Raw genomic sequence first — 68,936 nt, forward strand, 5'->3', positions numbered from 1 at the left:
TTCATCGATCGACAATCTACTCACTGATGATGATAATGATGATGAGAATGCTTCCCTCGAAACCTTCGAAACCCCTGATAAACCGGTAGTGACATCCGTTAGACGTCAGTTGCGAACGTACAAAGGACAACAAACTTTACGTGATCATTTTGGTCCGTTGGGTCAAAAATATATGGGAGCTGTGTTAAGCAGTCGAAAAGATAACACTATAAATTATGTTTACGGCATACATCTTAATAACGATGGAGCGATGCTCGGTGATAAACGTATCGATGTGGACAAAGACGATAATATAATCATAGACGAAACAGGATACATTGGAACACCCGGTCTTTACGAGCTAATATTCAAAAGAATCCCCGACGATTCTGTGTACACCGAAGCTGATATGCAAAAATACAAAAATATATTATTGGCGACAAATACTCACAGACGCGGGTACCTCCCGCAAAATCCTATACTCGGTAACAAGGGACACAAATATAAACATATAATCGCGCCCCTAGTATTAGATGCGTCGAGCAATAAAGTGGGAGGAAAAGGTTTATACGCATCGCAAGCTATGATGACCTTAAATGACAACAATATCGATTACGTGCATTGGGATGATCCCAACGAGCTGGTGGATCGTCTGCGATTGCTTGACGCTTCGCGCCAAGCTGGCAACAACTCACACGAGCACGAAATTTTATCGATTATCGAAGAACTCCGTGAAGTTGGTCTCATTATAAATTAAGCAGCGTGGCATTGACACAAGTCAGTCAGTCGGTACAACTTGTTCCGAAATGTCGATGAATAAGTTTGGAGTGTCGCGAGAAAACAATGGTGCGAAAACTGATCGAGCGCATCAATGGAATGAACATGTTGAAAATTACATACATGAAAATGCCCTTTGTTTAAACGCGGCCAAAGTTTTTGATGCAAAATCGCGCAAGATAAAACATGTAGCGCAGCCTGAAGTCGACAGTGACGTTGCAACCAAACAATATGTGGAAGAATGTGTTGCAGGTGTGAGAAATCATTTGAATGATGTTGCAACCAAACGATACGTACATGAAAATGCCCTTTGTCTAACCGCCGATGGCAAAGGTTTTGACGCAACAGGGCACGCGATACATCATGTAACGCGGCCGAGAGCCTTCAATGATGTTGCGCACAAAAATTATGTGGATGAGAGTATAAAGTCTGTAAAACTTCTGCTGCATGAGAGTAACGTTGAGAAGAAGCAGTATATAGATGAGAATATAAATTCTGTAAAGCTTCTACTGCATGAGAGTAACGTTGAGACGAAGCAGTATGTAGATGAAAATGTTAAAAAATTGAAGGATTGGCTGGAAGACTACTAGAAGAAAAACATACTGAGCATAAATAGCATTCATGAGAACACAGAACGAATTTTAGACTGGACAGATTCAGAGATAAAGAAATCGTCGAAAATATAAAAGTAGAATATTGCAGTTGAATCGACATATAGTATCGACATAAGCAAGAGACGGATCATCACGAGCTGCAATGGTGAAGCAATCGTCAAAATTTAACAAAAAGAAGAAAAGTTCAGAGAAGCAACTCATCGGTACTATTTCAGCTGTTTCTGCCGGTGTAAAGTGACAAAGCTTCACGCATGATGGGAAAACGACTCGGTGAGTAACGGGGAAAAATAATGAGAAGAAACATTCCGAAAAAGAACAACTAGTGAAAGAATTACACGCTCCAGCGAGACGAAATTTTCCTCGCAGACGCGTCATAGTGCGTGGATACGATGATCTTTGGCAGGCCGATGTGGTGGAAATGCGTCCTTACTCGCGATTCAATGGAGGCCACCACTACATACTCACCATTATCGATGTACTGAGCAAGCACGCATGGGCCGTGCCGTTAAAGAGCAAAAGCGAAAAGGAGATAGCCGAGGCATTCGCAAAGATAATTCGAACGGATGGAAGATGTCCGAAGAACTTGCAAACTGATCAGGGAAAGGAGTTTTACAATACAGAGTTGCAGACACTTGTGAAGAAACACGGTGTCAATCATTATTCGACTTATTCAGTAATGAAGGCATCTGTTGTGGAGCGATTCAACCGCACGTTAAAGAACAACATGCGGAAAATGTTTACGTTCAACGGAACTTACAAATGGATCGACTCGTTACCGCGCCTCGTCGCTGAATACAACACGCGAAAACATCGAACTATCAGCATGCGTCCTATCGATGTGACTCCTACGATTGCTAATAAGCTCTTAAACACAGTCTATAGTAACATAAAGATTGCAGCGCCTGCGAAATTCAAAGTGGGTGATCTGGTACGCGTCAGCAAATTCAAAACTATCTTTGAAAAAGGCTATACACCGAATTGGACAACCGAAGTGTTTAAAATCGTCAAAGTGCAGACAACTAATCCTGCAACTTATCTAATCGCAGACTCGCGCGGGAAACCTATCGCCGGGGGTTTCTACGAACACGAACTACATAGTGTCACCAATCTAGATGTATACTTAGTAGAAAAGGTATTGCGCAGGCAAGGCGACAAAGTACGAGGGTGGTCCGATAAGTACTTAGCCTACAAAAGAAAATCGAAAATTTTGGAAAAGTGGCGATTTATTTCTCAACATAGTCTCCTTTTAGCTCGATACACTTGACCTAGCGATGCTCCAACCTCTTTAACCCGTCTGAAAAATACGTTTTCTCGAGGTCTGCAAAGTAGGCCTCCGTGGCGGCGATGACCTCCTCATTCGACTCAAATTTCTGCCCAGCGAATGACTTTTTCAAGTTTGGAAACAAAAAGAAGTCGCACGGGGCCAAATCTGGAGAATACGGTGGATGGGGCAGCAGTTCGTAGCCCAATTCGACCAATTTGACCGTGGCGAGGGCGGAGGTGTGAGCCGGTGCGTTGTCATGGTGGAAGAGCACTTTTTTCTTCGTCAAATGGGGCCGTTTTTTCTGCAATTCGGCGTCGAATCGGCCCAATAATTCGGCATAGTACAGCCCTGTGACCGTTTTGCCCTTCTCCAGGTAGTCGATGTAGATCACACCTTGTGAATCCCAGAAAACGGTGGCCATCACCTTTCCGGCCGATAGGACAGTCTTCGTCTTCTTCGGAGCACGTTCGCCGGGTGAAGTCCACTGTTTCGATTGTTCCTTGGTCTCTGGTGTATACCAGTGGATCCATGTTTCGTCGACGGTCACGAAACGACGCAGAAACTCCTTCGGATTGCGCTTAAACAGCGTCAAACACTGCTCTGAAGTGGTCTCACGGTTGCGCTTGTTGTCCGGAGTGAGCAAACGCGGCACCCATCGCGCCGACAGCTTTCTCATGCCCAAAATTTCATGCAGGATATGACCCACGCGGTCTTTTGAGATGCCTACTGTCTCAGCTATCTCGCGCACCTTCAATCGGCGGTCTGCCAATACGAGATCGTGGATTTTTGTCATGTTATCCTCCGTGGTAGCCGTTTTCGGGGCACCTGGACGTGGCTCATCAAAAACCGACGTGCGACCACGTTGAAACTCGTTAAACCAATTTTTGACGGTCGCCATCGAAGGAGAAGAGTCACCGTACACAGCATCCAAGCGCTCTTTGATTTCGCTGTTCGATTTCCCTTCCAAAAACAAGAATCGAATCACTGACCGATATTGCTCTTTTTCCATTTTTCTAAAATCCGCGGACACGCCCGCTTCCACACGCGGTCAAAACAAAACTACGAGTCCGATTCAGCTGAAATTTCGACAGTAGCCGTCTACGAGAATGTACTACACGATAGTAAATTTCTCTTGCGATAGTGGCGCCATCAGGCGGTGAGGCTAAGTACTTATCGGACCGCCCTCGTATATGTAAAATGGTTGGGATTCGACAATTCGCATAATTCATGGATACAAAAGGATAATGTATTGTAAAAAATGAATACAATTTTGTTAGAACATTTGATGACATATTTGATTGTAAAATAGCTAATAAAACAAATAAACGTTATAATAGTATACTATAATGTCCCCATGGTAATGTATTTATCGAATCAGACATAATATATCGTTTATCATCGTATGGACTGAGAGCAGTTTTCGTTTCGAATACCGTGTATACCTCATGCAACTTGGATCTTATGTACGATTGACGCCGACTCGTTTCAATTTCCTCTCTCAAACAATGCGTGTAATCGTCAAAATTGATCATTCGTGCTATAATATTCCTCTTAACACCCTTCGCCCTTTTAGTATCCTTTTTACCTTCTACTTTCAGCGCATACATTTTTGCTCTAAGCCCGACGAATTCTGTCATTATAGCTCCGTTATTTTCGTCTTTCATAAGCCCTAGAACTTTTTTGTTCTTAAGCGGTATACCGTATATATTATTTTGAGAATAATCGCTCGTATCAAACCTAGCAATGTCACGTTTCATTAGCTCATATACATCGTCGGACATTACATGGTAAATTAAGCTATCTGTGTCCGTATACAGTACTTTATATTTCTCACGATATAGAGGTGACATGTACTCATGGTGAAATTCATACAAGCAGGTCTTAGATATGTCGAGAATACACATACCCACATAGATCGGCTTATTGAACTTCACTTCGAGTTTTCGCAATTCAACTGCAACCAAATTTTCTGAAAAGATGCTCCTGCTATGAACATTGCGACCATTGCCTCTGCACCGTATCGTCCATCCCATTTTGTCAAAAGTTTTACATCGACATGATTGCGAACATTTTCCATTGTTTTGCCGAATACCGCGTTGTTCATCAATTTGTATAAATTTTTCTCAAAATCGTTTGTTGCATGCGTTCAAAACTGCGTATTTAATTCTATATAGTTGCGTAGCCATGAAGTTTGTGCGAATTGGAGTATGTGATGAATCTTTTCGATACGAAGACCATGGCGTATGCACTGCTGCAGATTACGATAATGAATAACATAACACTGCTTATTATATAAAGTCGCAAGGAGTTTTTCTTGCCGTTTGTTCGGGGGCTTCGTTCGCGTCGGACAGAACGGTAGATCTGCATGTGCATCATGCAAGTGTTGAGGATACTCCAAATCAACCTCGAGAATATAACCTGTGAGCGAATTTAGCGGGATTGATGATACATCAAAATTCGACGTATCATCAACCCACTTAAATTCAGCGTATGGTAACGGTTGACACATTGCCCAGCCATACAAATTATTTATATCAAAGTACCTGAGGCATGAGGATGGCTTCGATGGATCGTAAGATTGCATGTATTGGTTATTGGCTTTTGCGTATCTACCGGAACACTAACTCAGACTGCCACGTATACCGCGTTCGATAAACATTACCATATCAATATCTGTGAGTAATTCAAAATTAATTTTTGTATGTTTTAACATCGTGTCCCACGTGAAACCTGGCAATGTGTAATAATGCGCGGGATCTAGACCGTAACTTTGGATACAACTATCGCAGAAATTTTCGAAAATATCAGCCAATAACAAAACATCAGTCTTCAGGTACAAATCGCTATATTCGCCTAAGGTTTGAATAGAAAATTGTTCCCATACGTTCACGGCGTGCGTGTAATCGCTCTCAGATACTGTATCACCTATCAGCGAACTGTAGAATGACTCGCGCGGTGGTAAACATTGGTCCTGCAGCTTGTCATTGCAATCCACATATTCGTACGGAAAGACACCTTTTCGCGTTAATAAATCAAAATCTTTGTTGGATAAGTTTTTAAATTCGGATTGAAGAATTTTTAATTTGTCTCCAGTGAGAAACGATGCTAATTTATCGAGACTGGTACTGAGAAATTTGTACGAATCGATGAACCGCAATTTAATATGATTTGTCCAGTCTGATGTTTTACTTGTTGTATCATTAATATGTTTGGTAAATGAAATATATCTTTCTTTCTTATTGGTAGTACATCGACGTGACCTTCGAACGCGGTGGCTACTTCCTTGATAATAAAATGAGCGTCATAACCTGATAAGTTATGAAAAACTATCGGAATATAATAGGAATCTGTATAATTTAAATTACAATTGGAATGTGCCGGACCCTTGTATTGTCCGGTTAAATGACAGTGATCGCGTACGCGTATATCCCCCATTGCGAATAATTTTTCGCATATATGACAACGCGTTGCACTATAAAATGCTGCGCACTGTTCTTGTGATAATATTTCCATAGGGACATTATTACGCAGAATAATTTTTATACGATGCGCCAATTGTTTAAGTTCCTCGACGAACCACGAAATGCAATTCGGATCGCGACGACACTGATATGAGGATAATGATTCATCGTAGGAACATCATACATAATAAGCTATACTATGTACTTTATGATGTTGATACACATACGATTTTTTTTCTTCATTTGGCGTTTTCTCTAGAATGCATTCCAGGTCAGCGTACACCACGAATGGAATCCGTTCCCTTCTGCTGTAATTAGTAAAACTGAGGCCACTTGTTGGCCTCTGTTGGTAGGATGACTGCACAGTCATTCAACTTGTTGCAATCTATGATATGATTCTCCAGTTTTTCGTTGGAATAAAAATAATGCAAGCAACTGAAAAGAAATGGATTTTACGAGTTATTCTTTTATTTCATATTTGTTATATTGTATTTATGGTGAATATCTCCTTACCGATCGCATATATACTTCTTGCATTTTTTCTTACTTAGTTGCATGTCCACAAGACGTGACAAATTCTTGATCCACACGAAATGTCCCATGTTGCACTCTTGTGGATCTTGCACATATAACAAATTTACATGCTTTTCTTTCTTACTGGCGAGACGTATCGGAACGATCGTACATGCTTCTTCTTGCTTCTTTTTATCTTGAATGGTGTATACGTTGATGGATATGTTGTTTAGCTGTTCAAACTTGGTAATTTGTTTAATCGTCATTGGAAATTCAATATCCTGAAGATTGAATATTTTGGTGTAATGTGGGTACGAAGATTCCCGATCTCCATGTCTTGCAACTGGATATAATGCCGCGACCACGGACCATGCAAAACATGCGTTGTCTTTAGTTCGTACGTTTATCACGGCTTTCTTTAATTTTATTTCGCGAGGCAGCTCAATATTGCACCCTGCATGCAGTGGGTTGTATTTGTTCACATTGACTATGAGATCAAGTATGCGTAGCAATGCCCACCCACTATCACGTTCTTGAAATTCCTCCAAAGATGCCAAAGTAGGCTCGATGACGCGTTGCTCGTACTATTTTTCCAAATCCAAAGCAGAAAAGAGTTCACTGTTTTTCGTGTTAATGCTTTTGAACGCGTGATTGTCACCCGCGATAAACTCGCCATTGAACACAGTGTTCACCTTAAGATTGTTGTGTCTTTCCATAGCACTTCGCACGTGCTCGAGCACCGTACTCTTCGCATCTTGAGAAATCGAAGTGGTTCGATACGGTTCACGTTAATAATTGCGTCGGTTGATATGCGGCTTTCGAACGCTGTATCAATTTCTCTCCATACCAATTCTGCCTCTCTTGATGCGTGTCCAGCACCCACGTGTATGAAGCGTTCTTGCACAGAAATTTTCAGTCCCTCGAGTCGTGCAATACGAGCCACCACTGATTGCGCGGCGCCAATCGACAATCGCGGTCGTTTTGCTCGACTTTGTTCTTCCAAACATCTGATACACTTGTCAAACTTTTGCACCCACGCGTCGTAAGCCTCTCGTGAATTCAGACGAGTGGATTGCTCCAATTCTCGTTCGGTTTGAGTGAAGTCTTCCATTTCTTTATTAACTACAGAGAATACTCGGCTCTTTGGAATCCTTTACTTTATATTCTCTCCGTTAGAAAACACGATATGCGCGAGTCAAATGACGACCGTGAAAGAAGGAGGGCGTACTAGGCGATGGGACCTGATTCTTATTTCATCCCGAAGAGAGAAAAAATATCGCGTAAGTGCGGTAGTCGCTAGACCGGGAATTGAACTCGGGTCTCTCGCTTGCAGGGGGACTGCACTAAACCTACTGAGCTACCTGACGCTCCATGGTCAAGACACTCTCCTCTCCCCTGATATCGTTAAAAGATGTCGTTCGGAAGCGACATCTCTAATGCCATCCCGAGTCTAAACCAAAGATATCCACATCTCATTTACTTTCCTGTTTTGAGGAATATATCTGCGCATGCGCTACAACTCTGAAGAGTAAGAGGAGGGGATGCCCTATAGTAACTTTAATATTAGGCTTCAGAAAAAAACCTCTGTCTCTCAGTCGCTCTGTGAACACGAGATTCATCGATTGTGTGTCTACATAGTAAAGTTTGGGTGTGTCTACATAATAAAAATGTATGCTGCCGGTGCTGAAGTGAACGCTAAACACGCAAATTATTACATGCCTGCTCAACATGAGGACGAGGCTCCACCGAGCAAGAAAATGTGCGGAAGGTGAGTGTTATAATGCTATTTCTTTTAGTTTATCCGTAGTCATTTTTCCAAGATTCAGACATGTAAATTTTCTATGTCTTTTCAGCGTTCCACGACCTCCTGCTATGCATATCTTAGGACGCCAATACGCTTTGACTGCAACTGTTTATAAATATTTGAATATCGGAATCAGCGTAGGAGCTGAACCCGTCATAGACATAGTCATTGATGATAATCGTGGCAAACAACTGCTATTGCCGATCAAAACTTGGAGTGCGCTAATGGGGCAACGTGCTGACATCCAAAGATTTCTGCAGGCCAATTTTTATAAGTCATCGTCTCCCCCGATGCATATAGAAGAATTAACAATAACGTCATGTAACATGTACAACTCACAAATTGTTAAACTCACAATTTTTAATAATTACTTATATGTAACACCAGATACGTTAAATGTATTATTTACATTTGAAAATTGCATCAATTACATGTATGGATGGTTATCAGAAAATATCTGTATAGTTAGTGTAAAATTCAAAAGTTTTGTAAATATTCTTCGTGAAAAGAAGAATTATATTACTAATATACATACTGCAACAAAAACAATACAAGAAAGCAGCGACTTTGACCGCGAGTCGCTCATTGATTGTGAATTGTTAGCATGCGCTGTAAAAAATATAATGTATGAAGCCGTGAACAAATAAATGATATTCTAAAACATAAAATTATGTATAAATTAATTCTATTAATTCTATATTAAATTAATTCTATATGTCTCCCATTTTATTTCCCTTCCCCCTCTTCAGAACGATGAGGATAGTGCCCAGCGCAAGTCGGTATGGTAAAATACTCTTTCGACGAACGTTTTGTATTCCCTGCCAACCTACCCTATGATGGTCTAAGTGGTAGGACCATCGCACAGTAAACGAAGGATTCGGGGTCCGAGTCTGGCCTAGTTTCGACTTTGTTTTTCTTTTGACGCATGCGTGACGCCATCATACACACTGTAAGAACCTTCACTATGCGCCTACTAACAATAGGTAACAATGGTCTAGGAGGTTCGAGAGACATCCGATAGACGTTCCAGAGAGACGTCCGAGAGACGTCCGAGAGACGTCCGATAGACGTTCGAGAGACGTCCGATAGACGTTCGAGAGACGTTCGAGAGACGTCCGATAGACGTTCGAGAGACGTCCGATAGACGTTCGAGAGACGTTCGAGAGACGTCCGATAGACGTTCGAGAGACGTCCGATAGACGTTCGATAGTAATCGCGGGACCCAGGTTCGATAGTAATCGCGGGGCCCAAGTTCGACCCTACCTACACCGCCGCCATGTTTGTTCTTTTGATATATGCGTGACGTCACGGTCGCCATCTTACCCGTAACGTGACGTCTACTAGCAATAGGCGACGGTGGTCTAGAAGGTTCGAGCGCTCGATAGCAACCGCGGGACCCAGGTTCGAGTCTGGCCTACACCGCCGCCATGTTTTTTCTTTTGACGTATGCGTGACGTCATCACACACATACTGTAAGAACCTTTACTAGACGTCTAGTAACAGCTACTAGCAACAGGCAGCAATGGTCTAGGAGGTTCGAACGTCCGATAGCAACCCGCGGGGCGCAGGTTCGAGTCTACCTACAGCCCGACACGTTTTTCTCTCGTAACGTCACGGCCGCCATCTTGCTCATAGAATCAAAGATTCTGGGGTGGAAGAGGAGGGTACCAATAAAGAGGGGGGTGTCAATTAAGATGGGGGATCAATAAAGAGGGGGATCAATAAAGAGGGGGGATCAATAAAGAGGGAGGATCAATTAAGAGGGGGAATCAATTAAGAGGGGGTATCAATTAGGGGGGATATTAGTTAAAAAATATTAATTAATAAATAATGTCTTTTGCATAATTAATTAGCAATTTGGGTTAGAATCTCCCTAGTTTACCTACTGATCCTGAACCAGGTCATTTATATAGCACTGATGTATTGAGGAAAGCGCGTCAAGAAGGAAAGGATAAAGAACTAGGTGTGTACAAAATACAAGATCCTATTGAGTCGATAAATAATTTGAAATACAATGCCGAATATGCCGGTACAATACAAGAAATTGCATTAAATAAGCTCCCTTCCGGGAGCCCCTCGCCACCTGTGTACCGCGCCCTGCTAGTCAGGGAGGGGAGGATTTGTAGGGGAACGGGCCCGGCCCCAACCGGGGCACCACTCCCCCCTGTCCCTACTTATCCGGTCGCTCGGGGGGAAGGTAGGGGAGGCGTCTCGCCGCTCCCCTACTTCCCCCCTTGCGACCGATGGCGGGCTCGGGGCGGCCGAGGGGACTCTCGACCCTCGCGGGTCTGTGAGCCCCCCTCGGCCGGCGCTGCCCCGGGCCTGCTGTCGCGTCCCTCGTCCCCCTGGGGGCGTTGTCCGCCCGGGAGCTGCTCCCCGCAGCCCCGGTACTGTCTTCGCCCCCACTCGGCGGTCTCCTTCTGGGACATTACTGTCTCACAGAAGGAGACCGCCGCTGTCCACGCCTCCTCGCTCCCGCACATGGCTTTGACCATGCGCGGGAGCGAGAGCTCCCCCTCTCGGCATCCCACCGCCCCGCAGAGGACACGGCGCTCCCCGGCCCATGCTGGGCACGCAACCAGGGTGTGGTGCGCCGTGTCCTCCGCCGCGGCGCAGTGGTGACATCGAGTGGTGGGCTCCTTCCTTATCCGGCGCAGGTATCGACCGAAGTACCCGTGCCCGGTCAGCACCTGCGTCAGACGGAAGGATAGTCCACGTCCCCTCCTGCCTGTCAACTCGGACAGGCAGGGGCGGACAGCCGCGGCCGTCGCTGACCCGGGACTCCGGGAGTCGGACAATAGATCCGCCCATCTCTCCCGGGTCCGGGCCTCGGCCTGGAGCCTCAGACCTCTCAGGGCCCTGACCGACACTGTTCCCTCTCTGCGGAGCTCCTTCACTCTCCAATATGGGAAGTGACGCTCCTCTGCGAGGAGCTCCACAGGGGGGACGCCGCCATGTACGACACGGTCCGGTACCCCCGAATCGCCCTGATTAGCACGGGCCGCAGGGCTTGCAGCAGTGCACGCTTGCCGCTGCGGCAGGCCTAGCTGTGGCGCCCATTTGGGCGCCCCGTATGACAAAGTATCTACTGAGTAATCACTTAAGTCGACTCAACCTGATTTGGATGCCGAAGAAAATTGGCATGGTTTGAATCCTCCGAAAGAAACACAAGAAGATATTGTAATAAAATCTGTTAATAAAAAATATAGAGGAAAGTACTTAACAGCCTGTGCTGATATAACTTTCATTCACAATCGTCCTCTACGTAAAAAAAAAAGAATTTGTCTTCAAAATGGTTCTTTGCTCAGACCGAAGAAGATCGGCACAAGAAAGATTCAAATGACTTCAACTTATGCTTTTGACGCAATAACAGAATTATTAATAACAGCATACGTAGATTCTGTTAACTATAAGTAGACAGTGGATAAAGAATACAAAAAATTAATATTCTTTCAAATTGTAGTAAATTATGCTATCAATGGTATTAACAACGCAATTTACTTTGACAGAATTTCTTACTTATTAACGCTATTCGATAGCGAAGATAATGTTATTAATTGCACTTGCAATATCTCCACATTAATTGCGAAGTTATTAGTCGAAGCACCGAGTGCTAAACAGAAAAGCACATGTCTCGAATGTCACCACGAGGAAACTAATAACATTCTGATAGTAGAAATCAACTCAAAGCCAATTCTTCAATATGGTTTGCAAAGTGGATTACAAAGATCTATAGATACTTTCTTCTCAAATAAAGAAATCCCGTGCAAACGTTGCGGAACTAAAGTATCCCGTGAAATCATTCCCAATGCACATTTATTAATTGACGTTGAACATGCATATCACAGCACACTGTTGTCAGTGATGGGATTTTCAGATGAACCGAGAAACATTCAGCTATCTGAAATACCAAAAATGTACAAATAAAAAATGACAGATACAAATTATTAGGAGTAGTTTCTTATAATGGTGACGATGAACAGAAAACAAGTCATTATATTGCTTATTGCCACAGAATAACAGAAGCCTGGGAAGAATATGACGATCTTAAATCAAGAGGCACGCCGTGCCTATTATACGCGAAACTGCGAGTTGAAACGAGGTGAGATATTCATATCTCAGCAATGACTGAACCGATCGACGTTTTTTTAGTCCCAATCGATTCAGCCTTGAAAAATAGAAAGAAAAGTGTCCTAGTGTTTTTTTGTATATGTTGTCTCCAAGCATTTATATTTTAAGACAAAGTCCAAATTACGGAAAATTTTCAGTAAGAAAGTAAGAAAAAAACGCTAGACTGCCGAGGAGAGGGGATTTGTGCATCTCGTTTTTCCCACACCAGAGGCGTTACGAGCGCGCTGAAGAAGCAAAGAGCAGCGAGTGCGAGTGAGCAAGCGATAGAGAGTAAGAGAGAGAAGAATATTTTTTGCTAGAATACAGGAGGTGAAAATGTGTGACAGAGAGAAAGAGAGCGAGAGAGAGAGAGAGAAAGAAAGAGAGAGAGAGAGAGAGAGAGAGAGAGAGAGAGAGAGAGAGAAAGAGAGAGAGAGAACGGGAGAGAGAGCGGGAGAGAGAACGGGAGAGAGAACGCGAGAGAGAACGGGAGAAAGGACGGGAGAGAGAACGGGAGAGAGAATGCGAGAGAGAACGGGAGAGAAGACGGGAGAGAGAACGGGAGAGAGAACGGGAGAGAGAACGGGAGAGAGAACGGGAGAAAGAACGGGAGAGAGAACGGGAGAGAGAGCGAGAGAGAGAAAGAGGGAGAGAGAGAGGGAGAGAGAGAGGGAGGGAGGGAACAGGCTAGAAAAAGAACGAGCGAGAGGGGTGAAAGAGAAAGGCATAAAAAGGTGAGAATGTTGGTATGCGTTGGTATGTTATGACGCACGTCATTTGATTGCCGATCAGCTGATGCTGAGCAGACGATGTGATGAGCTATGCCATCGAAAAATCAATATCGGTGTTTATTGACTCGTCGTCCAGGGTGACCGCCCTTCAATTATAAGGACCGCTTCATACAATTTATAAGTGCAGGTTTACGCGCTTTAGCTGATTGATTAACAAGTATAAATTAATAACATTTATATATTAATGATATATGTACGTGACGCATATATAAAATATTCAAAAATATATATATGTTCAAAGGTTATTATTATACATAACATAAGTTTTTATAAGTAAAACTTATCAAATTATTTATTTTGTAAGATATAAATTTACAAGTAAAACTTATATAAAACTTACCTTTTTAAACAAAAAGGTAAAAAAGGCGCCAAGTATAAGCGCAACACGTATTGTGTTATTTTTAGAAGTATCAAACTCAAATTATTTTTTTTAATGTATATATATGTGTACATAAATTTTTACAAGTAAAACTTATAACTATAATAAAACTGCAATACTATTCTACTGTACAAAAGAAGTGATATATTAGAACAGTAGCGCCAACTGAGAAACTTAACATATATATACCAGGTATGTCGGTAACTACTTTCCGATTTTTGTAACAGATGTCACTAGCCATAAGTATGCAATGTTATGATTTGATACATATGTCATTTTATTCTACTGACATTAACCTCAAAACTACACAAGTTACGTTCCGCCAAAATAATAGCGTTATAGATTAATAACTTTTTGAAAATGTCGAGTTTTGTGCCTGAAAACGTGCATTTGCGGCACGCATTACTTTTCTTGTTTAATCAAAGGAAAAAAGCCGCTGAAAGTCATCGTTTGCTGGTTAGAGCCTTACGGTGAGCATGCTCCAACCATAAGAACATGTGAAACGTGGTTTCGACAATTCAAATGTGGTGATTTCAACGTTCAACACAAAAAATGTCCTGGTAGGCCGAAAACGTTTGAAGATGCGGAATTGCAGGAGTTATTGGATGAAGACCCAACACAAACTCAAAAACAATTGGCAGAAAAGTTGAATGTGAGCCGAGTAGCAATTTGTGAACGATTACAAGCGATGGGAAAGATCCAAAAGATGGAAGATGGGTGCCACATGAATTGAATGACAGGCAATTGGAAAATCGAAAAATCGTCAGTGAAATGTTGCTTCAAAGGTATGAAAGGAAGTCATTTCTGCATCGAATAGTAACGGGTGATGAAAAATGGATTTATTTCGAAAATCCCAAGCGAAAAAAATCATGGTTATCACCTGGCGAAGGTGGTCCATCGATTGCAAGGCCAAATCGCTTTGGTCGCAAGACCATGCTCTGTGTCTGGTGGGACCAGGTTGGTGTCGTATATTATGAACTGTTGAAACCTGGAGAAACAGTTAATACTGATCGCTACCAATAACAAATGATGAATTTGAACTGTGCATTGATCGAAAAACGTCCACAATACGCTCAAAGACATGATAAGGTGATTTTGCAGCATGACAACGCGCCGTCTCATACAGCAAAACCAGTCAAAGAAGTGTTGAAATCACTTGGATGGGAAGTTTTATCGCACCCGCCGTACTCTCCAGACCTGGCTCCATCCGACTACCACCTTTTCGCATCGATGGGGCACGCGCTTGCAGAGCAGTATTTCGCCGATTTCGAAGAAGTTAAAAAATGGCTCGATGAATGTTTAGCTCAAAAGAGAAACAGTTCTTTTAGAATGGCATTCATAAATTGCCTGAGAGATGGGCAAAATGTATAGAATCAAATGGCCAATACTTTGAATAAATATATTTTAACTATCCATTGTAAATAACGTGTTTTCTTTAGCGAAAAAACCGGAAAGGAATTACCGACACACCTGGTATATATATATGATTATTGTATACTTAACTTAATATTTTTAGGAATCTCAAATTCAAATTATTTTCTTTTTTAAGATATATATTATAATATATGTACATAAACTTTTTAAAAGTAAAAATTATATCGTGTTATAAAATTTTAACACGTTTGTTAATAGTGTCCAATATTTAAAAAAAAATATCTTTTCAAAGGTTATGTTATTCAAAATATTCAAGAAAACCTAGCTTACAAGTAAAATTTATCATTCTTTATTAGGACACTGAGTTATACTCGTATGGTTATTTTACTTATTATCGTAACAAATTAATTATTATAACAATGCAATAAAAAAAATATTTAATACAAAAAATCTTGGCGCGGCTGCACCAAAAACTATATCTTGAACTAAAACTTGTTTAATACATATATGACAGCATTTTTATTATAATAAAATGTACTTGTAAATTCTCTCTGTACATGTACGGTGTAATGTTTTATTTAAGTTTATATAGAATTATAATAAATTATAAACCTTCACTATAGAATATACATAGCGAATGTGTATATATTCTACATATTTTGATATTTTTTTATTCAAAGATGTTATTCTTATTATTGTTACGTCCTAGAGGAGGAACGCAACCTTTTCGTTCGCGAGTAAGGCGAACCTCGTTCGTACACCATTTCCGGGGAGAGCGAAAGTGTTCCGGGACGATATTGCTGTTAAACTAATTTTTTTCTATTTCCCACATGCCAGAGAGTGAAGATGAATTTCCAGTTTTTGGCATAGAGCGCTGTGACTGCCGGAAATAATTACAATCTGTCTGAATGTGGTGGTATGCTCACCATTTTCGGGGAGAACGAAAGTGTTCCGGGACGATATTGCTATTAAACTAACTTTTTTCTTTTTTCCCACATGCCAGAGAGTGAGAAAGCATTGTCAGTTTTTGGCACAGAACGCTGTGAGTGCCGGAAATAATTATAATCTGTCTGAGTGTGGTGGTATGCACACAATTCTCGGGGAGAACGAAAGTGTTCCGGGACGATATTGCTGTTAAACTAATTTTTTTCTGTTTTCCCACATGCCAGAGAGTGAAAATGCGTTGTCAGTTTTTGGCACAGAGCGTTGTGACTACCGGAAATAATTACAATCTGCCTGAGTGTGGTGGTATGCATATCATTTTTGTGGAGAACGAAAGTGTTCCGGGACAATATTGCTATTAAACTAACTTTTTTCTTTTTTCCCACATGCCAGAGAGTGAGAAAGAATTGTCAGTTTTTGGCACAGAGCGCTGTGAGTGCCGGAAATAATTATAATCTGTATGAATGATTATATGTGCGTAATTTTCGGGAATTACCACTTTCTTATAATGTCATGTCATATTTAACACAAATTTATATTTTATATGTATTTACATTTATATTAAGTGGTTTTTTGTTAAATAAAAGCTATTTTCAATTTTCGCTCCAAGAACGCTCCAAACTTCAACGACGTATTATAATATATATCTTAAAAAAGAAAATAATTTGAATTTGAGATTTCTAAAAATATTAAGTTAAATATACAATAATCATATATATATATATATATATATATATATATGTTAAGTTTCTCAGTTGGCGCTACTGTTCTAATATATCACTTCTTTTGTATAGTAGAATAGTGTTGCAGAGTTTTATTATAGTTATAAGTTTTACTTGTAAAAATTTATGTACACATATATATACATTAAAAAAATAATTTGAGTTTGATACTTCTAAAAATAACACAATACGTGTTGTGCTTGTACTTGGCGCCTTTTTTTACCTTTTTGTTTAAAAAGGTAAGTTTTATATAAGTTTTACTTGTAAATTTATATCTTACAAAAAATAAATTTCACTTGTAAAAATTTATATACACATATATATACATTAAAAAAAATAATTTGAGTTTGATACTTCTAAAAATAACACAATACGTGTTGCGCTTGTACTTGGCGCCTTTTTTTACCTTTTTGTTTAAAAAGGTAAGTTTTATATAAATTTTACTTGTAAATTTATATCTTACAAAAAAAATAATTTGATAAGTTTTACTTATAAAAACTTATGTTATGTATAATAATAACCTTTGAAAATATATATTTTTTTTAATATTTTATATATGCGTCACGTACATACATCATTAATATATAAATGTTATTAATTTATACTTACTTGTTAATTAATCAGCTAAAGCGCGTAATACCTGCACTTATAAATTGTATGAAGCGGTCCTTATAATTGAAGGGCGATCACCCTGGACAACGAGTCAATAAATATAAATATACACCGCTACAAACAACAACAGCATCACGCATATTAGTTAAACCAAGTGTCATAGCTTACATAAAATTAACAGAGTGTCCATAAAAACATTTTTTATAAAATTGATATATACGTTTATAATATATATGTTTCATATATTTTATATATTATTAAAGGAAAATGTTTTTATTTTTCATTAAATATGCTTTTATTTTGTAATGTCAAGCAATGTTTCTTTTTTTGATTAAGCAATATCCTTCCATTTTAATGTTCGTACGACGTTGTATATTTTATTATTTTATTAAAGTTTTTTACATACATATTCACAAGTGAGAGGCAAGGGGACTCATTATAATTAAGCATCCCGATGGAATCAAACACCAGCCACGTCCCTGTCGTTGATTCCGGCTAATACTAAGAGCTCGTAATGCACAAAAAGGATCTATTTTCACAATTAGATCAATTTTTATGATTAGATCTCTTATTACAATCCATTTTGCAATGGTAGTCACCGTATAGGAAATATCTCAAAAATTAATGTTAAATAACTTTTGAACTAGAGGTGTGCAAACGAAAAGCCGACTTGTTTCGCAATGTGCAAACGAAGATCTTTTGATTGCCATCATCACATGTCAGAATTTTGCAAAAATGCGAAAATTGCCATGTGTGAAGTTAGCCCCCCTGACTAAATTTAAAAAAATATTTGACCTACAGATGTGCAAACGAAAAATCGACCTGTTTCGTAATGTGCAAACGAAAATCTATCGATTGGGCTCATTATAATCCATTTTTGCACATTTTCAGTAGTGGCTATCATATAACGGATATGCCAAAAGTTAATGTTAAATAACTTTTGAACTAGAAGTGTGCAAACAGAAAGTCAATTTAATTCGTAATGTGCAAATAAAGATCTATCGATTTCGTTGGTTTAAGATTAATTTGCTGGAAGTTGGGGGGCCAGTGTGAAGTTGGTCCCCCCCACTCCCCCGTGGACGCCACCTTGCCGTGGTGGGGGAGCTTGCGTGCCCTGATGATGTACAGAGCTGTGCCGGCGGGGGCTTCGGTCCCTGGCAGGTTCTACCATGCCGGAGAGGTCTGTACAGAGGGGCCAGACTAAGAGCGTCCTTATTCACTCTCGGAGGGGCAGCTGCCTCCGAGTTTCATACAGGGACCGGAGGGCCGCACTGGTACTTGTACTAGTGTGACCCAAAGGACCCTACAGCGCGGGTAGAACGGGCTTGTGAGCCGGATGAAGGCAACCGTTCTAGGGGAAAGAAAACCCTAACTGGAAACCCGTACTTGTCAGGACGTACAACCTGACACAATTGTGAGGGGCCAGGGTGCTTCGGCATCCTGGTACAGGGGGCTCAGGCATCCCCGACAGACCCTAGCCTACTACACCGTAACCCTAGGTCATATCTCTGGGGCCGAGGGTCTTGCCTTAATTGGCCGGACCGCGAGGCGGGTCCTCTATAAAACACCACGTAATCCTACGGTTGAGGCATGCCACGCTTATGGGATGAATGGCAGGTGCGTGACCTGTCGCTAGTAGTTCCTCACCCTGGGCACTTGGCGAACCCAGGGGACACGCTAGTCTTACCCCGGGAAATGCGGGGGCTCTGCCCGGGGTCGACGCCCACTTCCTGCCGCACTCGTGGGAACAAAAATGATTTCCAAATTTACAAAAAACAAAAACTCCGAGCCTTCGGGCTCAAAGTCCCGCAGAGATGGGTGTAGCAACCCGTCCGAGGACTCACCACCCTCGTCAGAGGGTGATTTTTACAAAGTAGGTAAGGGGGGTTTAGAGGTGGTAGGAGATCGACATTGCGGTGCCACCTCCCCGCCCCCTGGGGAGGAAGAGCTAGCTGGCCCCAGTGGATTAGCCACTAGGGTGCGGCCAACAAATGAGGGTCGACCGCCCTCGGGGAGACACTCCTCCGACCGCGGAGGTGGCGAGGTGAGCTCGCCGGGCAGGCCAAAGCGAGCAGCCACCCAACGTGGGACCATTGGAGCAAAGGGGACCGGGGGTCTTAACACCATACTGACTGATAAACCCGGCCCCCGCTGTTCCAAAAATAGGAGCAACGAACCCCTCCTTGAGGGGAGTCGGGATGCGGGAGCTTCGGGACCTGCGGGGGCTAAGGGGGCGTCGAAGGGGGCTACCGGTGGACTGGTGGTCTTCTCCGATGTCCTGCTCTTGCAGGGGTCGAGGATCCCCGTATCTCGATTGAGAGACGGCCCGAAGAAGAGGACGAGAGAGCAAGCGAGCACAAGCAGCAGCAACAGCAGTGCCTCCTGCGTTATCACGACAGGGCCGCCACTCGAGCCGGTGAAGAGGGGTCGCGGCAGACCCGTGGTCACCGGTGCGGGCGTCGGCATAAGGGAGAAGAAGGCGGCAGCAGAGGAGAAGAGGAAAGAAGCGGAGCAGGCCAGGCTGGAACAGGAGGTACAAGCCATCCTGGACGCAGGCATATTCCGATCCCTGAGGGACAAGCGCCCAATGGAGGAGATTTTTAAGGACAGCGCCGCGAAAGGATTGCTGAAGGAGGCCAAGGTGAGCGAGCTGGCCTCGGAGGTCGGTCGAGCCCTCGGCACGATTCGACTAGTCTCACGAAGGTCCAATACCTTAAAGGGGACCTTCGTGGGGGCGTTGAATCGTGCCGTAGAGATCTCCGAGGCCGTGCTCGCCACCTTGATGGCCAGGGTGGCAAGCAGAGAGGGTGAGGGAGATATCACCCTGGCCGAGAAGGAGGCGGCGGATCTTCGCGAAGAACTTAGAAAGACGAAGGTGGAGAATAGGCGGCTGGCGGAGGAGCTGGAATCGGCGAAGCGACAAGTCGTTTCGTCGATTCCGAAGACTCCTCCGGCGGCTGCCTCTTCTCCATCACACCGGTCAACAGGCAGCAGGAGGCTCTCCTACGCGGAGGCGGCGGGGGGCTCGTCGTCCTCGGTTGCCTCAAGCGAGGAATTGGAAAGGGGCAGGAAGGAGCGGGAGAAGAGAAGAAACGAGGAGGAGGAAAAAGAAGAGGAGGATAGACTCTTCTTCCGCTTCCGCATCCATTAGGACGGCGGGAAAGGAAAGGGTGTCTTTAGATGCCCCGCCGATACTCGACGACGTCATGCAGATGACCAATGAGGCTTCACCCCCTCTGGAAAAGGTCAAAGGGGCGGTTAAGGAACTGGACGCAGATATGCTGGCCCGGTTCCCGGACTGCGGCTGCGGAGCGGGGGTTAATAGGCTTTTAGCCGTTATCAACCGCCTCGCGGCTGCTAGTCCGGGAGGCGAGACAGCTGCGGCGGTGGGGATCTCACCTATCCGTCCCATGGGAACAGGGAAGGAGGAGAAAGGAAAGGCCCCTGCTAGGAAAGAGAGGACAGTCCTGGAGGCATCTAAGGGGCAGGGCAAGAAAGAAAGGAAGAAAAGGAACAAAGAAAGGAGGAAAGCCAGGGCCAGGCTTCAAAAGGAGGAAGAGGAGAAGAGGGTCCGAGAGGGAGGAAGAGGAGTCGCGGCCAAGGACCTGCTGAAAGCAGGTTTGGACACATCCCAGAAGGCGTTAGGGTGGGCGCTCCACCTCGGCCAGGAGCCGACGGAAACCTGGTCCCAGGTGGTAGGCAGGAAGGAGCAGAAGAAGAAGAATAAGGAGGAGAAGAGGATGAACGGCCCGGTTGGCCGAGTAACCCCTCCTCCAAAGGCCGGATCCGGGGGAAGGGGGGCCGCAGTGGCCGGACGAGGCAGACCTAAGCCGCCGCGCTCGGCGGCCGTCACGATTACATGCCCCGAAGGGAAATACGTCGATTTTATGGCGGAGGCCAGGCGCCGCATTATTCCTGAGGATCGGTACGTCCCTAAAGGACCCGCCGGGCCCTGAGCGGGGCGATGTTAGTTGAGGTGCCTGGCCTCGACGTCGGGGCTTCCGCCGACCGGCTTGCGGACGAGCTCCGTAAGCTGGCGGCGGAGGCGGGCCCCGGTTTTCGCGTCCAGAGGCCGGTAAAGGTTGCGGCATTGCGACTGGCTGGCCTGGACGCGACAACCGGGGCCGACGAAGTGACGGCCGCCGTTGTCCGCGCTGGGAGATGCTCACCCGAGGAAATATCCCCGGGTGAGATGAGCGTCACCCAACGCGGGACGGACGCATTAGTGGTGCGGTGTCCGCTGGCGGTGGCCGCAAAGGTCGCCGCCGCGGAACGGGTCCACGTTGGGTGGACCCGTGCCGGGGTGACGGCGCTGCCCGCTCGCGCGGTTTTGTACTTCCGATGCTTACTACCGGGGCACGTGCGCGAGCGGTGCACCAGCGCCGTCGACTGCAGCGACCTCTGCTATCGCTGCGGTAACCCCGGCCACCGCGCCAAGGAGTGCGAGCGGGCGGCAAAATGCCCCGTCTGCGCCGAGGCGGGCAGGCCCTCCGGTCATAAGATCGGAGGGCCTGCCTGCGGCCCCCCCCCGGGGGAAGAAAAATAAGAAGAAGAAGAAAGGAGGACCGGGAGGGGAGGGGGGCGAGATGGTGACGGGAACTCGGGAGGTCGTCGCCGACACGCCTGCCCATCCGATACCGGAACAACCAAAGGAAGGAGAAGAGACCTCTTCCCCAAGGATGGACCAGGGTGTGGGGGCAGCGGAAGCGCCGTTACTCACTCTGGAGGAAAACCTGGAGGACCAACAGTCCAGCCAGCTTGACTGGGAACCAGAAGCTGTGGAAGGATGGAAGGAGGTACCACCAACAGTAGCCGGAAGGAAGAGGAAGGAAAGAGAGAATCTGGACCCTCGGACGGAGAACACTGAGAAGGAGGACTCCAAGGTGAGGAGGGTGGAGCCCATGAGCCCACCCCCAACGACCCTAGAAGAAGGGGAGATGGAGGGAACGCCACCCCCATCTTCCCAGGTTGCCGATTCCTCCTCGTACTCCCGAGACGAGGAACCCGCACAGGCAGGGACCCCCGACACTCCACGGAGGTATCCGTTAAAGAGGCCACCACGGCCGAAGTCTCCCCCGGGAAATCCGAGACGGTCCAACCGTCGGAGGAGGATCTGGGGGGGACTGAAGTAGGCAGCCCGGAGGAGGCGTGAACGGCTTAGCCTTCACGCCACTCCGGGTCCTACAGGCCAACGTCGGCCACGGCACTCGAGCTCAGGACCTCTGCATGCAGAGGACGACTGAGCTGGGTGCCGGGCTGGCGGTGGTCACCGAGCCGCTCTGGATCCCGGTTTGTAGTCCGAACTGGTTCGGTGGTCCGGATGGCTCGGTGGCCCTGGTGGCAAACCCTGTAACGGGGGCCCCACCCTGTACATTCAGGGAATCGGGGCCCTCGTACGTGGCAGTTGACTGGGGGCCCATCACGGTGGTGGGGATATATCTTCCCCACCGCAGAAACAGAGCCGGTCTCGGTCGTTCCGCCCCGATTAAGGCGGTCCTGGACAGGGTCAGGGAATTGGTGCGAAAGTGCCATCCCCGACCAGTCATAATTGCCGGGGACTTCAATGCCCACTCGGATGGGTGGGGTTGCAGTCCCCGGCAACAGGACCGCCGGGGGGACACTGTGATCGGCTGGGCGGCGGGACTGGGCCTCATCCTGATGAATGAGGGCTCAGAGAGCACCTGCGTGCGGCCGAGGGGGGCGGTGCCTCGGTCATTGATTTGACCTGGGCGATCCCCTCGGCCGCGGGGTTTTCCAGGAATGGAAGGTGGAGGCGGAGGGGGAGACACTGTCTGATCACAGATACATAGTGTGGACCCTCCGCCTCTCCAGACCCCAGCAGGTGCTCATCCGCCGTCCTGGGGAGAGGGAACCCCCTCTCCCCAAAAGATGGGCCCTTAATCAACTGGACGCGGATAGGTTTCAGGCGGCAGCCCTTGCGGCATCCTGGCACCTCGGGGAGGTGCCAGGGGGGTGGGAAAACCCCGACCCCTGCAAAGGGGCCGAGGAAATAGTGGGCATCGTGACGTCGTGTTGCGACGTCGCGATGCCCCGATCTCGCCGCCCCCGCTCTCGCCGGGCCACGTATTGGTAGAGCCAGGAGCTGGAACGGCTACGGAGCTCCGCCACGGCGGCCAGGAGGCTGCTGATGCGGGCCCGGCGGGATGGTGGGGATGTCGCAGGGACAAGAGGGGACTATTTCCGAGCGAGGAAGGCCCTGAAAGCCGCCATCGCCGAGGCGAAACGAGCGACCTGGGAGCAATTGGTGAGCTCCCTGGACGACGATCCGTGGGGGCGCCCTTACAAAAGGGTGACCGGGAAGGTCCGCCCTTGGGCGCCCCCACCGACCGAACAAATGGACCGCCGGACCCTCAGCGGGCTCCTGGATGCCCTCTTCCCGAGGGCAGAAGGGGGCCCACCCGTGATGCCTCCTTCGGAAATGGGGGAGGGAGATTGGGATGAGGGTCTGAAGGTCAGTCCAGAGGAGCTCGCCAGGGCCAGGAAGAGGCTCGGGGTCAAGGGTAAAGCCCCTGGCTCCGACGGGATTCCTGGCCGCGCCTGGGCCCTCGCACTCGACGAGGGAAACCTATTCGCGGCCACGCGCAGGGTTTTAAGCGGATGCCTCAGGGAGGGGTATTCCCCCCCAGAGTGGAGGAGGGCTAAATTGGTCCTCCTTCCCAAGGAGAGCAAAGCACCCGGCAGTGCGTCGGCCTATAGGCCGATATGCCTGCTGGACGAGGCGGGCAAGTTGCTCGAGCGCATCATTGCCGACCGCCTCGTCCAGCATCTGTCCTCGGAGGGGCCGGACCTCCACGATCGCCAATTCGGGTTCAGGCCCGGGAGATCGACGCTGGACGCGATCCAGTGTCTCCGGGGCCTGACCCGGGTGGTCGTGGAGGGGGACGGCGGGGTGTTGTTGGCGGTGTCCTTGGACATTAAGAACGCCTTCAACACCCTACCGTGGCCGGAGATAGGACGGGCGCTCGTGTATCACGGCGTGCCCGCCTATCCTCGCATCCTCGCGGCCTACTTCGGGGACAGGGACCTCGCCTTCCCGGTGGAGGGCGGGGTCCAAGGCCGGAGCACGATGGAGCGCGGTGTTCCGCAGGAGTCTGTTCTGGGCCCCCTGCTTTGGAACATCGTGTTCGACCGGGTGCTAAGAACTCCGCTCTCCCCGGGCTGCCACGTCATCTGCTACGCAGATGACACTTTAGTGGAGGCCGGGGGGGAGAACTGGGGGGAAGCCCGCATCCGCGCGGAGGCGGCACTGGCATCGGTGGTGGGCACCATAAAGGACCTGGGCCTTTCGGTGGCGCCCCAGAAGATCGAGGCCGTATACTTTTACGGCCGAGGTCAAGGGGCGCCCCCGGAGACCCAGGTCCTTGTGGATGGCGTCCACGTCCACGTCGGGCCGACGATTAAATATCTCGGCCTGACGTTGGACAGCCGTTGGAGTTTCGGGCCCCATTTCGGGAACCTGGCCCCCCGGGTGCGCAAAGCAGGCTTAGCGGTGGCCAGCCTTATGCGCGTCCAGGGGGCCCAGGATGGATGGCACGCCGCCTGTATGTCACGGCCGTACTCTCGATCGCTCTTTACGGGGCGCCCAGCCTCTTGGTCTGCCGAAGGGGAAAGCGCTCCCTCCGGCAGGCCTTGAGGCCAGTGTTAATAAGGGCGATCCGGGGGTATAGGACCGTGGCATACATGGCGGCGACCACCCTGGCCGGCGTCCCTCCCGTGGAGCTCCTCGCTGAAGAGAGATCACTCCTTTATTGGCGGGTGAAGGAGCTCCGCGCGGAGGGGACGCTCAGGGCCAGGGATCTCAGGGGCCTGAAACTCCAGGCCAGGGACCGGACCCTTCGGAAATGGAAGGACGAGTTGTCCGATCCGAGGGGGTCCGGTCTCAAGACGGCCGCGGCTGTCCGCCCCTGCCTGTCTGAGGTGACGGGCAGGAGGGGACGTGGAATGACCTTCCACCTGGTGCAGATGCTGACCGGGCATGGTTGCTTCGGTCGGTATCTGCACCAGATAAGAAAGGAGCCCACCACTCGGTGCCACCACTGCCCCATACTCGAGGACACGGCGCACCATACCCTGTCCGCATGCTCCGCATGGGACGGGGAGCGCCGTGCCCTCGAGGGGGCGGTGGGGTGCCGAAGGGGGAAGCTCTCGCTCCCGCGCATGGTCAAGGCCATGTGCGGGAGCGAGGCAGTGTGGGACGCAGCGGCCTCCGTCTGCAGAGAGGTCATCTCGCAGAAGGAGGCCGCGGAGTGGGGTCGTCGACCGGGAGTGCGTCGCAGGGGGCGACGCACCGGTCGACGATGCCCAAGAGGAGGAATCGGCAGCGGGCCCGAGGTGGCGTCGGCCGAGGAGGACTCACCTGTCCAAAGGGACGGGACGGGGACTCCTCGGCCGCCTCGGGCTCGCCACCGACCGGGCGGGGGGGACTAGGTTTCCCTAGATCCCCCCCGCGAGGTCGGATAGGTAGGGAAAGGGGGAGTGGTGTCCCGGTTGGGGCCGGGCCCACTCCCCCAAACCCTCCCCCCCTAACAAAAGGGGGGGAAGGGTAAAGGAGGAGGGGTGGATGTCCCCTTCCTCCTAATAGGCGTGACCAGAAGGCCAACCGGTAGGGCAACCCACCGGGGACCGCGCCCTGGACTCCCTCAGTGGGACAGGGCGCGGTGCATTGATGGCGTGGGGCTCCCGGAGAGCCCTGGGGGCTGGGGGGCTGGAGAGGGAATGCGGGAGCAGTTCCCCCAACTTCCCACCCAACGGCCCGACAGGTAGACATCCCGCAGAGGTTTTAGTCGGTAAGAGTCCGACATAACCCCCTCCCCCCCAAGGGGAGGGGGTATCCATGATGGATTTCCCCTGCGTCACCAAAAAAAAAAAAAAAAGTTGATCCCCCCCAAAATTGCTTTACTTTTGTTACATAACGTAAGCAAACATATGTAAACAAACTGACTTGCTAATTAATATCGCAGTGTAACAGTACGAGCCTTTAGATATAGGCGATGACTTGTTTACTTAAGTTTGCTTACGTTATGTAACAAAAGTATCAAAAAGTAGCAAAAACTTTTTCTTAAAATATATATCATAAGCAGCATATATAACTTAGAATGCTCCTTCTTGAAAGTGAAATTACGGGGAATGGTAAATCGGAAATGAGTAGTTATGATTAATATACTTGTAATAATGTAATAAAAGAGAATGTAATATATTATAATTTATTTTTATTTCCTCCAATTTTATATATTTTTCATTCTTAATCTTTGTTCATCATATTCGTTAACTAAAGGTCCAAAAAATAATATATATTTGTTTAATATATGAACGATAAAGTAAAGAAAATGAAAAAAAGTGTTAATGTATTTTATAATTTCATCGTATTAAGACTGATAAAAAAACAATCCAATCAACGTAACATTTCTCTTATAACTATTTTCAAACATTCTAATACAATAATAAATTTATTTTAGATCAATGCGGATATTGACTTTTGGCCACATTTAGAAATATTCTAGCCCACTGCGTGTGGCCGCGGAGCCGCTAGGCTGAAATTTGCTATCACTGATTATGATCGCCTTGTTGCGCGTTGACAAGGAAAGAGTCGGGGCCGTCCTTCATTGATTTTGATGAGCATTGGATATTTTATAGAGCATCAAAAAGCATTAGATACGTATTCTTTTATGTGCTTATCTCGATGTTTAGAGGTCGAAATTGTTTGAAAAAAACGGACTTTTTCGTTTTTATTTAATATTTCTTAAAATATGAAGTATATGAAAAAGTCTTTCAGACAAAAGTTTTATAGTATTTTATACTCTTTCCACCGGTCTATTCAAATGTTTCAAAATGCAATATTTTACCCCCTCCTCCTCCCTCCTCTCCATTACCTTTGCAAATTTTTGAGTTTTTATAAGGACAAAAATTTAAGAGCGTTTAATATCAAATCCATCGATATACAGACTGTCTTAAAAATACCGGACCTCCCGAATAATTTTGCAGGATTAAGTTTTCATGAAAAACTTTAAATACAAAAGTTGTAGAAAATTGAGCAACGGACTCGATGGTGACCTTGAATTTGATCTTGGCCATGACCTTCAAGGTCATTTGGAAGTCAACTTGAAAAATTTAAATAGGAACCCCTATTTTTTATTACACTATTTTTCTCTACCAATTAATTTGAACAACTGTTGTCTAAGACATTTTTTTATTTGCCTAATATTTGTTGAGATATTTGAGGAAAAACTAGATAACTTTTTCAATATTTAACTTACGATATCTTGCTATTTGTCGAAAGAAAAAGTGGTACTAGACTTTCTTGCTTTATTTAGTCTCAAGAATATATTATTATAATATGCTCTAACTTTTGTTAATTTAATAATTTTGAAATTTCCAAAGGTCGATAAGTTAGGGCACTATTATAATAATATATTCTTGATAATAAATAAAATATAAAAGTCTAATACTATTTTTTCTTTCGTCGAATTGTTACCGAGATATCGTAAATTAAATGTTGAAAGTTATCAAGTTTTCCTTAAATATTTCAAGAAATATTAAGGAAATAAAAAATAATTCAGACAAAAGTTGTTAAAATTTATTGGTAGAAAAAGAAGATATAATGAAAAATTGAGCTTTCTATTAAAAAAAATTAAATTGACCTTCAACTGACCTTGAAAATACCCTCCAAATAAAAAACTGATAATGCCAGTCTCTTTCCCCTTCGAAATCATGGAACACATGTTTTAGCTTATTTTCATCTTTCATAGTTTTCGAGATTTTTTACCTGTTACGTTTGAAATTTAACATATATATATAGTGCTAACAACGTGCCTACAACCCTGTACAAAATGCTTCAGTATGCTTACAAATATACAAGATCTATTTTGACATGCCTACAACTTCGATATTTCGGCCAGCGCCTCAATTCGTATACTCATTTAGTCATTGCCCTTTTGTTGTGTCATTCAGTTTTTGTGCTTTTATACAAGAAGACTCTTCCGAACTTTTGCAGGACTGTAAATCTTGTATATAGCATTATACGGCTGCGGAACTAATTATAAAAAACTTATATTCAACTTGAACGTAGCATCTTACAAGAGAAAGGTCTGACGTGTAAATATAATTTTTAACTGCATCTCGTAGCGATAAATATTCATGCACATTAGTATTAAGTAAAAGTATAATGAGCAAGAAAATTTTGTTCGCGAGAAAATGAAAAATAAAAATTCAGAAGGCCTTATAACCAATTTAAATAAAGCGTTCAAGGAGCGTGTGGAGGAGCGGGAAGGCATGTCTGTGAAGTTAACACGTCAAACTATCAATATGAAAAAAACAAGTAGAGTTCTAATAGCGCTTCTGATAGTTCTACAGTTTCTCTATAACGAAAAAAAAAAATAGTTCTGCAACAATACACCCAAAAAATAAAAAATAAGAGTACAACGTGCTAGGTTCGCACAGTTACCACGTCGCTTCTTTCTCTAACGTACAAGAAGCAATCAAAATTGCACTATCCGTAGATTTTTATCCAAAAAATGAGTTTTTTCCCACTGTGCGCCGTTCCGCCCTTAGCGGCCGAGGCGACGATCACGGGCCGCTAAGGTCCGTCGCTATATAAGAAATCAGCTGGAGCGCATCTTTGTGTCATATTATCATTAAACACACATAAACATATATATTTTAAAGTAATTATTAAATGAGGAAAAAATTTTAATGATTTCCCGATAATAGTTGTCGCGAGCATTTTTGGTCTGTCCGTGTAGCCGCCGCAGCGTATATGTCATTGACCGGCCGGTCATCCTCACGTACCGCTTACGCATCGCGCGATATCGATATCGTCGTTAGGTCTAAGAAGTTCGGCGGCTCCTTTTAGTTTTAGATCATCAAAATACAAGTGCAAAAATATAGAACGGCGAGGATTTGTAACCGTAGTAAGTCAGGATGACATTTAACCCTTTGTGGTCGATGCCGCCACAGTGGCGGCATTCGCAAGTCGTCATAGAAGTCGGTGCCGCCAGGCTGGCATTCATGATCGCCTGGCGCGCGGCACGGCGAACAAGGCTAGCGATAATGAAAGAAAACTATCCTCCTGATGCTAGATTCAAATGTTTAGATCAACTTACAGATATTAATGTTTATCGATCTCTTTGAAATCTGCAAAGGGTTAATCAATTTTATTAATTTCATTAATAGAATAAAAATGCGTATCCTTGTACTTCGTGTGCGTACTCTTATCTCATAGGTTGTCCAAGAGTATGCATTTGCAGCATTTCATATTGTTAATTATTTGAAGCACTATTAATTCAATTATATCAATTTCAATTTTTAGTAGTGTCAGTACACAGCAGATAACACTTCATATTCAGTGTCAGTTTGGAATAAGTATGTCGTATCGTTACAAATTGTATAGTGTACAATTAATTAAATGTAAAAAATGCGTACTATTATCCGCATTTTCTCTATATAGAAAATTATTATTGCAGAAAGATCTACCTGTATTAAGTATCCATGTATTATATCTTGCATCCTTTTGCATTGGGAATTTGAATAATCGTTTTCCAGTTGATTTTCCATTCTGACAATCTTTATACATGTACCTGTTATAAAAGCTATCTTCTGGAGTCAACATAGTCTTTATATTTTTATTTGCAATGCAGTGCAAAAAATAATTTTAGATATGTGAGAAAAATATGTAAAAAGTAAGAAACTAAAAATGACAGAATAAAGAGAAAAATGGAAAAAGGAAAAAAAGCAACACGTAAAAAGAAAGAAAAGAATGAATAACTGAACCAATACAATGAAGTATACACACCAATACAGGCGTATACAAATATATTTATTAATAATGGTATTGGGCAAAAAACCGTAATACGTGTTGCAAAAGAGACAGATCACGTAGATCTGAGAGATCATTTAGAAACAAATGTAAAACACTAATCTCACGAAGGAAAAAAAGACTGCAGCTCAGGTCAAAATACTTATCACAAAGCACGAATGGCGAAGCATCGCTATGACAAACGTTATTATGAACCTCGCGACGCAGATTGACTATTCTCGGCGACAGAGTCGCTAAACAGCAGTGCTGTAGCGCTTCTTTTGTTTCAAATCGTCAAGGGAATGATAAAAACAACGCTTGTAAAGTTTATTGACAACTTTTATACAAGTTAACTGTAGTGAAAAAAGTTGTGTTAATGTAAGTAACTCGTGCATGAATTCACATGACATAAATTATTTGGATTCGACATGGATAGCTTTTACAACGTATGTATTTTGTCGTTGTTTATACCGTGCTCCTATACGATTTATTTGTTTCAGAAAACGCGTGTACGTACGCGCAATCATAAACAATCCGCAGCTATGTGCCTAGCGTGCTGCATATGTTTTCCAGTTAGTTGGTGTCAGTAGATGTCAGTTGCTTAGTAGGTGTTAGACAGTGCATATGCGAGGATGTCGGCGAATGAGGTAAATATATATTTAACCGTTAAATATTAATTATATATATATATTATAAATGCTTTTTTATAACAAATATGTTTCATAAATTATTTCAGCACGAGCTTAATACGATGACGACGACGACCGCCACAACGGTCACGACGCCCGCGACAGCCACGACGGCTACGATGGCGGTGTCTGAAAAAATTACCGGGGCGACATCGACGACGGCAGCGATGGCCACGACGGCGACCGAGCCAATAACGTTAACAGTAAGTATAAAAATCTACGAGGGCAGTCTGAAAAGTTCTTGGCATAACAATGAAAGAAAATTTTTTTTGTCCTGAAATATGTTTTTCAATATAATCTCCTAAAACTTCAATATATTTATTCCAACGTTTTTCCAATAATTCAATATCATCATTAAAATGTGATTCCGGAAGGTTCTTTTCGCTCTGGTGTATAGTGATGAATTCAAGTTTCATCAACAGTTATAAAACGACGCTTGAAATCCATTTTATTTTGCTTAAAACGTGCCAAACACGCTTGAGAAATATGCATTCGAATGTATTTTTGGTCAATTGTTAGCAAATGCGGCACCCATCTTGCACGAAGCTTTTTCAACTGCTGCTACTACTCGAATGACTTAACAGGTCGAATAAAATTTTACATGGGTCTATATCAGGGATGCCACTTTCCAATACAATTATAGTTTGACAGTTTCTAATGCTATGTATGTGTCAGGTCGAGAACTTTCCAGACTGCCTACATATACCAGTGTCGGTAATTCCTTTCCGGTTTTTTCGCTAAAGAAAACACGTTATTTACAATGGATAGTTAAAATTTATTTATTCAAAGTATTGGCCATTTGATTCTATACATTTTGCCCATCTCTCAGGCAATTTATGGATGCCATTCCAAAAGAACTGTTTCTTTGAGCTAAACATTCATCGAACCATTTTTTAACTTGTTCGAAATCGGCGAAGTACTGCTCTGCAAGCGCGTGCCCCATCGATGCGAAAAGGTGGTAGTCGGATGGAGCCAGGTCTGGAGAGTACGGCGGGTGCGATAAAATTTCCCATTCAAGTGATTTCAACACTTCTTTGACTGGTTTTGCTGTATGAGACGGCGCGTTGTCATGCTGCAAAATCACCTTGTCATGTCTTTGAGCATATTGTGGACGTTTTTCGATCAATGCACAGTTCAAATTGATCATTTGTTGTTGGTAGCGATCAGTATTAACTGTTTCTCCAGGTTTCAACAGTTCATAATATACGACACCAACCTGGTCCCACCAGACACAGAGCATGGTCTTGCGACCAAAGCGATTTGGCCTTACAGTCGATGGGCCACCTTCGCCAGGTGATAACCATGATTTTTTTCGCTTGGGATTTTCGAAATAAATCCATTTTTCATCACCCGTTACTATTCGATGCAGAAATGACTTCCTTTCATACCTTTGAAGCAGCATTTCACTGACGATTTTTCGATTTTCCAATTGCCTGTCATTCAATTCATGTGGCACCCATCTTCCATCTTTTGGATCTTTCCCATCGCTTGTAATCGTTCACAAATTGCTACTCGGCTCACATTCAACTTTTCTGCCAATTGTTTTTGAGTTTGTGTTGGGTCTTCCAATAACTCCTGCAATTCCGCATCTTCAAACGTTTTCGGCCTACCAGGACGTTTTTTGTCTTGAACGTTGAAATCACCACATTTGAATTGTCGAAACCACGTTTCACATGTTCTTATGGTTGGAGCATGCTCACCGTAAGTCTCTACCAGCAAACGATGACTTTCAGCGGCTTTTTTCCTTTGATTAAACAAGAAAAGTAATGCATGCCGCAAATGCACGTTTTCAGGCACAAAACTCGACATTTTCAAAAAGTTATTAATCTATAACGCTATTATTTTGGCGGAACGTAACTTGTGTAGTTTTGAGGTTAATGTCAGTAGAATAAAATGACATATGTATCAAATCATAACATTGCATACTTATGGCTAGTGACATCTGTTACAAAAACCGGAAAGTAATTACCGACATACCTGGTATATGTCTAAAGCCCAGTTCCACAACCTCTGTATAACTTTAACTACTGATTAAATGCCAATAGTAATTGTTTAATTCTGATTAATTCTTAACGTCAAATGCAATTGGTCAAGTCTAGTGAAATAACCAGCTGGTTAAGTTAACTAGAAGTTGTGGAACTGAGCCTAGACGCTAATCAATATCCAGTAAACATACTTGTCTAAAAGATGTGTAAAAGATTTATTTAAGACGTTTTTTACACATACAAGTCTAAAAATTGTCTTAAAAAAAGCTTTTAGACGTCTTTTAGACATGTATGTTTACTGAGTACATTATGTTAAATTGTAACTTCTTATTTAACTCTTTATTTTATATTTTAATATTGTCTTATTGTTACAGACTGCAGCATTACAAAATATTATTGAAGCAGCGGTGGTAGCTGCACTAGGAAGAGGAAGAGGAAGAGGAAGAGGAAGAAGGACAGGGAGAGGAAGAGGAAGAGGGACAGGGAGAGGAAGAGGAAGAAGGACAAGGAGAGGAAGAGGGAGAGGAGAATGGAGAGAAAGAGGAAGAGGAAGAGGAGAATGGAGAAGAAGAGGCAGAGGAATGCCCTATATAAATATTTATATGACGCAATAACAAATATATACACACGCACGCACGCACCATACACACACACACACACATACACACATAAAAGAAAATAAAAAATTGAAAATATAATATATTTCTTATATTTATTTCTTATAAAAGAAAATAAAAAATTGAAAATATAATATATTTCTTATATTTATTTCTTATCCTAAATAATTTCCTTTCCTAATTACGCGAAGCGCAGTGCGTGAAATATTCCAGCAAACACAATATTACATGTAACGTGGATTAGTTTTTTATATTATTTTTCTTATATATTGTTATTTATAACATTTCCTTAAAAGTATTATTTATGGTTGTGAAAATGACTTTTTTGTATACGGTATTTCAAATTCGATAATCTTATTTACAATTCTATCGAATAATTATTTTGCTCATCATATCTTGACTGTTATACATACTAAAAGAAAACTGATAAAGATCTTAGTTCATAACTATTATATAACATTTGTGTTATATAACAGTTATATTGTTGAATAGGAAATTACAACTAACATGCACATTATATGTAATATTGTGTTTGCTGGGATGATTCCTCCTGATGATATATATAATTTTTACTATATTCTGTGTAGTAGCTCAGATGAACCAAACTATTACAGACAAACCTCGTTACCGAACGACATTGACGTAGTTGACGGCTATTTTCTCAGGGGGCGTGTCGACGTAGTTAACGTCTATTTTCTCAGGGGGCGCGTCGAAAAATTTCTGAACCTTCGCTAATGGCCGCTCTCAGGTTTCTCTCTGGTCAGTTCTTCCGGCTTACAACTTACGACACGTATTGTAGAATGACCTTTACATTAGCCACGTTTACACCCATTGGTTGCGTTTAGAAAACAAAGCGTTCACTGAGCGCTTAGTAACTATTAGTCCTTATTGTTAGATCTTTACATTCAGATTCAGACCAATAACGTTGACGAATTACTCAACCGTTGTGTAACCGTTGTGTTTTCTGAACGCAGCCATTTACACCGTATACTTAAGCCAGCGGCACACGATGCTTGTTTTCGTGCTGAATTGCTTGCTGGATGAAAATACTGATTTCTGATTGGTGCATTTCCATCCATCTTCGGAAATGTACCAATCAGAACGCAGTATTTTCATCCAGCAAGCAATCCAGCACGAAAACAAGCACCGTGTGCTGCTGGCTTTAGGCCGCGGCCTATACCCCAAATTCGATATACCTAAATTATTTAGGCCGTCTGCTGTAAATACTTGGGCTGCGTTCCGATATTCACTGCTGCACCAGTACTGAAAATCTATAATATATGTGACATAAAGTATATATATTCAATACTGGCAGTGAATATCGGAACGCAGCCTTGATAGATAACCTCACCTAGCTTTAAGTCAGGTCTCGAATTTTAGTGACCTGACCTAAAATAGGACGTCTGCTTTTTCGGTATAAACACGCAACGCGATCTAAGAACTCGACCTAAAGTGCGTTCGAGCATAAAAGTTGATATTGGTGTGTAAAGATTTGTTTATGCATAAAGAAAAACAAATACATAAAGACCCATATTCAGAACATGCTTATAACTTGTTAGTGCGCTGTTAACTAATCAGTACCGCGATTCTGTATTTTTTTTTTTTTTTTTTATCGTAAAAAAAAAAAAAAAATAGCGATTCTGTAACTCGTTATTGGAGTTAACGACAGTTTCGTTATTGTTGCGCAGCTTTTATACGGTATACAAAAGCTGCGCAACGATAACGAAACTGTCGTTAACTCCAATAACGAGTTACAGAATCGCACCACTGAAGGCATATTGCGTGGCTTTTCATTGGTTAACAGCGCGCTAACATAGTTACAAGCGTGTTCTGAATATGGGCCAAAATGTCATGCAGCAGCGGTTCTCAACAAGATGAAAGTTCGTAAGTAATAATGTCTTTGCTAATGAAAGTAATATAAATAGAACTTCAAGGTATAAATTAACTTCAAAAATATTTTATTCAATAACTGTGAAAAGAAACGTAAAGGCTCTAATTGGACTGAAGAGGAAACAAGAACTTTTATTGCTATTTGTATTGAAAAGAGGATAATGCAAATAATGAATGGAAAACGCTTTAAGCACATAGATATCTATAACTCATTAGAGTCTTCGATGAAGGAGATAGGTTTTATAAAACGTGGTGCTCAAATGAAAATAAAATTAAAACATCTAAAAGAAATATATTTTAAGTGTAAAAGGAATAATAACATAAGTGGTGCTGCTCGTCAAACGTTTCTTTTTTATGATGAAATGGAACAACTACTTGGCGGAAGGCCATCAGCCCAAGCTAATGAAAATACTGATATAGATTCAAGTAATATTGTTCAAGGTATGAATAATCTTTTTGTTAAATTTATTTATTACTCATTTATAAAAGTAATAACATGCATTGTGATATAATTCTAGAAGAAAATGAGGAAGAAATATTTGAATTTAAAGATGATGTGAATACTGTAGCAAATTAAATAGAGAATAGTGAAAATATACCTATGATGAATAATATTCTATCCTCAAAAAAACAAAAAACAAGTCAGTATTATTAAGCATCTCATAAAAAAATTAAGTAAAAAATACATGAAAATTCGATGCTTATAACTATATAATATAGATTCTAATAATTTTAGTTTCTAGATAAGGCCACTTAAGGGGAGAAAACCCTTTAGACACTCGAAAATGAGTAATTTTTTATTAATTTTTTTGAAGGTGATAAAATAATCGCATCATTTTTAAATTTTGACATCATTTTATTACGGCTTTGAAGTATAGAAAACATATTTATTTTTTTTTTATAAAACAAAATGGCGGCTTCTTAGGGTATTCCTTTAGGTGTCTTTTGCGTGGCATCGAAAAGTGCTGCATTTGTCATATTTTTTCTATTGATCTGAAACAAAAAATTTTTGTTCGATTACTGACATGTGCAGGGGAAGGATAAACCTATAAAAATATAAAAAAGTATAAAATTAAAAATTAAGTAGGCTGTTTAATCAAATGTTCAAATTTTCGACAATTTTTTCGACGATTTTTACCCCAAAAAAGTAATTTATTTACGCAATATCTTTAAAACTTTAAGTACATCCTTCCGATAATAATATAGACAGAAACCTCCCAAAATTTCAGCCAAATCGATCAATAACTTTCTGAGCTACAGCACGAGCAGTTTTTGAAAATGCAGTTTCGAGATAATCGCGTTTAAAGTTCCAATACGATAAAATTATTAGTTTTAGTGACTTACCGATCAATCAGCGATTCCAGGCGCATATAATAAGCCTTCAGCTTCCTCGAAAAGCTGGTTATCTTCGATCTGCTGCTGTTTTCGGGCTGTACGAGCTGCTTTTGCCTCAAAAAGACTCATCTGGTTCTGTCTCGCTACTCGCGCCTCATCGGTGTTTTCAGCGAAAACTTTGGAGTAGGTGCCAACAATTATATTTAATTTGTTCATAACTCTGAGAATGGAGGCATAGCCTTCATTAAATATCCCAGCAGCAATGTAGGCTGAGATTTCAATTATTTTTAGTCCAGAATGCAGGTGCTTTGGAGCTAATCGCCAAACTGTCGCGTTAAAACTTTTATTAGCATATACAAAGGTATTGTGAATTATACAAAGGTATTATGAAAGAAAAGTTGCTCTACCCCAAGCGCTCCGGCTACTTGACTCGCCAGTTTACGGTATGCGGGCCCCGACGCTCTCGACTATGTGCGATAACTCCGTAAATATTGTTGTGTTCGAGCCACAAGGTTTGTGGCGGCGTCCGTTGTCCGTGAGCCTTAGGCATCTGATTTTGACAACTGAACAAAGATTGTCTGGACGACGGAAAATCGATAAGAAGTAAACAGCAGCTGACAGGGAGTCTCTGACCAGCTGTCATCGTAGACAGACGCGAGAATTGTAGATCAGAGAATTATTCTTGTTTGAAGCTTGAGTGAGCTGCGCTATATATAGTAAAGCTTGTTATTCTTACACGAGTGTTTTCATTTACCTGATAGTTGTCTTTAAACTGTGACTTGTGCGTAAATAGCTCATAAGTCTGAGTATAGACTCTAACTTCGATAGGACCATTGGGTCCTCGGAACGGGACGCCAATGAGGCCTTTAGAACAAAAGAGATAGTTTCTGAATTGGATTTTGAGAATTTTGCCAATAAATTCTTAGAATTAAGCAACATGAGAAAGCAACATGACTCGCGCAAGCGCGAGTGCGAGAGTGAGCGCAACACAGGGTTATTCAGCGAATTGTTTGCATCCGTACGAGAATCAAATAAAAGTTTCTAGAGGTTCTTACTCTGATAATCACAAACCTTATATTTAACGTTGGATTTGTATAACAACCTAGATATTTCTAGAAAAGATGTCCCTTGATCGTCACGGGGATTATTCTGAGCTTGAATTCTCCTTATTAGGACAAAAAAGGAGCTCGACTAGCAAAATCATAGAAGAATTTGGTTGTTGAAGAGTTCAATAATCTGTCCTTATTGACACCTGTTGGTTTCGTGACTTTAAACGGAGAATCGTTATCATCTGAAGTATTCTTTCTCTTTTTTTTCTCTACTTGCCCCTTGAGAGAGCAAGATCCTACGCCAGTGTTGGATTCTGCTGAGTACGGAGAACAATCCATGTCGTTGTTTCCAATGGTGTTACTAATCTTCTTCTTCTTATCGTTCTTTCTCATGTTGCTTAATTCTAAGAATTTATTGGCAAAATTCTCAAAATCCAATTCAGAAACTATCTCTTTTGTTCTAAAGGCCTCATTGGCGTCCCGTTCCGAGGACCCAATGGTCCTATCGAAGTTAGAGTCTATACTCAGACTTATGAGCTATTTACGCACAAGTCACAGTTTAAAGACAACTATGTACTTCAAACCAGCAAAACCCAGTAAGGGAAACCACAAGAATCCTATATAGCTTATGAAATTAACTCAATCACAAGCTCCTATTCTCTCCTGAGAAACTGCACTTGCAGTTGGCGATAATCAGAGGCTCTCTAGATTGTGTCTGCCTGCAGCTCCATCGATTGTGATTATGCGGAGCATAATCTACTGTTCTGTTTTATCCAAAATTGTAGCAAACACAATTCCGTATGCATTACATTTTTCTCAAACACTATTCTTTTTACACTGACTTCTAAGCTCATTTCTGTTACTTCAGTATTATTCTTTCATATTATGGCTAGTCCGGAAGCAAAAGCTTTTGCACGGATAAACTGCAGAACTTTTACAATTAATAAGTAAAGTTACAAGCTGACACAAAACATGGTAAAGAAACTGTAATTTTGTAATTTTTCATTAAATTTTACATAAAACTTTATCTTCCGGACTTCGTTATTATAAGTACTTTCGTTGTACAAAAGGATTTTCCAATCTGTCCAGCTAATAAAAAGAATAGTGTTTGAGAAGATTGAATCAATATGTCAGTAAAACAGACGACTCCAGGATCCCCTTAGGCCCAGTTCCACAACTTGCTTTAAACTCCGTTTAAAGCAAGTTGTGGAACTGGGCCTAAGGAAGTAAAGTGAGCAAAAACCGTGCACGCTTCGTCGTTACCGTCAGGACGGATGTAGTGTGCACACATTTTCTCAGGGGGGCGCAACGGAATTCAGCGGAAAAAGCGTCCTAACGTAATCGGCCCGGTGGCCGCTCTCAGGTTTGTCTCTGTTATAACTTATCGTTCCTTGTGAATCTTTGACGACCTATCTTATCGATGATACGATTCGTAGATATTTCTTCTCACTCATTGGATTCTGCCGGATAATATTTTTAGCCACGAAATAATTCCGAACGCGCAAGACTCCGCCAACAATCGATGAATTATTCTCCGTTCGTTATTAATAGCCTCAAGTTTTTCCGATTCAAGATGTGCATATTCGTAACAACGTTCAGTCAACGAGGGCTCATTTCGAAGGATATTGTGCGATTTTGCAGCAAGCAACCGCATTATCTTAATCGTAGCAAAATGTTATTAACGAATGTCATTCTGTCACGTCGATGTCTCATGTCATCGTGCATCACTGACATTTCGCGGATCTTGAGCACTCCCTCCGAAAGCTGTAGGACATTCTCTACCACGAAGATTCCAATCTCATTCAAAGATAACTCCGAAGCTTTGACAAAACAACGAGCAAATGAATTTATATCAAAACTCAACTCCGAGGAGCGTGCAATTTTCTTGGCAGCGTTAAATGAATCCAAATCTGAGGAGGATAAAGCTGGCTATAAAGGTAAATAGATTATGATTTCATTCTATTAAAACTACGAATAATATATTATAATAAAACTACATTCCTGTAAGGTCAACTGGCGGCTTTCCGATGGAGAAGCAAACTTGGTAGGCCTAGTAAAATTCCATCCCTGGGTGAGGTAGATCCTACAGGAACTTACTGTCCTGTGCCAGACGATTGGTTGAGTCGCAAGTATGGTAAGGATGCAATGTTTACTGTTTATTCAAACTATATACATCTTAACTTTTATTAGCTGGAGCAGAGACTACTGAAACAAAAATATGCAGTTCTATCTGAGAAAGAAAAGTCTTTGATAGGATGTAGAGTTTTGTTACATTCGCGAAAGTGTCATAAGCATTAACTTAGACTTATTACCTGTAGATCTCGCAAAATAAAATTAACATCCTCGACTGTTATTTAATGGTATCTTTGGATATAATGGAATCTTTTTCCTGCAATGCGATCTCCATGGATGTTATTCTGTAAGTTAAACTTACCTCATTCTCTTATTCTCTCTTTATCTCCCTTTCTCTCTTTCTCTGTCTGTTTTAATTACACTAATCCTCTCATCTTCTATTCTGATTCAACTTTTCGGATGTTTTACAGTCATCCACAGTGCTGCAGTTGGGTAATACTTTCGATACTTTTTTAGAATTCTCCTTCTACTTATAAAGCTTTATTGTGGGAATTTGTTTTAATTTTAAACTGAAGCAAATAGATGATTAAATTATAACTTTTCTCATCTCATTTTTCTTGTTATATCCTGACTTTCTGATCTTCAAGTATATAAGTTGTTTTACAGCTATATTATAAAATATAGTTTTAGAATATAGGTTTTAATCAAAATTGATAATAAACCACCGGATACATATGCTTATGTCTCTAATATATAATGTTCCTAATTGACATTTTTAATATGATATCTGTAATATTTTTGTCAAACTACAAAATCTTAAACTATTTATGAAATATCTTCTATGAAGTATGAAGCTTACTGAAGCTTATTTCAAATATTAGGGCGAATGTCATCTTATATCCTATAGTCAGTCCCTCCATGTACTAACAAGTATTAATCTTGATACTATTATATCATCTGGAAGCACAATTTCCTTCAGTTAAAGGAAATGTTCCAGAATCTTCGCACTTTGAGCTGAATTTCTTTCAAGCTTTAAATTAGTAGAATTAATTATTCAGTGATTTAGTTCTCACATGGAGAGTCAATTTTAAGATAAAATGAAAGAATTCTCTTCTATATTTTATACACATGAGCAAACTATGTATATCTTGAAAGATAAAATATCAAATTAGAAATTAAATTTGCAAAAGAATATGTTACTCTATTGCAATTTTCATCTTTCCAGGTATACAATGTTTGCATGTAATAGGTTAAATTATATGAAGAATAGGCCTTGTAGAGCATTTTAGTGCTTGCTAATTTTGTCAAACAATTATGTATATAATATCTGGCTGGACAGTTAACTTATAAATATATGTTGAACTTTTTCCCGTTGCAGTTGAAAACGTTGCAGAACCATCCACGAAAGAACTGATGCTAGGTATGCGTTAATTTTTCCATTAAACAATACAGCTAAAATGTATGTTATATAGATGTTACGGCAATACGCTTGTATCATAGTTTTTTTTTATTTTTTTTTATAAATCTTCATACACATGCGGTAGTGAAACTAATTATATATTTGTTTACCAACACAGTAATCGAGAAAAGTTAAATTTCGAATGCAAATATCCCATGAAAAATTTTTCATTCACTCATATTACACTGTACACGTTATTCACTCGTAGACAAACTTTATTTAATTTTATTTCAATAAAACCTGTTCACGAAATTCATATCACAATCATTACACAATTTATGTTTTACAGACTACCGGCGAAAATAAACATACGAACGAATAATCTCGCATATAATATTTTTGCAGTTGCGATCGCGAACGCAATTCCATTCGTCGGATTCGGTTTCCTCGACAACTTTATCATGATTGTTGCGGTATGTATTTTACGAACTCTCATTGTACTGTGTGTCGACTTCTAAAATTGCTCGATTTTTCAGGGCGATCAAATCGAGATGATGTTGAACATGAAATTTCCGATCTCAACCATGGCAGCGGCCGCGTTAGGTAACACAGTGTCCGATGTCATCGGAATTGGGTCGGTGCATTATGTTGAAGTGTTCGCCCAAAAAGTCGGCTTCGAAGCGCCGAAGTTAACACCAGCGCAATTGAGTCTACCCAGAACGCGGGTTGCCGCAAATGTGGTACGATTGTATCATCGTATTTTGTATCAAATTATCGCTAAATAATTTGAAAAACAAATGACTAAAAATTTCTGGAAATAATCAGGGCTGTAGGAGTCGCGATATTTAATTCTTTACTAAAAAGTTTCCTTGCAATTTTGTTGAGTCATCGTATCTTGCGAATTATTACTGACTTTTTTTTATTCACGAGGGGGAAATCCATCATGGATACCTCTGCCCCTTGGGGGAAGGTAGAGGTTATGCCGGACTCCTACCGACTAAAACCCCACTCAGGATGTCTATCATCAGGACATGTTGGGGAGGAGACGGGAAGAAACTTGTCGTTGCACTCTCCCTCCTTGCCTCCCCAGTCTGGGAGGTGGCGTGCCCGGCTAAGTTAGCCACGAGTTTGTAATTGTTATTATTGGGGAGAGAGAAGACACTCACCCTTTTTCCTAGCTCCCTGAGGGGCAATGGGGTCAATGAGATCAGGCCGCAATCTGATGTCCCCCTCCCTTTGTCCATCCAGTTATTACTGACTTCTGGATTATTTTAGGATAGGAGAAAGTCGAAAGTATTTAATTTTCAACATTCAATAATTTAACTTAATAAATACTTTTAATAAATAATATTCAATAAATTTGTATATTGAATTTGTACTGCATCGAATTTAATATATTTACGGAAGTTGTACATAATAATATTAACAGAGTCATATTAATTTTTTCTATTTAATGTACAGGGTCGAGTCATTGGAGTTACAATCGGATGTCTCCTTGGTATGACGCCTATACCGATAGCCGCGCTTTTTCGTAATGGTAGCTGAATTGTCTAAAAAAGAGAGAAGGGTAGTGGACGTTACATTCAAGAACTAGGAAACGATGATTAATCAATTCACACGTAAGAGGACCGCAACCGTCCTGCACCTGCAATAAGCGCTTTATTACAAAGTCCTCTGGATTTTTCATTTTTAACTGTTGCAATAACATGACTTACTTCAATTACGTGAATGTATTTAATGTATAAATGTATAGAATGTATTGAACAGAGTTTATGTAATAATTATGATTATTAATAGCCAGTTTTTTCAACAATTAGGGGAAATCTGGTTTGACATAAACTAATAACAACGTTGTTATAAATATATATATTATAAATATTCGATACAAGATAAATAATGAAAAAACGCGTCTATTGGCATCGAATGTTGCATAAAAAGTCGGTATAAAAATATATATATTTATACATTATAGGTTTACCACGGGCACGCGCACACGTATACGTATCCGTACCTAAATCTTTTCCCCGAAAGGCTTTGTCTAACGGTCGAACCGCCGACTTTGAACTAGAAGATCAATACTATTAACCGATTGCGAGAAAATTCTGTGACGTAAATTGTTTAATCCTATCCAATGTGTCGTCAGCCGATTCAGAATAGAATACAGCACTTTCTTGCAATACAACATAAAATTCTCCATATATCTTATCCTGTTGTTTTGCGTCGTATGGAGCAAAAATCTTGCGCCATTGGAAATTGACCTAGTATCATCAAACTTGGTGACCTGATTTGTGAGGTTCTTTGAGTCGGAATACTCTATCAACCAAGTCATCGTCGAGTTCAACCACCATTGCCAACTGGCATTGCTGTTATCGTTGTTGTTAGTGTCATCGACAAAATATTCGCTTTCATTTTGAATTTTTGCAACAATATCGTTCGCATCTTCGTAGTCGTCGAAGGAACAAGCATGCTCATCGCTCAACGTATAAGGCGCATTAATGAGTGCGTTCGACAAACTATTTCCACATGACATAATGTTTGTTTCGTTTAGGCTCACGATCTGCCACATCTGGATAAACCAAATTCCGTATAAAGTGACTATTTGAAGGACGAAAGTGCTTCCGAACATGATCATAACACAAACTATATAGGCCATCAGACAGGTACAGCAGACTAATGTAACGGAGCTCGCAATTGTGATCAGCTGCCTGGAATCCATGAGATAATACAACTCTGTATATGAACACCAACTTCGCTTCTGCACTTCCCGATAAGCTACTTCTTTCTCCAGTTGTCGTAGTCTTTCCCAAAATGTTTCTTCCCGTATAGACACCATCCAATTCTATAAATAATTTGAAAATTAATAGAACATCTTTCGCAAATAATAATAATGAGCTAATGTATGGTAATTAAGTCAACATAATCAGTATTGATTATAAATAATAATTTTCAATAATATAATGTCAATATGATTATATTCCAGTGAATTTAATATATAATTATAGAAATACTTATTTTCGCTTACTCAAGTATTAGCTTCGTTAATATTACTGTTATAGTATCGTTGAATAAATAAATAAATAATGTCAAAAGCTATAAATAAAAATTGTATCAAGTATCACTTACGACTGCTTTAAGAAAGTCCATTTCTAGTTGAATTGTTCTAGATAAAGTTATCCTTCCTGCAATTGCCCATGCTGCGTCCACGACTTCGTCTTCCGAACCGTCATCATGTAGATATTTACTAGCCACCATCTAAGAATTATCAATAAAATATTTTTTAAAATAAATGTGATATATACAGGATAACCTCAAACGTTCTGGCCAGACTTTGAAATTTTATAAGAAATTTAATTCCAAATATAATACTTCCTGTAAACATAATATATTGAAAAATTCTTTCTCAAAAAGTTAGCTAGTCCTAAATAACATGAGTATGGGTAACATCCAGCTACATGGCCCAGCCACTTGCCATGCTCTAACTACCTGCTGGCCACTTATACTATACAGCTCCCGAGACTGTACAGAACAGAAACTATTCCAATAATAAAATAAAGAATTACAACCTCTTCATACTAGATCGTATGGAGTTCTGTGCAATTATTACATAGTTGGACATTACTCATACTCATATTACTTAAAAATGACTAAGTTTTTAAGAAAGTATTTTTTGATAAATAGTGTTTATAAAAAATTGTTCAGAATTAAATTTCATATGTTAATATTAATTTCAATATTAATCTCAAAGTTTAGCCAGAATGCTTGAGACCACTTTGTACATATAAATTATAAGTAAGATATAGATTATAAAGTTAGCGATATTTTATAAGTTTAACTCCAACTTCAAAAAATTTTAATTTCAAAAATAAACAGCAATAATAAAAATAATTACCAAGGATATCAAAAATAGCTCTAATGGTGCTACTTCCTGAAGATATTTAGAATTACAGTTTTTCAGTCTTTGAATGTACAGCATAGCCAGCACAAGTGCACATGGGGAAGCACATATCGCATTAGATATCCTACTTGCTACTTCCACATCAAGTTTTTCTAATTGATGATTACTTGATTCTGTGAAGAACTCTGATGTCCTTTCTGAAAACATGAGAAAATATTAAATCACTATTATCCTATTATTTTTTAACATTTAATAGTTGGTTAAATATATTTTATTTAAAGAAACATTAATACAATAAAATATACTTAATTTGATTTCTGGGTTTGTGCCGTATCCATCTTGGATTTGTATTTCCGATATTTCATGAACATTCCAGAAACTTTGGATTTTTAAGTATTCTTCTTTCTTTAGAAAAAGAACTGAAGCAAAATGTTCACAAAACATTGGAAACAAATCCAAAATCCAAAATGGATGCAACAAACAACTTTAAAAACCAACTCAAAGATTTCTTTGTACCATTAAAGCCTAAAACATTGGCACAATAAGATGTGCTATTAACTTCATTAAAAACATGTTTAAACAATTTCGCAAACAAATATGCACACAATTTAAGCAATGAGCATATTGACCAACCTCAATCAATTATTCTACTTACAATTTAATAATAATCGACTATGATTTTTCAATTTTTATTGCTTATGTTGTTTTTGTATGCCACAGTTTTGATACTTTTAATATACAGATTAAGTGACTTTTATATTTGATAAAACTATTAAAACCAAGTTATTCTTTAGAAATTCAAAATCATAAAAAAAATGAAAGAAAAAAGGCCAATGAAATCTGAGTAGATTTCAGACAAGTTATCAGTACATTACTTTATTTATAGCTTCGAAGATGTTTTCTTTGGAAGATAATTAAAATCGATTAATATCTATATATACTAACCTATAACTGACAAAGACAAGTAATTATTCACAGGTACTGCAGGGTAATATAAGGTCTTCTTGATCCGATTCAAGAACTCAAAACTTCTCAGATCCTGTAATAAAATAAGGAATAAGTATCAAGAATTTTAATTCGCTAAGAAATAAAAATAGAGTTAACCTATCATTCAATAGTGTGATTATTTGAATGCTTTCATTTCAGTTTATTCCACTTTAACTTAATATTCTCACTAAAAATAGTGCTCGAGATAATTGAGTATATCGAAATGTTCGTAAAACAATCGATGTTTAATGAAATACCTGTATTTTTGCTGGCGTGTTCTCTGCATGTTGATTCTTCATGGTTGTTGAGTATTCACAAATACTAGAAAATTCTATATGAGGTTGCTGTACGAATACTGTATGGTTTCAAATAAATTACATTGATAGACGTAATACAAAAATTTGTAAAAAAAAAGTTACCACGAATTGTACTAACTGTATCTTATGCACATGTTACGTGCTCAATAATTTAGGTTAAATGAGATCACGTTCACGACGCCTCGTTATCACCATACGCGTCACTTATGAACTGTGGCCGCTGGCCGGTTGCACACAGAATGATAAGCCGGTTGCACACAGAATGGGGTAAGCCGATTGCACACAGGACGCGACCACTCTGCCGCGCGGCGGAAATTGATTAGGGAATATCGCAGTAACCAATCAGCGTCTCATAGGCCGCGTTCAGTAGAACAAAGTGATCAGAGAGCGCTTAGTGATTATTATCTGTGATTGGAGCATTCTTTTAGATTCTTCATAGACTTAGAAGTATTTACCAATCAGGAGCGAGATTCAGTGGAAAATCTAATAATGTTGTCCAACTTGAGCCATTGGTTGCATTCAGCAGACTCAACAGTTGGACAACATTACTAGATTTTCCACTGAATCTCGCTCCTGATTGGTAAATACTTCTAGGTCTATGAAGAATCTAAAAAAATGCTCTAATCACAGACAATAATCACTAAGCGCTCTCTGATCACTTTGTTCTACTGAACGCGGCCATTCATAGGGCCAGAGTACAGACTTCTGCATGGCTGCGTTCCGATTCCCCATCCAGGTACACCCAGACACCCAAAGACCCCGTTCAGATTCCTTCCGAGTGCTCCTACAAGCTCCTAGGGGATACGTTCAAATTGTCCCTTCATCCACTCGTGTGGGTGGAAAAGCCACACGGGTCCAAGAGCCGGGTGGATTAGGTGCTGATGTAGCAAGAAAGCGCGCGAAAAGAAGTAGCCGTCGGACGTCTATCTTGGTTGGTTGGTTGGTTGGTTCTATTTTTGGTTCCGGACTGTTTTGAAACAATGTCCACATGCCATTTTCCATCGGACGTCTATCTTAAGCCAGCGGCACACGGTGCTTGTTTTCGTGCCGGATTGCTTGCTGGATGAAAATACTGCGTTCTGATTGGTACATTTCCGAAGATGGATGGAAATGCACCAATCAGAAGGCAGTATTTTCATCCAGCAAGCAATTCAGCACGAAACAAGCACGTATGCCGGCTTAAGCTAAGACTATGCATGGGAGCTGGAAACTGCGGTGACCAATCAGAGACAGACGCATGGACTTCCGCAACCACGCGCCTTCCTGATGGTCACCGCAACCGTGCCAGCACCGCATGCGGGCTAGCTTTAAAGCCAGCGATACATGCTTGTTTTCGTGCTGGATTGCTTGCTGGATGAAAATACTGCGTTGCGATTGGTATATTTTCGAAGATGGATGAAAATGCACCAATCAGAACGCAGTATTTTCATCCAGCAAGCAATCTAGCACGAAAACAAGCATCGTGTGTCGCTGGCTTTATAATATCAACATACGGTCGCGGACATAAAGGTTGTCACTTTTTTTTTTAATGACTTTCGGGACGCATCCCGACTCGAGAAAGATGAGAGTTCCTGTTCCGTCTGCGGAGCACGCCTGCGCAGTAACTCACAACGAAAGGCGAGAAATGAAATATACGTGGTATGACCAGAGAGAAACCTAAGAGCGGCCACGGCCGCGTTTTGCTTGAGGCACTTTTTCGCGACTGTTTGATACCGTCCTCTGCATCCATTATGGGGGGGGGATAAAAGTATGTGTTTCCAGCCTAAGGAAATTAATTGACCTTGATATGACTGACACATAACCTTAAGAACAAGGTCAAGGTTGAGAACGTCATATCCAAACGTAAAATTTTTCAATCTTGATACTTTTAGGTCAAAAATATAGATTTTCAGTCCTAAAAAAGTCCGGTTTGACCTTAATAATAATCTTAACTCATGACCTTGAGAATAAGGGCAAAGTCACGGCTGAATGTCCCTCGTTGACCTCTACATTCTTATTCTTATGCGTAACATTGCTCCCTAGCAGGTGCATTTTCGAAGATATTCACGTTTTCAGCCTAAAACGAGCTTAGACCTTTATGTGACCTTCAGAAGTCAAATTTGGCAGTGTTCAAAGTCATATCCGAACGTAAAATTTCCCGCTCTTTTCATTTCTGGGGTCAAAAGTACAGGGTTGGGAAGTAACGCGTTACTTGTAACGCCATTACTGATATCGTTACTTTTTTGAGTAACGATTAGGTAACGCCGTTACTTTTTGGTGTCAGTAACGAAAAAATAACGGCGATACATTTCTTGTAACAAGTAACAAAACGTCCGTTACTTTAATCGTTACTTTTTAATTTTTATAAAATTAAACTTAATTGTATTTAATTTCTATGCATTTTTTGTTTTATGCTGAATTTAATGAGAACCAATAAAGATGGACTCACATATTGTCATCCATTGGCCTTAGCTATACAGAAAGGTTTAAAAGAAAGGTAAGTTGGTGTAATTTGGTTAATACATATGTTCATCAAACAACATTCATCTGCTCAAAAAGAAAAATCTATAGGCCTGTTCGTTTTGTCTGCACTGCTGAACTGGTGCATTAAGTTAAAGTGAGAACAAACGTAGGTTTTCTCACTTTAACTTGTTGCACCAGTTCAACAGTGCAGACAAAACGAACAGGCCTAATATGTTCATACGAGGGTGGTCCGATAAGTATTTAGCCTACAAAAGAAAAACGAAAATTTTGGAAAAGTGGCGATTTATTTCTCAACATAGTCTCCTTTTAGCTCGATACACTTGACCCAGCGATGCTCCAACTTCTTTAACCCGTCTGAAAAATACGTTTTCTCGAGGTCTGCAAAGTAGGCCTCCGTGGCGGCGATGACCTCCTCATTCGACTCAAATTTCTGCCCGGCGAGTGACTTTTTCAAGTTTGGAAACAAAAAAAAGTCGCACAGGGCCAAATCTGGAGAATACGGTGGATGGGGCAGCAGTTCGTAGCCCAATTCGACCAATTTGACCGTGGCGAGGGCGGAGGTGTGAGCCGGTGCGTTGTCATGGTGGAAGAGCACTTTTTTTTCGCCAAATGGGGCCGTTTTTTCTGCAATTCGGCGTCGAATCGGCCCAATAATTCGGCATAGTACAGCCCTGTGACCGTTTTGCCTTTCTCCAGGTAGTCGATGTAGATCACACCTTGTGAGTCCCAGAAAGCGGTGGCCATCACTTTTCCGGCCGATAGGACAGTCTTCGCCTTCTTCGGAGCACGTTCGCCGGGTGAAGTCCACTGTTTCGACTGTTCCTTGGTCTCTGGTGTGTACCAGTGGATTCATGTTTCGTCGACGGTCACGAAACGACGCAGAAACTCCTTCGGATTGCGCTTAAACAGCGTCAAACACTGCTCTGAAGTGGTCTCACGGTTGCGCTTGTTGTCCGGAGTGAGCAAACGCGGCACCCATCGCGCCGACAGCTTTCTCATGCCAAAAATTTCATACAGGATATGACCCACGCGGTCTTTTGAGATGCCTACTGTCTCAGCTATCTCGCGCACCTTCAATCGGCGGTCTGCCAATACGAGATCGTGGATTTTTGTCATGTTATCCTCCGTGGTAGCCGTTTTCGGGGCACCTGGGCGTGGCTCATCAAAAACCGACGTGCGACCACGTTGAAACTCGTTAAACCAATTTTTGACGGTCGCCATCGAAGGAGAAGAGTCACCGTACACAGCATCCAAGCGCTCTTTGATTTCGCTGCGCGATTTCCCTTCCAAAAACAAGAATCGAATCACTGACCGATATTGCTCTTTTTCCATTTTTCTAAAATCCGCGGACACGCTCGCTTCCATACGCGGTCAAAACAAAACTACGAGTCCGATTCGGCTGAAATTTCGACAGTAGCCGTCTACGAGAATGTACTACACGATAGTAAATTTCTCTTGCGATAGTGCGCGCCATCGGGCGGTGAGGCTAAGTACTTTTCGGACCGCCCTCGTATTTAATTTTATTGATTCAACTTTAGGTTTTGTACTACATTCGAAAAAGAAGAATTGATAATTGCCAGCTGTTTGCATCCCAAATTGATTTGGTTAGCTGAAGATAAGTGAAAACTTGCGTATTTAGAAGATTTATAAGGAATTCCTTCAATTAAAAATTTTTTGATATCTGATAAGCACAATAATAACGATGACATTTTTAATTTTAAATAGCAAACATTAAATGAGAAATCTGCCTATGATGAATGGCAAAGATTTTTAAAGTCAGCAAGCACTAATGTCCAAATATTAAATGCATATCCACTAATTAAGAAACTTTTCCTTAAGTACAATACTTAATAACATAAAATAATAAAAATATTTAAATATATATATACATATATATATATATTTCTAATCGTCTTATGTCCGATTTATATCTTGTCTTAGCACCTTCCTTATAATCCTGGATTTACAACAAAAAAAAGTAACGGAAAGTAACGAAATAAAATATCGTTACTTTCAAGTAACGGTAACGCGTTATTTTTTAAGATCAGTAACGAGTAACGATAACGAGTTACTTTTTACCGAAAATAACGGTAACAAGTTACTTTTAAAAAGTAACTTTCCCAACCCTGCAAAAGTATGGGGTGCCATTTAAAAAAATTGACCTGACCTTGAAATGACCTTCAAGGTCATTGTCAAATCCAATTGTGCAAAAGGTCAAATCCAAGGTCACCGCCAGATAGTCAGGAAAAAATCATAAAAACCCAGTACTTCGCATTTTTTCTAGGACTCATATTTTTCAAGTTATTCTGCTCTTCCAGGACTTTTATAACACCCTGTATATAGGGTATATTTATTGTTGAGGATTTTGACAGTAATAATTATTAATATTAATTCCTCCTCCACGTCTTCCACCTCTGCCACCTTTGTCATCTCTGCCACCTCTGCCACTTCTGCCACCCCAGCCACCCCTGCTGTCTGTTCCTCGCCCTCTTCCTCTACCGCGCACTTGTGCGAAATGTAATAAATATATCAGTTGTTCCGGCTGAAACGTACAAAATCAACAAGTTATTATTACATGCATATTGATACACATATATCGAATGTCTGGAAAATTTTTACAAAGCCTAAATATTAAGATAAATGAAGATAAAACTCAAAACATTGTTATGTATCATTTTGTAACATTCGCAATAGCTGGTAAATAATTAATTGTTTGAACCAAAGAGAGAGAGTACGCTTGGGAAGAAGTACACTGTAGATATGTATAAAAAAGACAGTTTCCAGTTTAAAAGCAAAATGGGTTACTTTTTGGATACTCCTAACGATAAATATTAAAAAATGAATATTATGAAATAAATATTAAAAAATGAATATAACTAAATAAATATTAAAAAGTGAATATAATTGAATCAATATTAAAAAATGAATATAATTAAATAAATTTTAAAAAGTGAATATAATTGAATCAATATTAAAAAATGAATATAATTAAATAAATATTAAGAAATGAATATAATTGAATCAATATTAAAAAATGAATATAATTGAATCAATATAATTGAATCAATATAATTGAATATAATTGAATCATATTAAAAAATGAATATAGTTAAATAAATATTAAAAAATGAATATAATTCAATAAATATAAAAAGAATATATTAAAATTTGCATCCATTGAAAATTTTTGCATGCATAATTATGCATGATTATATAAAATTAAATTATATGTATAATTATACATAATTATGTATGAACACATTTCATACATAAGTATGCATAATTATACATATCATACATTATATCGTATATTATACATAATAAGTATGCATAAACAATTATATACAGGATATTTTGTAATTCGCTGACCATGGACAATGGAGGTGTAAAATTCATAGAGATAAATAAAAGAAATCCAAAACCGTTTTGAGCAACATTTAGAGGCTATTTTAATTGATAACTTGAAAATTTGCGTTTTTATTGGCAAAATAGTAGAGGACTTTTGTTTAGAATTACCTAATCTACAATTATATGATGACTATTATGCCTAGCGATGGATTTAAATTTCAGGGTTAAAAGTTCAATATATTCATTCCCAGCGTTAGGCATCATTGCCGTCATATAATAGTAAATTAGGTCATTCTGAACAAAATAGTCCTCTACTATTTTGCAAATAAATATACAAATTTTCAAGTTATCAATTAAAAAAGCATTTAAATGTGGCTATTTTCAATTATTAATAACTTAGTAACTATTGCGATTCTTGAAAAATTTTATATGACTTTTTTGTTCAATTTCACCTGTTCTACCTATACAAATTGGATGGACCAACATTTTTCAGACACCCTAAATACATAGTGGTTTACATGAGACATAAAAACTCCATAACTCGTAAGTAGCAGACGTTACAAAAAATTGATGAAATAAAAATTGTACTATTTTAGAAATAAAATAAGGTGATAATATTATTACGACAGAGAAATTATTCTTTCAAAGTTATTTCAAGGTCAACGTCTATTTTTTTATAAATTATATTTTTTACATAACTCGATTCCTTATCCCATTTTACGTATAAAAGTATTTAGGTAAAATTATCGGAAATTGAATATTTTTCGAGATATTTGATTATGTCCGTACTTTGTTATGTTTCGATCCACTGTACGTCGTGAAGTTAATGCGCATTTTCACGCCTTAATTAATAAAACTGTGCCAATCGTATCAATATAAACAAATAATTCAAACAGAACAGATTATGGAGAAGATAATGCTTTTCTAATGATGTAGATATCTTCGGCGGTTGCACACGCGTCGTCTATAAATTTCCTAATTGTTGGGAACTGCTAATTATATCGTCATTCCAAAAACACTATCTTCTCCACAATCCTCTCTGTTGTAATTAGCAGTTTATATTGATACGATTAGATCAGCTTCGTTAAAATAAGCGTTATTGATATTAATTAACACGAGAGCGACTTGACGAAATTTGCAACGTTGGCGCTTATTTTGACGAACTTGTACAAGTTATATCAATATGAACCACTAATTCGGACAGAAGGGACTGTGGAGAAGATAGTGTTTTTTTATGATATTATTAGCAGTTACCGAGAAATAAGCAATTAATGTAAACGCCACAAGCGCGACTTGGCGAAATTTGCAACGTTAGCGCTTTTTTTAACGAATATCTCTCTCTCTCTCCCTTTCTGCACGGAGAAAAATAAATTTTCTGTAACAGCAAAGTCGTCATTGCTACTACATATTCGTAGTGACAACTAGAAAACTTAGTTGACGCAACTAATTTTACCAATTATTCGTCATTAGAGCAGAATCTGTTTTGTTGCGAGAACAAAAACAATTTGCTGAATGTATTTGTCCTTAGAATCACGTTAATTTGTTATTTGATATTTTTAGCAAATATATTTGCTATCCCAGCAAAATTACCACTGCTGCTACAAATGACAATCATGACAACCATGACCATCATATGACTGAAAAGGTCCTTTCCATCAGTCGATAGCAGTGGCACAGTACGAAAGACGAATAACTCAAAAGCCAATAGCTTAAGAGATTTCAGGTTCAAGTTCCAGTTCAACTATTTTTTTCCTCAGGGGCTAGCAAAATTGCTTTGTTAATGCAGCAAACGAATTTGTTAACTGGAGAAAAACTAATTTGTTTTTACAGCAAAATAATTCGCAGATTCAACAAATTATATCCAGCAAATAGTGATTAGTACACTTAGCATCTTTTTGCTGTCCAAATAATAATAGATAAGTATAATAAGTATAGTAATAAATAAGTAATAGATTTTGCGAGACCAGCAGCTAATTTGCTGGACCAGTACCGCGATTCTGTAACTCGTTATTGGAGTTAACGACACTTTCGTTATCGTTGCGCAGCTTTTGTATACCGTAGAAAAGCTGCGCAACAATAACGAAATCGTCGTTAACTCCAATAACGAGTTACAGAATCGCAGCACAGGAGCGCTATTTTGTACATGTCTACCGACAATTGTCGGTATCGGTCGTTACCGACGAACGTCGGTTGCGTGACCGACAAGAACGATGCACACCTATTCTCTACATGGACACTACCGACAATCATCGGTGCAACCGACGAATTTCAATCGTCGGTTGACGTCACAAATGGTCGAGAGACAGTCACGGACAAAAGTGAGAATATATCGTAATTCGACCAATCACGTAACGAGTCTATGAGAAAGTCCGCGATTTTCAAGTTTTACAAACATAACCGTATTCATAGAGTTGTGTAGAAAAATAGAGAAGATACAAGAGAAAGCATCATGTCAGAGAGTAGAAGTAGGTATGTATATATATTTTTAATGCTATTCATATATATATATATATATATATGCTGTGTGGGTAAATATTACATTATTTTATATATATATATATATATACACACATAATGTAATATTTACCTACATAGCACAAAATATCCAAAGGACGTATGTAGGATATAGGGACATTCTTAGAATCTCCTTACGACATCCCCTAAACATCTGTGTTGTGTGGATATACTAATAAATACTATTCGATAACTTAATAAGAGAATTGTACTATCAATAAACAGTAATATTTTTTGTAGTACTGTTAAAAAGCAACGTTCTTCGCGTGCATCAACATTGCAAATTGAAGATTTGGTATCCTATATGGAAAAGCATAGCCGTTTCACTGTCGACTGGTTTAACGGAAATGAGGGGAAACTGCAACTGCAGATGCAGTGGGATGAACTGTGTAAAAGGCTAAATTCTCTACCCGGGCCAAAGAAGTCGATCAAGCAGTAGCAAACTGTAAGATATATTTTAAGCTATTTACACAATATTTGTTCCAGACATTTTTACCAAGAGCAAACAGATATGATGCAAATGCGATAAGCTATATATAAATAATTGAGATTTTTTTAATTACTTTCCCATCTTGATTTCCGGACATGTATACATTTCGTAGTAAACCCCAGTATCTTGATACATGTTAAATAAATTTTATGTAATGTTCTCCCTTATTCAGCTGACATTCTAATATCAATGTTATATAATTGCTTTTCTGTTATATGACTAGTTGACTGGGATACATTTGATTGGGATTTGCATATTACATTATTATATTTAATATATTTAGGTATGGCGGGATCTGAAGAGTGTTTCTTCGAGGAAAGCAAGCAAGTTAAGAGCTGAGCGCTTACGCACAGGCAATTTTCCAGCTGAAGAAGCCCCATTGCAGAACATTGAACAACGCGTAGTGTCTGCAATTGGTTTAGATTATGTTGAGGGAAATGCGCATTGTCCTAATAGTTGCGTGGAAGAAGATGTACGTATATATGTTCAATGTATCTCTTTAACCATTTAAAATAATTATAATACGTACATAAAGAAACAATTTACGTTATAATAATTGTTTGTTGTAGGAAAATATTGAATGACTTGAGATGGATGACGAAGATCCTCTTTATCAAATTTCACAGACGTTAACTTTGCGAGATACTATCTTCGCAAACGAGGAAAGATTGAAAGAGGAATTTCCTAGCATTGTTGATGATAATATCAATTAAAATTAATAAAGTGGAGACATTATATATTTTTAAAGAGATATTTAGTTAGATTTCTATCAGCATATAAATTATAATTATGTATATAATTATGTATAATTATGTAATTATGTATAATTATGTATGTATAATTATGTATTTTTATTTTTAAATAAAAACAGAGGAGCACTTGACATTACAAGATGTCGAAGAAGCCGTACTGGATTATCCAGATGCAGTCACAACTGTTGCAGCTGCAGTAGCAGTTGAAGCTGATTCCGAAACAAGAAGAAGTTTGCCAGTTTCTACAAAAAGGAAGCCAAATCCTAAAAAAAGAACAGCAGAGCTCGGTGTGCGGAAATCCACTATCACATGCCCTACAACTGACGCTGCTTCGAGCAATCGTAAGACTCATACATGAACGAAATTAAATTAATGTACAACGTTATTTGTGATATAATCTTTTATATAGGAAAAAACAGACAACGTATCAGTGTGCAGCTTGAAAACGCGCGTGAACAATTCACCAACATAGCACAAAGTAACGCCTCTGCATTGAAGGTAAAAAGAAATCCTATAAATAACTTGTTTACTTAATTATTTTTATATTTTTAGATATTAAAGAAAACTATATAGAAAAATATATACAAAATTTTATTATATTCATATTCATATAAGTGAGATGTTTAAAGAATGTGAAATTACTTGTAGCTGTTACTTAAAAATCGAGTATTATTTATTGTAATTAAGAGAATTCAATTATCTTTAATTTGTGAACCCTTTTTCAAGAATATTATGAATGATATGCCCAATTATGAATAACAATAGAACACAATAACTGAAATTAAAAACCGAATAAAAAGAGAATAATGAAGTGGGATATTAATGATTATAGATAAATACAATGTATTATTAACGAGGTTTCAGTAAAATGATGAAGAACATTTTTTGGTTTTAATTATAAAAATATAAAAACTAATTTCGTTGATAAAAACTATGCAAATTGTAAAGCTAAATGTTTCCTGTTTAAGAATATTTTATATTGTCCATATTTTTGTCAAGATACTTTATTTACACTTATTTACATATTACCTGGATACCTAGTACAAATCTTCAAAGGACGTTCTAAGAACGTTCTAAGCACATTCATACATCCTAAAAACGTTCTAAGAATATTCTCTGAAGATTTTGTGCTATCTGGGTATGTAGATAATATTAATTATTTATTAATAGTACATTAATATTATAGATGATAGATGAATCTATTGAACGACTTGCGACGGTAGAAGAGAGAAGAGTCGCAATCGAAGAGAGAAGAGCGAGGTCAGAAGAAATATCTCTGCAGTTATTAAAGAATATATCTGAATATATAAAATATTTTTGTGAAAAATAAGAGGGTCTATCAGTTTTTACGGTATTTTAATTCAATTTGTTTATTTTATTTTATTGTACGCACTATGCTTACATACGTAAGCACGCACGCATGCACGTGCACACGCGCGCACACACACACATGTCATTATCTTATGTAATTATTTTTAAACGTGATTAAGAAAATAATTTATTTACAAGGTAATATAAAAGGTTACAATATAAATATTAAGTAATACAAAAAGTTTATATTGATAATAATTTGTAATTTTTCATTACAAAATCTTATAGTCTACCGTATTGTTGAGCGATAAAACTGTCTTGGATACGTGTGACAAGTGCACGACCTTGCAGAAACTCGCCATGATCTATCATTGTGTTCCATCAGGACAACGCCAGGCCACACACATCGATAGTGACTCGCCAGAAGCTCCGGGAGCTTGGTTGGGAGGTTCTTATGCATTCACCTTATAGTTCGAACTTGGCACCAAGTGATTACCATCTGTTCCTGTCCATGGCGAACAATTTTGCTGGTGAAAAATTCGCTTCAAGAGAGGCTTGTGAAAATCGACTGTCTCAATTTTTTGCCAATAGGGACGAGGGCTTCTATGAGAGAGGCATAATGAAATTACCTTCAAAATGGCAACAAGTTATCGAACAAAACGGCGCATATTTGACCCAAATCGGATCATTCTAACTATGGTAATTAAAGCCTTCAATTTCATGCAAAAATAATGGATTTCTTTTTACTACACCTGATATTTCTACTGCAGGATTAGGCATATTAGCTACACGATGGGCTTCCACCTCTGCTGGGTCGACGTCTATATCATATATTCGATGGTGGATACGCATATTGTGCAAAACCGCACAAGCGTTAACAATTCTTCCAGCTAATCCTGGTTCGTACATTAGTTGCCTTTGCGCTGAAAGGCATCTAAATTCGCTCTTCAAAACTCCAAACAGGCGTTCTATACAAGAGCGGGTACTGCATAATTCTTCATTATAATTAAAACATGGAGTTCCTGGCTGCTCGTATTTCAATGGAGTCATTAACCACGGCTCCAGTCCATACCCATCATCACCTGTGAAAATAACACTTCGATTTTACTTTACTTTAGATTCAGTTTATTTATTTTACATTTTCAATATGATGAATATATTTAATAAGCAGTTGTTTTAAATAATTATTTACAACCATTTTACATTTTATAAACTTTTAAAGAAATATTTTACCTAGTATTTAATAAGAGAAAAATAATAGTATTACCGATAAGCCTTGCGTTCTCCTTGCATATACCATCGTTCCATGACACGACGAGCAGCACAATTTGCCCAAATATATGTATCATGTCGTGCCCCAGGATATCGAGCATTAATGTTTAGAATTTTTAAATCAGGGTCACAAATCTGTAAAAAAATATCATATATACATAAAATTAAAATTATTGTTATCCCAATTTTAACATTTATACTATTTATTTATATATACCGCTTGAACATTGAGACAGTGATCACCCCAGTGATTGACGTAGGTTTCTTCGTGAAGTTGCGGTGCCAGAATCGATACCTAAGTGCAATCTATTGCACCGATAGCACCTATAAACGGATGTTGTGCTGTGCGGAACTTTTCTCTTGCAGCTTGTCGATCCTCCGCTGTAATAGGAAATTTTACCCATGGTCATAGTAATAGGTCGTTTATTCCATTTGTCACGGCTGCTACACAACGGCTTACAGTCGATTGACTGACAGCCAGATTCCATTGTTCCCCAATGGCACCTTGGTAGCAGCCAACAGCATAAAATCTTAAAGCTGTTAATACCTATTAAACAATATTTGTTGAACATATAGAAATAATAGTAATAATTTCATATTAAATCACACACATAAAATATATGTGCATATACTTGAATATACTGCTGTACTGAAATTCCATATGGCCGTAATCGTTGTAACCTTGGTCTTAAGATCTCTGCTAATTCCAACACAGTGTCAGGTGGCAAGCGAAATAAATTAATGAAAACGTTATCGTGTAACTCGAATGAATCATTAGTATCACGCCAGACTCTTCTTTCTATTCGACGTTGTAGCATTCTCACGCGATTCTCAAGGTGTAAAAGATCCCACATGAGGTATTCAGCCATACTAAATTCATATTAAATATTATTGGATTTAACAATTATATTATTATATTATTGGATATAACATATCGTCGGCAAAATTAGAAAACCTTCTAATTCCAATTTTTAACGAATTTGAGATTTTCATTTCATTCAACTTAATAAGATAAGTTGGATGAAATGAACCCAGCAAATACAATGTTGCATGTAACGTACATATTAGTTGTAATTTCCTACTCAACAATGTAACTGTTATAACACATGTGTTATATAACAGTTATATTATTGAGTAGGAAATTACAACTAATATGTACGTTACATGTAACATTGTGTTTGCTGGGAATATTTCAATTTCATAAAAAATTGGAGTTAGGAGGTTTTCTAATTTTGCCGACGATATAAATAAAACACTAGAGTAACGGTCCCAATTACTGCCAGTGTCCTAATTACTACCATTCTCTTTAATTATAGTATTAAAATAAAAAATATGATAGCATTATATATTTAAAATCTTGGTTTAATATTAAAATATTTTAAATATATCCCATTAAATCTACTAAGATATATTAGTGTAACTATCCAGTTACAATGTTACATGTAACATTGTGTTTACTGGGTATAATGCTCATATTTTTTATTGTAATACTACAATTAAAGAAAATGGCAGTAATTGGGACACTGGCAGTAATTGACCGTTACCCTATAAGTATAGACAAATTTATTCTTTTCGACGTGTAAATGAGTTAAAAGAATTACGCAAAAAATGCGAAAGAAAAACTCTAATTAATATCACTTGTTAACCGTTCGTAGAGCTATTTTCGTCCTTAATGTATTTTAAGATATATTTTTAACCTAAGTCATGAACAATAATAGATTGTACATTCATTACTTAGGGTAAAAGGATAAGGTTTTGTACATATTATATACTATTCTAATACTATTTTTTATTTCCTGATGCCGTGTAAAGACCGCAGTACGAATTGAAAGTTAACTCCACTGACTAAATTTTATGAGAATTTAATTAAATTTACTTGCTTGCACATTTTTGGGTTACAATTTACAGCACATACACACTATTATATTTTATACCAACAGAAACGTAATAAACTAAACAAAAATTTTATAAATAAGTGAAGTCGCAATGTGTGCAGTATCACTACCTCAAATCGCGAATTCACTAACATAATCACATAAACCGACGATAATCTCGTCCGTATGCGTCGGTCAAGCACTACCGATGGCCAAGGGACCCCTCGGTAGGATTATCGTTTACGACCGATACTTGTCATTCATTTTTAACGACGCGCGTCAGTGAGGTACAGGTATATGTTCACAAAACTGAGTTATATATTTCGATCTGTTTTCCAGAACATCAAGTAGTTACAATACAAATGTTTTGCCGAAAACTCAGAACGCTGCAGCTGTGAAGCTCAAATCTGAAGCTGACAAATCCTCACCTATATCTATCCGGTTCTCTCCGTTACCGTCGTCACCTGTATTCATCAGGTCATCTGCGTCACTTCAAACTCCAGAGTTGTCATCGTCTAGTGAGTGGAGTAGTGATAATGATTTGTTTGTTGAAAGTATGTACAGACAATTTTTTCATAATACTGTGAAGTGAAATTAACATCAATTGTTAATCATGTATGATTGTTTCCACAGAAGATGTTGAATCTGATACGTCTGATAGTCGAAGCTCAAATGGACGGTTATTTGCAGCTACAGCAAAGGGAGAGTCAATGTTCTTAACTCTGAGCTCGGCTCAGAGATCTAAGTCTATTTTAAAGGAAATAAAAGAAGCTAGATCGGAGGGAAAACGCATTTTTCCCCCGCCTGATAATTTTGCTGCAAAGAAGAAAAAGGATGATGATGCCTTGACTCAAGCAATTCTAATTCAAACAAGTGCTCTGTCTTCTATGACAGCGAAACTCAGCGAGGGCCTGTTAAATCCTAGCAACACTAGTGTATCTGATAATAATAGTAATATTAGTAATAACAGTAATATTAATCCGATTATGAGTGCTATCTCCTTTGCCCTACAATCTGTGCCCGTTGAGAAGCATCTTGAATGCATGATGGAGCTATTATCGATAATAACTGAAAAGTATGTCAAAAAGTGATGTTTTAATGTTTTTTGTATAATTATTATAATTAATGATATTTTAAGTATTATTATTTGATTATATCATGTTAATATAATGCTTTAATATTGTAACTTATATATTTTATAAAAAATATTACAAAAATATATTTTAATTATTGCTTTATTCAAAGGGTCTTTTGTTATTGTAATTAGAGGGTGGTAAAAATAAAGATTGTCTGTGCATCTTAAGGGACAATGTTTATTATACAGGGTGTTATAAAAGTCCCGGAAGAGCAGAATAACTCGAAATATATGAGTCCTAGAAAAAATACGAAGTACTGGGTTTTTATGATTCTTTCCTGGCTATCTGATGGTGACTTTGGATTTGACCTTGACAATGACCTTGAAGGTAATTTCAAGGTCAGGTCAATTTTTTTAAATGGCACCCTATACTTTTGACCCCAGAAATGAAAAGAGCGGAAAATTTTACGTTAGGATATGACCTTGAACACTGCCAAATTTGGCCTCTGAATGTCACATAAAGGTCTAAGCTTGTTTCAGGCTGAAAACGCGAATATCTTCTAAAATGCACCTGCTAAGGAGCAATGTTACGCATAAGAATAAAAATTTAGAGGTCAACGAGGGACATTCAGCCGTGACCTTGCCCTTATTCTTAAGGTCATGGGTTAAGATTATTATAAAGGACAAACCGGACTTTTTTAGGATTGAAAATCCATACTTTTGACCTAAAAGTGTCAAGATTGAAAAATTTTACGTTCGGATATGACGTTTTCAACCTTGACTTGTCAAACACACTGTCAAACGGTCAATGGGGAACATTTTGAACATCTCTTGTAATATCAGGCCGAGTTACAAGATGCTTTGCCTTCGGTGGCCGGGACTAACTGAACCTTGCCTTCAGTGGTCGGGTTTGAGACACCTTGCCTTCAGTGGTCGGGTTTGAGACACCTTGCCTTAAGTGGCCGGGTTTGAGACACCTTGCCTTCAATGGTCGGGTTTGAGACACCTTGCCTTCAGTGGTTGGATTCAGTGGTTGGACGCTTTACTTTCAGTAGACTTCACGATCAGTGAAGTAACGTAAAACGCATAATTTTGAGAACAAGGTCAAGGTTGAAAACGTCATATCTGAACGTAAAATTTTTCAATCTTGACACTTTTAGGTCAAAATTATGGATTTTCAGTCCTAAAAAAGTCTGGTTTGACCTTAATAATAATCTTAACTCATGACCTTGAGAATAAGGGCAAGGTTACGGCTGAATGTCCCTCGTTGACCTCTACATTCTTATTCATATGCGTAACATTGCTCCCTGGCAGGTGCATTTTCGAAGATATTCGCGTTTTCAGCCTGAAATAAGCTTAGACCTTTATGTGACATTCAGAGGCCAAATTTGGCAGTGTTCAAGGTCATATCCTAACGTAAAATTTTCCGCTCTTTTCATTTCTGGGGTCAAAAGTATAGGGTGCCATTTAAAAAAATTGACCTGACCTTGAAATGACTTTCAAGATCATTGTCGAGGTCAAATCCAAGGTCACCGTCAGATAGCCAGGAAAGAATCATAAAAACCCAGTACTTCGCATTTTTTCTAAGACTCATATCAGAGAGAAGCCTGAGAGCGGGGATGGCTGCATTTACAGCGTTATGGAAAAGTTGGCTGATTCGCAGCGCCAACTGGGTCCATTTTTCATGGACATGAACTACTAAGCCAATGTCCACGATTTGTCGGTACTATTCCGTGCTATGTCCATAATTATTTGGTTCTGTTCTGTGCTATGTTCACGAGCGAGCTAGATTAGTTAGATGAAAACGAAGAATCGGTCTTTGTCTCACCACCAGCGAATAGACAATCGCGACGAAGCGAGCCAGCAGCGATGTTATCGTAAAGGCTCGTCTACATTAGCTGTAAGAGTAAGGCTGTAAGGTTGCAAGGCACGAAATGAAATATTTTCATTCGCTGACAGCTTACGTTACAGCCTTACAGTTACTCTTACAGTTATTGTAGACGAGCCTTAAGGCAGACGTCGCCGTCCCCCCCTTTCACCCTCTTGTTTTCCTTTCCACACTGTTTTATATTCATAATTCGGGAAGAAAATAATTTCGAGAGTTCGGACGATTTCTAGCAATGACGCGACAGAGATAACACGCGGCCACATTAATTTGTCATGACTTTTATGTTACTTATAATTACATAAACGCCCATATATGTAAATTATAGATAATTATTGCGCGTATGTTTTAATATTGTACAATATGGTATATAATAACAACAACTTCATTTCTTGCAGTAATTTTTTTAAGATCTTCGTTGAGGTCGTGAATTAATCTTTTTCTTCATCAATCAGTTTTCTGCAAAAATTACGATTCTTTAAATAAAATATAAAATGTTTCTTTTCTCTTCTGTCCGAAGAGTTAATTAAAAAATATGTACTCCACAGAGTCAACTAAAAAATGTGTAGTCAGAAGAGTCAATTTAAAAGTGTACTCCGAAAAGTCAATTTAATAGCGTATTCCGAAGAGTCAATTTGAAAGCGTACTCTGAAAAATCAAATTAATATTGTAATCCGAAAAGTCAATTTATAATAGAATATTTACTTCGATGATTCAGCTAAAGAAAAAAACATTTATTTATTAATATATTCAGAGAATAATATTTAATTTATTATTTATACTTATCTTACTTATGCTTACCCTACATATGCTTCTTTGAATGAAAAATTTAATTTGTTGACTGATTCAGATTCAGATTTGTTAAAATATCTCTTATGCGCAACTCTTGAACAGGTAGGTAGTAAAATAATTTTTTTTCTCTACGAATTTTACAAACTTTTCACGAACATAAAAATTGAAAGATTCTCAGAGGACAAATAGTTTTTCTTGAACATTTAAACCAAAGGAAAATATTTTCCCATTAATAAAGAATGAATAATTAATATCTCACACAAGAGGAATCTTCATCCTTGAAATCACCGTGCGATTTTGCTTTTAGAAAAGTATAATATTGATGTAATACTAACAAATGCTACCCAATAACGGTGCAAATCTTAAACGTTTTTGAGAAATGCAGTTCGAAGTTTAGTCTTTTCTTTTAGTGTCGTTATAGCAGAAGAATTACCAATTTGCTTCAGTAGCGCAGTGGATCAGGCTTTGTGATATGAGAGTAGAGGTTGTTCAAGTGTGTTATTTTTACTATCACAGGGAGAACTATGTAGAATGTATAATAATACTCAGACAAATTCTTTACATAATTATACTTATTTCTTTTAGCATGAATAAAAATGATCAGTGCTAACATGATAAGTGTATATCGCAATTGTATATGTACACATACACACACAGATACACACGTATACCAATGATGTCAAAACCGAACAATTCGTGAAAATTTTTTATTGATCGCAATTGTACGCAAAGATGAAAGAGAAGTACACGGGTCTCCGCGGGTATCTCGTCATATTAATTGTCTATGAGCTGATAAACAATTGATCTCCGGTATTTACAAGTTACGCTTGTCCGCAGCTTGTTCGGTTTTGACATCATTGGTATCAGTGATGCGAATTTGGTGATGGGCTTGCAGGAGGATTCTCCCCCCCTCTCATATACGCACACAGCCAGCTCGGTCAATCCGTGTGAGCCACGCGATCGTCAATCGTCGACGCGCCGAGCGAGCGAGAGAGAGAGAGAGAGAGAGAGAGAATATCATTCCCTCCTTGTCGCTCTCGTTCTCGCTCAGCGAGCGAGCCTAATTCTTTCTTGCCCATAAACTGAATCGCGGGCGCGACTGTCTCTCTCTCTTTTCCTCTCTATGACAATACTGAAAAGTTTTGTCTACTCGGCGCACCGAAATTATTACAAATAATATTTTATTATTAATAATATTATTTGTAATATATATTATTTGTAATATTATTATTTGTAATTTTATTTGTAATTGTATAATAATGTTACAAATAATACAAACTTTTACTAATTTTATTTGTAAAAATTTATATCATTCGTAATATTATTTGTAATAGTATTGATAATATTCGGCGCCAAGAAAATGAAATATATTTTATTAATTATTTTGCGGAGTCGGGCAGGTTCACAGGTTTTATTATTGAATTGTTTAATAATATTTTAAGAATAATTTTAAGTTATACAAGGATGTAGTATGAAATATAAAAGAATATTGTAACAGAATCAAGAAGTACGAAATGAAACCTCTTTGCTTTTATTACAATATCCTGTAAGTTAATAAATATTTTTCATACGGTATTAAATAATCTCCAAAAATAATTACATCCGTGAAATTTTCTATCTGCGCAAAAAAAATTCATAAAATATATTTGTTTCGTTGCCCTAAATGAGAAAACTCTCAGAACAATGTTATAGTTGTTCAGTGCACTACTCAATAAAAATATAATAATACTATGTTTGTATGTGTGAAGAATATTTGCTAACTTACAGGATATTGTAATAAAAGCAAGGAGGTTTTATTTCGTACTTCTAAGACCAAGACTTATTAACGGCTAAAGACATATTCGAATTGATCTTGCCTTAGTTGGTCGGATCAGTGATGAGTCTTACCTTAAATTCCAAGCCTCATAACTCGGAAAGTACTCGATGAAATGTAACTATGTTAGAGTGTTTTTGAATGCTCTCGAGATAAGCTACAAGAATATGTAATAAAATATCGTAGTTTCTATTTAAAAAAACATTAATGACCTTGGCCTGATTTTGACAAGGTCACTTCACTCAAGGTCAAGTCCACATTTCTGTTATGTGTCATCCTTCATGCCATGCAACTTTCGTTCGAAAAATTTTTTAATAAAATCATCGATAATGGACCATATCATTTAGTTATAAAAGTCTGGAAACGGTCAAATACCTCGAAAACGAAACATTTTTAAGAAAAATGTTTCCAACTAAAGTTGTAGGGTTTTAAAAGTTCTATTGAATGATTATATCCAGTTGATCTTGAGTAGAGGAGTCAAGGCGAGGTCAATGCTAACATGATTTTTTTAAATGGAACATCCCATTTTTTACACACAGTGTTAAAGATGACAGCGAGACGTTTCCAAAACACTACTTGATGACTTATTTTTGTTGAGAATTGTCTGAGTTATGAGCTTTAGAATTTACGGTGCCGCCAGCATTAGTATTATTCAGGATGTATCGCGTGGAGGTTGCATGGTCGGAATTTACACCCCACTGTGTGTGTGTGTGTGTGGTGTGTGTGTGTTGTCAGCAGAGATAAGGACTATGCAGTAATAGTGCGTCAATTTTTAACTGATACTTTCCCAAACCGATGGATAACAAGATGTGGAGAAATAGAGTGGCCCTCTAGATCACCAGATCTTTCTCCATTGGACCACTTCTTATAGGGATACATTAAAAACAATGTGTACGGAACGAAACCTGCTAACTTACGGCAGACCTTACGGAACGCATACTGCACCAAGTAAATCTTATTTCACCAGAAATGAGACGAAACGTTTTAAATGAATTTCATCTACGATAAGGTTATTCTCAAGCAGCAGACGGAAGACAATTTGAACACTTAATTCAATAAAAACCCGTCTACATACACACGCGCACGCGCGCGCGCGCGCACATACACACATAGCAGAGAGGGTTTGGAGTCATTAAATACTGCGGTAGTGACGAACCGCGGGAGGAACGAATCTTATTTTGCTGACACATACACACTCATACACACACACAGGGGGGGGATGTAAAGTTCGACCATACAACCTCCACATGGTTTGAGATTTCTAAAAATATTAAGTTAAGTATACAATAATCATATATATATGTTAGGTTTCTTAGTTGGCGCTACTGTTCTAATAAATCACTTCTTTTGTACAGTAGAATAGTGTTGCAGAGTTTTGTTATAGTTATAAGTTTTACTTGTAAAAACTTATGTACACATATATACATTAAAAAAAATAATTTGGGTTTGATACTTCTAAAAATTTTATAATAAATTTACATGTAGAAACTTATGTTACGTACATTTTTTTTCGTTAGGTTTTTCTTGAATAATAATAACTTTTAAAAAGATATTTTTTTTTAATGTTGGATACTATTAATAAACGTGTTAAATTTTTGCCATGAAAAGAATACAAACATTTGTAGCGCCTCTGGGCCAGTGTTTTTTATTTGCGTATCATCAGCTTCAATCCAATCAGATTTACCTTCTCTACATATACTTGTGTAATGACCGCTTGCAATGCACAATCCATGATGAATATGGCATTCATTACTTTATACAACTGTCCTGCTACTATACTTTAGTTGTTGGGACAGCACGCAGAGTAAATTTGTTTATACATATATGTATACAGGGTATTAGAAAGTCTGAAAACGGTCAAATATCTCGAAAATAGAACGTTTCTGAGAAAAATGTTTCCAACCAAGTTGTAGGGTTTTAAAAGTTTTATTGAATAATGATATCCGTTTGACCTGCGTAAAAAGATCATGGCGAGGTCAGGCCAACATAACTTTTTTAAATGGAATACTCAATTTCTTATCACACAGTGTTAAAGATGACAGCGAGACGTTTCCAAAACATTACTTTACTACATTACTACACACACACGCGCGCGCGTGCGCGTGTGTATGTAGACGGGTTTTATTGAATTAAGTGTTTCAAATTGTCTTCCGTCTGCTGCTTGAGAATAACCTTATCGTAGATGAAATTCATTTAAAACGTTTCGTCTCATTTCTGTGAAATAAGATTTACTTGGTGCAGTATGCGTTCCGTAAGTCTGCCGTAAGTTAGCAGGTTTCGTTCCGTACACATTGTTTTTAATGTATCCCTATAAGAAGTGGTCCAATGGAGAAAAGATCTGGGTATCTAGAGGGCCCTCTATTTCCCACATCTTGTATCCATCGGTTTGGGAAAGTATCAGTTAAAAATTGACGCACTACTACTGCATAGTCCTTATCTCTGCTGACACACACACACACACACACACACACACAGTGGGGTGTAAATTCCGACCATGCAACCTCCACGCGATACATCCTGAATAATACTAATGCTGGCGGCACCGTAAATTCTAAAGCTCATAACTCAGACAATTCTCAACAAAAAATAAGTCATCAAGTAGTGTTTTGGAAACGTCTCGCTGTCATCTTTAACACTGTGTGATAAAAAATGGGATGTTCCATTTAAAAAAATCATGTTAGCATTGACCTCGCCTTGACTCCTCTACTCAAGATCAACTGGATATAATCATTCAATAGAACTTTTAAAACCCTACAACTTTAGTTGGAAACATTTTTCTTAAAAATGTTTCGTTTTCGAGGTATTTGACCGTTCCAGACTTTTATAACTAAATGATATGGTCCATTATCGATGATTTTATTAAAAAATTTTTCGAACGAAAGTTGCATGGCATGAAGGATGACACATAACAGAAATGTGGACTTGACCTTGAGTGAAGTGACCTTGTCAAAATCAGGC

General features: G+C 39.6%; 5 protein-coding genes, 1 long non-coding RNA gene and 1 pseudogene across 11 annotated transcripts; 3 read left to right on the forward strand and 4 right to left on the reverse strand.

Moving 5' to 3' along the window:
- Window positions 1-1,701: 1,701 nt before the first annotated feature.
- On the reverse strand, window positions 1,702-4,738 carry LOC112589321 (uncharacterized; annotated as a pseudogene).
- Window positions 4,739-21,928: 17,190 nt separating this feature from the next.
- On the forward strand, window positions 21,929-22,474 carry LOC112589318 (uncharacterized). Its single transcript, XM_025302096.1, has one exon. The coding sequence runs from the start codon at window positions 21,929-21,931 to the stop codon at window positions 22,472-22,474; it is 546 nt and encodes a 181-aa protein (XP_025157881.1).
- A 13,730-nt stretch (window positions 22,475-36,204) lies between these two features.
- Window positions 36,205-37,222, reverse strand: LOC112589320 (uncharacterized). Its single transcript, XR_003113453.1, has 3 exons — window positions 37,077-37,222; window positions 36,679-36,995; window positions 36,205-36,327 (listed from the first exon to the last, which is right to left on the reverse strand). It is a non-coding gene; the product is annotated as an uncharacterized LOC112589320 (long non-coding RNA).
- A 1,747-nt stretch (window positions 37,223-38,969) lies between these two features.
- LOC105191464 (uncharacterized) lies at window positions 38,970-42,777 on the forward strand. 4 transcript variants are annotated; one of them, XM_025302100.1, is made up of 8 exons: window positions 38,970-39,081; window positions 39,155-39,655; window positions 39,727-39,852; window positions 40,272-40,283; window positions 41,170-41,211; window positions 41,596-41,663; window positions 41,727-41,930; window positions 42,652-42,777. In XM_025302100.1, the coding sequence occupies exons 2-8, from the start codon at window positions 39,241-39,243 to the stop codon at window positions 42,733-42,735; spliced, it is 951 nt and encodes a 316-aa protein (XP_025157885.1). In that variant the 5' UTR covers window positions 38,970-39,081; window positions 39,155-39,240; the 3' UTR covers window positions 42,736-42,777. The 4 variants fall into 4 exon arrangements, with proteins under 4 accessions (XP_025157885.1, XP_025157884.1, XP_011153186.1 ...); XM_025302099.1 differs by lacking the exon at window positions 38,970-39,081 and having other exon boundaries at window positions 39,088-39,655; XM_011154884.3 differs by lacking the exons at window positions 38,970-39,081; window positions 40,272-40,283 and having other exon boundaries at window positions 39,088-39,655.
- LOC105191465 (protein CNPPD1) lies at window positions 42,536-46,638 on the reverse strand. 2 transcript variants are annotated; one of them, XM_011154889.3, is made up of 6 exons: window positions 46,508-46,638; window positions 46,330-46,393; window positions 46,031-46,124; window positions 45,080-45,282; window positions 44,314-44,442; window positions 42,536-44,029 (listed from the first exon to the last, which is right to left on the reverse strand). In XM_011154889.3, exons 2-6 carry the CDS (start codon window positions 46,369-46,371, stop codon window positions 43,229-43,231), a joined length of 1,269 nt encoding a protein of 422 aa, XP_011153191.1. In that variant the 5' UTR covers window positions 46,372-46,393; window positions 46,508-46,638; the 3' UTR covers window positions 42,536-43,228. The 2 variants fall into 2 exon arrangements, with proteins under 2 accessions (XP_011153191.1, XP_011153189.1); XM_011154887.3 differs by having other exon boundaries at window positions 46,330-46,638.
- Window positions 46,639-55,798: 9,160 nt separating this feature from the next.
- LOC112589319 (uncharacterized) lies at window positions 55,799-56,490 on the forward strand. Its single transcript, XM_025302097.1, has 3 exons — window positions 55,799-55,832; window positions 56,076-56,297; window positions 56,366-56,490. The coding sequence occupies exons 1-3, from the start codon at window positions 55,799-55,801 to the stop codon at window positions 56,488-56,490; spliced, it is 381 nt and encodes a 126-aa protein (XP_025157882.1).
- Window positions 56,491-57,677: 1,187 nt separating this feature from the next.
- LOC112589322 (putative nuclease HARBI1) lies at window positions 57,678-60,604 on the reverse strand. 2 transcript variants are annotated; one of them, XM_025302102.1, is made up of 6 exons: window positions 60,545-60,604; window positions 59,221-59,409; window positions 58,757-59,086; window positions 58,535-58,674; window positions 58,020-58,349; window positions 57,678-57,870 (listed from the first exon to the last, which is right to left on the reverse strand). In XM_025302102.1, the coding sequence occupies exons 4-6, from the start codon at window positions 58,638-58,640 to the stop codon at window positions 57,812-57,814; spliced, it is 495 nt and encodes a 164-aa protein (XP_025157887.1). In that variant the 5' UTR covers window positions 58,641-58,674; window positions 58,757-59,086; window positions 59,221-59,409; window positions 60,545-60,604; the 3' UTR covers window positions 57,678-57,811. The 2 variants fall into 2 exon arrangements, with proteins under 2 accessions (XP_025157887.1, XP_025157888.1); XM_025302103.1 differs by lacking the exons at window positions 59,221-59,409; window positions 60,545-60,604 and adding an exon at window positions 59,151-59,172.
- Window positions 60,605-68,936: the final 8,332 nt, after the last annotated feature.

Source organism: Harpegnathos saltator, unplaced genomic scaffold, assembly GCF_003227715.2.
Source record: "Harpegnathos saltator strain DR-91 unplaced genomic scaffold, Hsal_v8.6 scaffold468, whole genome shotgun sequence".
NCBI lineage: Eukaryota > Metazoa > Arthropoda > Insecta > Hymenoptera > Formicidae > Harpegnathos > Harpegnathos saltator.

Excerpts from the sequence above, each read along its gene's own strand:
- LOC112589318 (XM_025302096.1), top strand. The coding sequence starts at position 21,929 with ATGGTGACGGGAACTCGGGAGGTCGTCGCCGACACGCCTGCCCATCCG.
- LOC105191464 (XM_025302100.1), top strand. The coding sequence starts at position 39,241 with ATGAATTATTCTCCGTTCGTTATTAATAGCCTCAAGTTTTTCCGATTC. Across the intron at positions 39,656-39,726 it reads GGATAAAGCTGGCTATAAAG|GTCAACTGGCGGCTTTCCGA; the intron begins GTAAATAGATTA and ends CATTCCTGTAAG. Across the intron at positions 41,664-41,726 it reads ACTTTATCATGATTGTTGCG|GGCGATCAAATCGAGATGAT; the intron begins GTATGTATTTTA and ends TCGATTTTTCAG.
- LOC105191465 (XM_011154889.3), bottom strand. The coding sequence starts at position 46,371 with ATGAAGAATCAACATGCAGAGAACACGCCAGCAAAAATACAG. Across the intron at positions 46,125-46,329 it reads ACACGCCAGCAAAAATACAG|GATCTGAGAAGTTTTGAGTT; the intron begins GTATTTCATTAA and ends ATTTTATTACAG. Across the intron at positions 44,443-45,079 it reads AGCTATTTTTGATATCCTTG|ATGGTGGCTAGTAAATATCT; the intron begins GTAATTATTTTT and ends GATAATTCTTAG.
- LOC112589319 (XM_025302097.1), top strand. The coding sequence starts at position 55,799 with ATGACGAAGATCCTCTTTATCAAATTTCACAGAC. Across the intron at positions 55,833-56,075 it reads CTTTATCAAATTTCACAGAC|AGGAGCACTTGACATTACAA; the intron begins GTTAACTTTGCG and ends AAATAAAAACAG. Across the intron at positions 56,298-56,365 it reads TGACGCTGCTTCGAGCAATC|GAAAAAACAGACAACGTATC; the intron begins GTAAGACTCATA and ends TCTTTTATATAG.
- LOC112589322 (XM_025302102.1), bottom strand. The coding sequence starts at position 58,640 with ATGCTCGATATCCTGGGGCACGACATGATACATATATTTGGGCAAATT. Across the intron at positions 58,350-58,534 it reads GGAGAACGCAAGGCTTATCG|GTGATGATGGGTATGGACTG; the intron begins GTAATACTATTA and ends TTATTTTCACAG. Across the intron at positions 57,871-58,019 it reads TCCTGCAGTAGAAATATCAG|AAGCCCTCGTCCCTATTGGC; the intron begins GTGTAGTAAAAA and ends CCTCTCTCATAG.